Here is a 72,089-nt window from a genome sequence, read left to right on the forward strand (position 1 = left end):
ATTTAGTATACTGATACAATTTTTTTTGCACGGATATTTTTGCCGAGGCCCTAAGCATCTGGCAGGCCTTCTAAGGGTTACTTGTTTATTGTTTCTGTTTTACTTAGGTGGAGTGCCAGTATTTATGATTCATATGTTTGCTTCAGTAAGATTATGCCAAATGTGTTTATCACCTTTTTCTGCTCTGTTGAATCTTAGTTGAAATCTTAGTGGGTTTGTAACTGCGCACTGTGTTAGATAATGTTCCAGTGGTCTATCGGGCATCTCTCTACAGTGCTGACATTTTCTTTCATCTGCTGGAACCTGTAAGCCTGTTTCCCATGCACATGGGTATCCAAACCTGATGCGATGTAAGTGTACTTCTATTGCTCTACTACTTCTTTTCATCAAAATTAGTGGTTCATAGTTGGTTGAATTCATATACAACCCACAGATCCTTATGTTGCAACTGCTGTGTTGTCGTCACTGTATATCTTCTGCATTGCTCTATTTTTTGTGATAGACTCTTTGGTATATAAATGTCCACATTTCTTCTCTTTACAATTTTTGCATCTTCGTCTGCAATGTCATTTCCTGTTATTCCTATATGACTTGACACCTAGTTGATAAGTACCCGACGGCCATGACGTTTGAGTGTTTGCATTAATGTTACGACATTTGTGGTCAGATGGATGTTGTCACGTGTGTGTTCTTGTTGCAAGATTTCAATGACAGTTCTCGAATCTGTAAGTATCTTATCTTGAGGTTATCTTGAGATGATTTCGGGGCTTAGTGTCCCCGTGGCCCGGTCCTCGACCAGGCCTCCACTCCCAGGTAGCAGCCCATGACAGCTGACTAACACCCAGGTCCCTATTTTACTGCTAGGTAACAGGGGCATAGGGTGAAAGAACTTTGCCCATTGTTTCTCGCCGGCGCCTGGGATCGAACCCAGGACCACAGGATCACAAGTCCAGTGTGCTGTCCGCTCGGCAGACCGGCTCCCAGAGTATGATAAAATGTTGTCGGTGTTCAGCAAGAGCATGTTTCAAAGCCTTTTGAATGGCTAGCATCTCTGAAAAGTTGAACACCCGTTTCAGTCTCCAACTACAGAACTGCCGACCTTAACTGCAGCTCCAGTTTCTTGTCCCTGCTGGTCTACTGATCCATATGTGAAGTATGTGAGCAGTTAGTTGCCAAATTTGCTTTTATAATCATCTATTCAATGTTGAGCAACGGATGAAGATTAGTTTGGTTCTTTTTTACTCGTAGAGCCACAATCTTAAATTCTGCTGGCAGCAAATTTAGAGGGGCTTGCATAGCGAAGTCTGAATATATTTCGTCGACACCCCTCACAGTGAATATATTTGTTATATCAAATTTATTGATGGTGTTTATTGCACAATGGGTCCTCCTGTTGATATTGGAGGCTCTTCTGTCCCGAGTTAGTGCTGCAGTGATTATATATTAAGTGAACTGAGTCTTGGTCTAGACAGTATCTTAGTCAGCATGCAGGCAGCAATCTCTTTTACCCTTATATCAAATGATGTTTGTTTGGTTTCTAGTCTTAGGTTCAGTATTTAAGTCCATCTGGAAGCCCCACTTATGACTAATTTTGAGTAACCTCAACCTTTGCCCATTGGCCAGGAGAAAGTGTGAGTAAGGCAGGAGCTGCGTAATCAAATAGGGAACGAACGTCTGTATGTAAAACATTCTTAACACTTTGAGTCCCGCTCCTAAACGGGGCCCTGTGATTGCTCTCATTACATTCAGTCGTGATTTTGCTTTCTCCTTCAGATATTGAGTATGCTGAATTACATTAGAATCTATCCACACTCCAAGATATTGATATTGTGTAACCCACTGAAGGTTAATGTCTTGAATGCGTAGGTTTCTTGTCTAGCGTGTAGCCACCTAGTCTTATTGCCTTATACTTTTGTGCAGATATTTTTAGCCCTTAAATGCTGCATTCAGATGTTACTTTATCTAATGCTCCTTGTACTTTATTTAGAAGTGAATGACCTTTAATGACTATATCATGAGCACAGCTTAACAATTTTACCCCTTTTGCAAATGTCATGGTAACGAGATTTTCCAGAAGGATATTAGAAAGTCTAGGACTGAGGTCTCCTCCTTGTGAAGTCCCATTCTCTGCAAATGGTAATCCGACACTTGTCCTTGCAACTTTACTCTGGCATACCTGTGACTTAGGTAATCTTGAATCCATGCTAGCATGTTTCCTTTACACCTTTTTAAACAGGGGTGTGTAAAACTGCTTGTGGGCTTGCAAGTCCGAATGCTTTTTCTAGATCAAGGAGGATCACTATAGCCGGTTAACTGTTCCTAGTAATGCTGTTATTCAGCTGGCAGTACCTACTCCTCTAGTGAAGCCAAATATGTGTTAATGCAGGTTTCCTGTCTTCCACAGTAGCCTATTTAAGACCATCCATTCTGCAGTTTTATTAATGCATGATGTTAATGAAATGGGTCTGTAACTGCCAGGTTCTTTCGGCTTAGGAATCGGAATGATGTCTGTTTTTTCCAAGATGTCGGCAGTTTGCCTTGCTGCCAAGATGCATTGATAACGTCTAATTTCCTTTGTTCTCCACCAAAACCTATGTGTGCAATTATTGAGTATGTAATGTTATCTGCACCTGATGCAGTGTCCTATTACCTTTTTTGACTCTGAATAGTTCTTGTTTGGTGAAGTGACAGTCCCATTCGACATTTGCAGCTATGCGTCATGAATGGCTGTGAACCTTTGTTTAAATTGTTCTTGCGGCATTCTGACCATTGCAGGAAGCCGATACGAAGTTGCTCTTTCTGCAGATTGGAGAGCAAGTCTCTCAGCCTCCTGCAATAGTAGAATATATGCCTGTGGGCGGGCTCGTCGACCTGATATGGTTTTAATCTGGCCCCCATATCTTGCCAAGGCTACTATGTTCATTTAGAGTTTGACGCCACTCAAATCATCTTGCCTCTCTAGAAACTTGTCTTGCTTCAGATATCAGAGCTCTTAGCAGAGTTCTTCCTTCTGGTGCGGGGTTTCTCTTTTGATGTTTTCTGAATATGTTGACTCTGGGATTTTGTTCTTTAACTTCATTACTATAGAACCAATAGTTCTTTCGTTTTGTGTTTCCTGAGATAAAGATTTGAATAGTTTGCAGCAGCTGCAATTGCTTCCTGGAGATTGGTCTTGTGTGTTCAAATCCTCAGGTGGCGTGTATGTTCCATACCATTTTTCAAGTTCCTCTAGGTATATATTCCAATTCCACCCAGGGTGTGCAGGTGGAGTAGGAGGTCGTTTTATGGTTTTTGTTGTGACAGTAGCATCGTGGTCACTGGTGATCACCGGGTCTACCTCCCAATTCGCATGATGCTTGAGTGTTGTTGAAATTAAAGTAAGAGCAAGGGAACCCCATTAAATGTGAGTGGGGTTCCCCAATGTTAAGAAGTGTAATTTCAGGTACTTCTTGCAGAACAGCAGCTAAATGGGGCCCATCTACATTGGCTGGCCCAGTCGCACCTAACTCTTGATGATGAGCATTAAAATCCCCAGCAATAATTACATTTTCGTGCTTCGCCAAAGCAAGTACTGCCTCTGCTTCCAGTTTACATCTAGGGGGGCTTGTAGGCATTGTATATGAGGAGCTCAATATTAGCCATATTCACTGTTACTGCTAATACCTCTACTCCATCCCCACATGAAACTGGGTGTATTGTCTAGCTGGGTATAGTGTTTCTGACTAGGGTCATTAACCCTCTTTGTCTCTACTGTTCATACGGTATAACATATTGCTGATATCCTGCTAATCTGAGGGATTTCGTGGCTTGGAAAAGAGTTTCTTCCAAAACAATTATATCACCTTTCGTACTGAATGCAGCTTCCTGAAGAGTGTGGTTTTTATTTCAAAGACCTTGTATGTTCCACTGCAGTATTCGTAATGGCCAGACGACGGTTTCGGTTGGTGTTGCCTGTTCTAGTAGAACTCCTCTTCGGAATCGACGTCTATATTCTCCACCTCGCAAGTCGTGTCGCTGCAAATCGGACTGCACTGGTTGCTCTTGGTCATCCCCGGCATTGTTGGAATCTGTGCATCCCTGTTGTCCATCACATATTGCTGCACATCGGACTGCATTGATTGCTCGAGGGCGTTTCTTGTGTTGACGGAATCTGTGCATCTCTGCAATCCAGTATTGTGTTGTTGATGCTGCTGCTGTTGATGATTGTTAATGTTGATGATTGTTGATGATGTTGATTGTTGGTGCCTTCCTCTTGTGTTGTTGGAACCTGTGCATCTCTGCTGTTCAATACTTCGTTGTTGGAGTTGTTGCATTTCAGACTGCATTTGGTGTTGATGTCTGTCTCTTGTGTTGTAAGATTTTGCAGATCTTGAGTGGTCACTGCTGCTTGCAGTTGCTTTTGTGAATCTTGATGGTCTGATTTCTTGACTACCCGACTGTTGTTGGTAGTCTGTATGTCCATGTTGCATTGTTTGTCCTCTTGTGCTCCGTCTTGTCTCAGACTGTATTTCTTGTGTAACTGTGGTCTGCTGCACGATCTTGTCCATTATCACACAAGTGATTTCTTGAGTCTGTTGTTGTGAGGCGTTCTGGGTCATCTGTAGGCAGTTGATAATGGTCTCTGCCATGATCTTCACGATGTTTTCCAGCTGGACCTCCGTAATACTGTCAATTTGTTGTATTAATTCCGAAAGTGATTGATTTTTCCTTTTGTTTTATTTCTGTAGAATTTGTATGTTTTTTCTGATTTGGAGTTGATAGATTCGGGAAATTTTGTTCTGTGAGAGTGGGTGTGTGTTGTGGCTGAGCACGAGTGTTCCAGACGTTGGTGTTGGTGTATGTAGTGCTGGTCTGTGTGTTTATCCTGGCCTGAGCTGTCTGCACCTTTTCTTTCCGTGCAGAGCAGGTTGTGCTCCAGGCATGATGTTTGCCTCCACAATTTGGACATTTGGCTGTTGCGGTCGGGTTTTTCCCAAGTGCTTGGCTCTACAGTCTACAGTCTTTGGTTGGATGCCTCAGGCTGCACACTCCGCATCTCTCCTGTCCGGTGCAGCGTGCTTGATGGTGGCCGTATTTCTAATATCTGAAAAAGCGCAGAGGTTCCGGAACGTATGGTCTCTGTCGGTATATTCCCAATTTCCATGATTTCCAGAATGTTTCTGGCACATGTCCCATGACGGTCACCAGACCCTGACGTGTCACTGCTTTGTTTACTTTTGTGCGGCATCGTTCCGCATTCAGAATTTGCTTGTGTTCTATTATTGGATCCAGTGGAAAGTCGACTGGGTATCCCAACAACACAAATCGTGTGCGTCTTTCTGAAGGATCCAGCTTTTCCAAGTATACAGGTTTTCCTTGCAGGATTGATACTTTTTTCAAAATAATTTGCACTCTGTTGGTTTCGTGGTGTCCTTATTATTTCTCCTTTCAGGTTGACTGTGATGGAAAGTTTGAGTTCTGGTTGTTCCTTTTTACACTGTCGTTACTACGCCATATGCTGAAGGAAAGTGGTCTGTCTGCATTATTTTGAATTTTTGGAAAATGTGCAGAGTCTGACGATGTCTAGTGTGAGACTGGTGGTAACCTCTCCTGTCTCATACTGTTGTCCTGTGGCTGGGTTGTGGAGAGAGGTACATTGTCTGACACATGCTGGAGTGTGATTGTTGCTGTCCTTTCCTGTCTCATACAGTCGTCTTGTGGCTGAGTTGTGGACAGAGAAGCATTGTCTGACACTGGATGGTATGTGTATGATACTGTCCTCTCTAAGTTCATTATGTCTGGTGTTTCGCTGATGACACGTCGTGAAGCCTCGATAGCACTTTAGTTCGGTGCCTGCTGTACCTCGGCCCACTGTCCCTCCTCGTCTGAAAGCTGCCTACATTGCCTGTTTTTCTGTGACTTCCTCATGACGTCTCCACGTAGTGAGGACGTAGTGATTCTCTGCCCTACCTAATACCTGAGACACTTCTAGGCCTCGGTAAATTCATTCTCCTCCAATGGAGGTCATAAAATGATTCCTCCAGGTGGAATCATTAATGGCGATGCCCGCAGGGTATCACCTCGCCCTTCAGAGTAGAACTCTAAATGACTTGGTCAGTGATGCGGTCCTCACAAAAATAAAAACAAAAATTGCTCATGGGCGGCGAGTGCGGTACGACAGGTTGGGTCGCCTGCATAACGGGTTGCATAGAATACCAGTCAGCTAGACAGCAGATAATCAACAACGTTGTTTATCCATCAATTGTAAATGAAATCGGTATTGTTTCCTTCCAAACAAGATATTCTCTGGGTCTTGGAGTATTGATTTATTCTTCCTTACAAAACCGCGATAATTTGAGCTGATGGGTTATCTTGAGATCTTAAGGTTATCTTGAGATGATTTCGGGGCTTTAGTGTCCCCGCGATCCGGTCCTCGACCAGGCCTCCACCCCCAGGAAGTAGCCCGTGACAGCTGACTAACACCCAGGTACCTACTTTACTGCTAGGTAACAGGGGCATAGGGTGAAAGAAACTCTGCTCATTGTTTCTCGCCGGCGCTCGGGATTGAACCCGGGACCACAGGATCACAAGTCCAGCATGCTGTCCGCTCGGCCGACCGGCTCCCAATCTTGGTGCTCACTATCTTACGTTTTTCCAGGAAACAAAACCGTGTTCGGCCAGCTAGCTATCGAGTCCAATTGATACAATGATATCCTCATACAAACAAACAGACGTCCAACGATCCTTGTGGATCAACTGTGTGTTAATCCTCCTTTAATTGACTAGACTTCACTCCTGTTGATCTATGCCCTTACAGGCCAGCTGAAAAACTGTCAATCATCTGGTCCTCAAAATGGATGTACTCACCTAATTGCACTTGCGGGGGTTGAGCTTTTGTTCTTTGGTACCGCCTCTCAACCTTCAATCATCTGGTGAATAGATTATTGAGCCTACTGGGCTTTATCAAATTTACGTTTGAAACTGTTTATAGATTCTGCCTCCACCACATCACTGCCTAATGAATTTAATTTCTAACTACTCTGACACTGAAGAAATTCTTTCTAATGTCTCTGGCTCATCTGGGTACTAAGTTTCCACCTGTGGCTCCTTGTTCGTGTTCCACACGTGCTGAAGAGTTTGTCTATGTTCACCCTGTTAATTTCCCTGTGAGCTCCTTACACCTACCATGCACGAACCTACAGCTACAATGCACGAACCTGCAGCTACAATGCACGAAACTGCAGCTACAATGCACGAACCTACAGCTACCATGCACGAACGTACAGCTATCATGCACGAACCTGCAACTACCATGCACGAACCTGCAGCTACCATGGACGAAATTGCTGCTACTATGCACAAACCTGCAGCTACCATTCACGAACTTGCAACTACCGTGCACGAAACGCAAATTAACTAGAGCGATGACGTTTGCTTCCACAATGTCAAGATGACGCCTGGAGTTTATCTCTCCCAGGTCGTCCACAAATTCTTCATCCGACCGTCAATGTCGGTTTCTTTATTCTGACATGGGTGTGGGGTCAATACACAGGTACCAACTCGGCTCACCTGTCAACAAGTCCTCACCTGGAACAACCAGACCACTTCTCAGGTCTACCACAGTGGACTACCAGGGTACGATCATCCCTTCCTTGGTTTCCGACCGCCCTTCTGGTCCCAAACGTCGAGTTGCCCTCTACTCACACACAACACTGGCCTAAATCTCAGTTCACTGCAGTCTGCTTCACGATAACGCAATAATGCACTCTCTTTTAAGCTGCAGCGGATTGTGCGCTCTCTCCCTGACCCCACAATGACGAGTGACAACACAAACTCTCTGCACACGACGCTAAGCCGTTGTGCACACGACACGCTAGTCCTCACTTGTTCCTCATTGGCTAGCAATGACGTCATCTAATTTCTTTCCACTGGGGGTACCCCAACTACTGCCGTCAACCACACCTGGTCCTCCTAAGCTGCTCAGTAACACCTCAATGCCTTGACAATGCCTGTCGGAAATATCCAACACTTATTTATCAATATTTAGTACCTGAGAAGAATTTTTGTACTAACATAGTAATTTAATAATATTACTAACTTGTATATTAAACATATTAATTCTTTTCCAACTGCGCAATTAATTCGCCGAATATTTGTATTTCCTGGCGTGGTTGCGTCCAATTCTATTCTCACTATAAATCAGTATTCTTTGCTAAGAATTATTGACTGATATTATATAAACCAGTGATCACTTCGATTCGCGTTATTAGCTGAAGATCACATAAATAACAGTATATTCTGTTATCACAGATTACCATGGAGGAACGAAATTCTCCCGCTATTTCTCATCTATATGATCTCTGTTCATATTAATTATTATATGACGAGAATATATAAAACATCACCTCCTTATATTATCAAACCCAGTCTCACTGTCTCATGAAAAAAAGCAATCATTAGGAAAAGAATTATCTGTTTTATCGCGGCGTGTTTTGCGCATGCGTTGACGAGACTGGGAGGAGGAGAGGAGAGCCGGCTTTTACATTTTAGATTCTCTGAGAGGCGGCCATCTTACCGATCAAGGTTGCACGGAGCACGTAATTTATGGACCATTCAGAGGACATTCAAGCATCAGCGAGTGTCTGGGTACCACAGTGACTCCAACTACGATCAAATGATCGTTTCGGCAAGCTCCATTGGTTAAGTAACACAGTTTTATTCTTATCGAGATCTCTATATGATAAACTTGTTAACTTGCTCGTCGTTTTGTTGCAGGCCCTCCTCTAAACAAAAATTAAGTCTCATTTTGGACTACATCCTCCCATTCATTTAGATATAGATGATAATTAGTCACGAGATATGCAGTTTTCTATATATCTATTGTGATTTCAGCCTGTGCCAGATCAACATGAGAGAAGATAAGCCTTTCTTCCCGACGTGACACAGGACAGCATGTCGAAACCTTGTGACGCGTCGGCCTTTGAAGCGTGCTTCTATCTCTTCCATACAGCTAAGCTGTCTTAGTCATTTGTAGTACTAACCAATAGTGCATTATTGATCTTTTAAATATGATTATTTTAATTTAACAATTTTATCAACATTAAATATTTATTATTTTTCAATTTATACTTATAATCTAATGATGTGAATCTGCATCTATTTATTTCATTGTGCAATAATATAATTTCATTTCCATGATATATTCTAATGGGGAACCAGCATCAGATTATTGTGCTAATAAAGTAGCATTTACTTAGCTCTTACTTACCCTCAATTTGTATGAGTGAATTTGACTCTTCACTTAATTATAATATACAGTCTGATTAATGTTTTCATATTACATTATCATTTCTTAAGATCCATGGACACTAGTTTGTGGATTTAATACAATATATTTGTTCTTTTTAGTTTCCCACTTTTTCACAATAAGTGGTGGTCCTTCACAGCTATCGAATATATGATTATTTTTGTATTAATATATTTGAGTCAGATTTTCCCACAATGTCTCTTCGTTTCATCTAATGTTGGTTTACTGTGCAACTCGTATTAAAACTACTATCTTGATCCTCTGTAGGACCAGGTGAGGAATAACTCTCACTTTGGAGCAGAGTCTTAAACATAAGGCTATTTGGGGTTCACAACAGTTTGGCTTATCAGACAAAAAAATGTCAGCAATGCCACGTGGGGTTACGGCATGTCTCCCACAGCAATGCCACGTGGGGTTACGGCATGTCTCCCACAGCAATGCCACGTGGGGTTACGGCATGTCTCCCACAGCAATGCCACGTGGGGTTACGGCATGTCTCCCACAGCAATGCCACGTGGGGTTACGGTACGTCTCCCACAGCAATGCCACGTGGGGTTACGGCATGTCTCCCACAGCAATGCCACGTGGGGTTACGGCATGTCTCCCACAGCAATGCCACGTGGGGTTACGGTACGTCTCCCACAGCAATGCCACGTGGGGTTACGGCATGTCTCCCACAGCAATGCCACGTGGGGTTACGGCATGTCTCCCACAGCAATGCCACGTGGGGTTACGGGATGTCTCCCACAGCAATGCCACGTGGAGTTACGGCATGTCTCCCACAGCAATGCCACGTGGAGTTACGGCATGTCTCCCACAGCAATACACAACAAGACGATCTCGTCCAATAGACGCGCTCATCTACGAGGCTGATGTTCCCGTATGCAGCTAAAGAGCTCCCTGCATATATATTCATGACTCTAAATGGAGTCACCAATTCTATCTAGTTACTTTTTTCCAGAAACATTTCACGCCTCCCATTTCACGGGAGCCGGTCAGCCGAGCGGACAGCACACTGGACTTGTGATCCCGTGGTGCTGGGTTCGATCCCAGGCGCCGGCGAGAAACAATGGGCAAAGTTTCTTTCACCCTATGCCCCTGTTACCTAGCAGTAAAATAGGTACCTGGGTGTTAGTCAGCTGTCACGGGTTGCTACCTGGGGGTGGAGGCCTGGTCGAGGACCGGGCCGCGGGGACACTAAAGCCCCGAAATCATCTCAAGATCTCAAGATAACCTCTTTTATCTTGCCGAGTCTTGTAATTCTGTACAGGTATTCTCCAATCTGTACAATTATTCTCCAGTATTACTGAAAGAGTTTAAAACTTACTCTGCTTGAGGTTATTCTCCTAGAACCCCATATTTGTTATCGCTACTATTTAGTAAGATTATTCTAAAAAACTAAATAAGTAATTCGTCATCCTAACACTAATTATCAGCCTTACCCACAAATTTTCTCAATCACTTACATAAATCAGTCACTTTTTTCAAACACATGCTCAACTTGCGCTCTATCTCTACCATAAGCTTTCATTTTAATTATACTCACTATTTCAGGAGCACAAAACTTTTGCACAAAATACTATCTTACGTTCTTTTCATTTACACATCTCAAAAATACATCACACTCTTTGAATCGTACACAAATCCCTTACTCTCAGTCGTTTGCTCATTTGTTTATGTTACTCAAACGCGATTCTCACAAAAGCACTTATACTCCTACTCAATGCTCGCAAAAGCCTTTTCCTGCTCATTGCTTCTTTTTTTACACACACACACTATCGTGCACATGAATCTTTTCCCATATTTTCACAACCGCAAACATTCCTTCACAGAAAATCTCACAAAAGACACTTTCCGTTGCACTTTGCTAACACTTGTTACCATACACTTGTACATTCATATACAGTTCTCAACTTTACACAGATTCATTACACAAATGCAATGACTTACAAATTTTCTCAATTTCTTACAAAAATTTCATAATCAAACAGAAACTTGTGCAGTCCCTTACACAAATTACAGTCACTCTCACTCACTTGCTCATTTATTTAGTTGTTTAATTTACACTAGTGTACCTCTCACGTAAACACTTACACAAAAATGACTTCTACACAGGTTCCGCAAACACAAACCTGCACAATTCTCAACCTATTACACAAATCACACCACCAAACACATACTTGCACAAACTCTAACACAAATCACTCGCTCGAACACCAACCTCAAAATTCTCAACAACAGCACATACACTCTCTCACATGTCAAATAGAGAGAAAGATTTGGGGGGGTTGATATCACACCGATCCTATCCTCAGAAGCCCACATCATAAGGATATCATCAGAGGCATTTGCTAAATTCTCTAACATAATAACTGCCTTTAGAAACTTGTTTAAGGAATCGTTCAGAACCTTGTATAACACTTATGTCAGACCAATTCTGCAGCATGCATCTGCAGCCTGGACTACATACCAAGTTAAACACAGGAAAAAGTTAGAGAAGATTTAGAGATATGCCACCAAACTAGTCCCAGAACTGAGAGGTATGAGCTTCGGGGAAAGGCTAATGGACATAACCTCACGTCCCTGCAAGACAGAAGCGTGAGACATGATAACCACCTATAAAATTCTCAGGGGAACTGACCGGGTGGATAAAGACGAACATGGGGACACTGGTGGAAACAGAGAACCCAAATGAGCCACAGACACATTAGAAAGAATTTCTTCAGTTTCAGAGTAGTTAACAAATGGAATAAATTAAGCAGTGATGTGGTGGTTGCAGACTTCGCACACAATTTCAAATGCCGATTTCATAGAGCCCGGAAGGCTCAAGAATCTCTACACCAGTTGATTGACAGTTGAGAGGTGGGACCGAAGAGCCAAAGCTCAACCCTCGCAAACACAACTAGGTGAGTACAACTAGGCGAGTAGAGGATTTCACTCTTCTTCCTATGCTGCTCACTCACCTAACATCTATCCTCTATACATCTCTGATTATCGATACACTAAACATAATTTTCACAGCACGACTATTCCTTCCTACTTATCTTTGTCTTAGTAAATTGATAAGTTTTCTCTGTGCGTCATTGAATATCGATTTATCATATCTTACAAAATCACTTTCCAGCTTTTCTGTAGGGTAACGTGGGGTTAAGGCATGTCTCCCACAGCAATGCAACGTGGAGTTAAAGCATCCTTCCCCCCAGCAATGTACCGTGGGGTTAAGGAATGCCCCCCCCCCAGTAATGCAACGTGGGGTTAGGGCATGTCGGAAATTTCCGACCCCCAAACTACTAACTCCTGATACAACTAGTTAAAATCGTTGTATTTAAGAATTAACACAACTAACCTTATTAATTTTCTGTTAGGAAACATGTAAAAATCACTCAGTAAACGTATAGGCTGCTTGCGTCAGCCAGTTGTAATGAGACTACAATCTTCTACCATTGTAATAACCCTTTTTCTTCCTTCTCTCTACTCTTTCCTTCTTCACTCAACACCCCAGTTTAACACTGTTACAGTTCAGTATGACCCCCTCACTGAACTGCCACGAATATAAGCTGAATATTAAATGAGGAGGACACAACAAGAATAGGAATAGATTAGTAATTTATAACTAATAATTAACAACTCATTAGACACTGCCACCACCTTCGCTATCAACCATACATGAATGTGTCTATCACCGATCTCCAAGGAAGGAAAGGAATCAGTAATCATGGAACTCCCGGGCAATAGGAACTTCAGTAATAAATCTTGGGAATTAGTTTGTTTAATTTACTTTGCTTATTTAAGTCCAAGGGCAACTTTAATATGCATTAAATGAGGAGAACAGGAGATTCCAAATATCACACACATATATATACTGAATATAAAACCTGCTCCAGATTAATAACAAAAGGGACAGAGACTAAACAACGAAACCAATTTATCACTTTATTTAATTTAAACATATATATTGAAATCAAATGAACATATAACCTACTCTATTATCCCTAAGAGGCAAAATGGATATCTACCGAGGACATGAATACTCAAGTGCACAATACCTTAAAACCGCACTGAGGCCAAGATATGGGTGACTGTCCTCAGCCCCTTTTGCGGGACCCCACACACTCCCAGAACACACTACTGAAATTTTGTTTCACCAGCTTACCGGTGGAAAGGATTGCTCCTCCCACCATCTAATACAGCCCCCAGGGCGCCACCCATTATTTGGCTACGGCCAACCATTTAAAACTAGGCCTGAGGTCTGGCTCTCCAGGGCCAATAAGGACTTGGCACTTATCTACCGCCAATCACCTACCATGATCTGCAGTGAAAGGATACATGAAATTCTTGAAGGTTGAGTCGGCTCTCTCCAGCTATCGAAGGGGACAAGGTGCCTCTATAGTGGACCACCTGAGCCTAGTGTACCTCCGAGCAATGTTTTCAAAACTGATAAATTATGTTCAACCCTGTCTTTTCCAAGATAAAAGGTAAGGACATTTGACTCGCCTGGTATGGGGGAGGAACCGGCGAGAGGGGAAGAGAAAAAATTGAGAGGTGGATGGAGAGGGAATTGAGAGGTGGATGGAGAGGGAATTGATAAGGAATGGAGTGGGGGAGCATAGGCACCGAGAGGACCAGCTAGCAAGACCACCCTCAGGTCAACCTCTTGGCCCTTGACAAATGGGCAAAAAGTGGGGGGGAAGAGGGGGAGACGAATTACGGGCAAGGGGAGGGGAGAAAAGGGAAGAAAGGGAGAAGGAAGGAGGGGAGAGGAGAGAACCATGATCTGAGCACCAGATCATTACACAGTATCGAAGCTACGCTATTGTTAATCTTTCTACATTATTAATATTTCCGGTCTATTATTCCTTTAAATTAGAAAACCTTATTTTAGACTGGAGTTAACTAAAAATTAAAAAGAATAATTGTAATCTTCTCCCCGAGGTAAGTTACCACAGTTGTGAAAGCCATCTCACTGCCGGCGAAATAGTCACACCACGTGTTTAGCACATGTCAAATGTTCTTTAAGCCCTACAAACTTCTAGTCCAGCATTAGGAATAATAAAAAACTGTTTTCTGGATTTAGAATAAATTAAATAAGGCGTAAAATAACGTCTAACTGTTCTAGTTAATGAACGAGTTAAAATTAGTAGTGTGACTATTATTGTGACACACACTTCGATAGGAGGAGGAAGACGCACTTGTGCTGAAGATCTTAGAGGACCGAGTCTCGATCATGTGGGAAGCAAATTAGTAGCGATGGATATTTAAGTCATCCGTGGTTCTACAACGTTCCAACGCTACTGCAATCTTCAGACAACAAAGCTCACGATATCCGGTCGGTTATATATTCTCAGTTATTTGTATATGGCCATATATTAAGATATTTAAGTGCCATATATTAAGGTATTTAAGTGACCGATTGGTTAAACCGCATGGAAACTAAAATCTCCATGATAAGCATCTGCGGTTAGAAAATAATTGCTACTGATTGAGATTAGCTGTGAGGATATTTGGCTGAGAACCTGGGGTTACCTACTGTGGCAACACGTGATTGGAGTGCCCGGCCCATGAGACACTTGCCTTGCCTGACCCTCTGAATGTTCTGATGATTCATGTTCAAACCTCCTTATCAGCTAAAGCTTACACTAGTTTCAGTAGTTACCTAAACCTTTAATATTTTTCATTATATATAACTAATAATTATAATTTCCATTGAATGACCCCCCCCCCCCCCCAGGATATGTGTTCAGAGTAACACCCAGCAGATGTTAAAAATAAATCATACAGTGAGCTTCTATTAATACAGTCCATTTAATATAATTAGTTAAATTAATAAAATTACCTGCTGGGAAATTCCCTGCACATGTCCCACACAGCAATGCAACGTGGGGTTAGAACATGTCCCCCACAGCTATTTCTGTATTTTGCGAGATAAAATCTTTTTGTTTCTATACATGTTTATTCAGCTTGTACTCTAATCCTTCTACCCATCACAGCCTTTCATCTTTCGCTTAGTAAATCTTAGTTTAGGTAACGTGATTTCCACCTTTCGTTCTCATCACAAATATTTGTGTCACAAGCTATTAGAACAAACTTTATTCTCACCCAGAAAATATTCTTATTTCCAATACTTGCTCATACTATCAACTCTTGTGTGTGTAAATGCTGTTCCAGTATTCTTGCAATGTTCAATATTTCTCACTTGTTAATAAAGAGGTAAACAACGCTTATCAGATTCTCCTCCTTCGAATGGTTAAGTCCCATAAACTAGGCAGATAGCACAAAATACTCTCACTAAATGTCGCTAAGTTTTACAAAAGCTCGCTCATTTCACAGTCTAGAGAATACAAAATACTAATTTCAAACTCTTACATGCACTCATCATAACTCACTTAACCAATCATAGTGTTTATTTGTAATTCCCATGTTTTCTCTGTTCAACTCTAAATATTAGTACACTCCTTTTCGCTTCTTGACCTATCCATCCCACACAACCTATCTTAGACGTCCTTCGTAATTTCACAACTATCCTCTGACAAACTCTGATTGTCGATACACCATCTCATCACTCAAAATCTTTTAACTAAAATTTATACACAAACATATTCTGAATCATACTCTTTCTTAACTTTGTGTGAGATATTTTTGTTTAAATAGTAAGATCTCTGATGACACCATGTTTCTCTATTCATCTTTTTTTCATGAGCTCATCTATCAGTCAGTTATTTTACGTAAGTTCACTGGTTCAACATAAATTACTGTGCAGGTGTAAAAATAATCACATCAGTTTCACAAACTTTCGCATGATATCTGCGCTCACCCATAAATTGCTTAAATATTCATTCCTGTATATTTCAAGCGAGTTTACTAATGAAGTCACTATTTCCACAATATTAATATCTCTTAGAAGGTTGTTCTATTTGCAATATTAGGCTAAATAATAATTTCAGTGTAAGAATTGCCGCAACAGCTTCTTGTAGGTTGGTTTATCCTCATATGTATTTTCCTCTGAAAGTGCAGTTATTTCCAAATGTGTTGTCAGTTTCCAACACCTTGTGGCTTTGCCAACCAAACAAGTCTAAAATTTTACAGAGTACATTCCCCATGACTTGATATAAGTTGAGAAAACCCTACCGAACCTAACCTGTCCTCGTGAGATTGAAACATCCTATGGTTTTGTGTCAAATCATAAATGACGTATTTATTAGCAAAGATCAGTTTAGACATATCTTTCTCCAGTGTAGGCACTTCTATGTAGGTGCTTGTTCACTCAATATTTCTCTTGTCCCTTCATATTTACAAGGAACTTTTCCAAGATCAGGAACTGGAAGGTCAATGTATATCTATAAAATATTCACTCATATTTTATCAGTCAAACATACACACACACACACACACACACACACACACATGCAGACGATGCTAAAATTATGAGAAGGATTAAAACAGAAGAGGACTGTTTGAGGCTTCAAGAAGACCTAGACAAGCTGAAGGAATGGTCGAACAAATGGTTGTTAGAGTTTAACCCAACCAAATGTAATGTAATGAAGATAGGTGTAGGGAGCAGGAGGCCAGATACAAGGTATCATCTGGGAGAGGAAATTCTTCAGGAGTCAGAGAAGGAAAAAGACTTGGGGGTTGATATCACGCCAGACCTGTCTCCTGCAGCACATATCAAGCGGATAACATCAGCGGCATATGCCAGGCTGGCCAACATACGAACGGCATTCAGAAACTTGTGTAAAGAATCATTCAGAACTTTGTATACCACATATGTCAGGCCAATCCTGGAGTATGCAGCCCCAGCATGGAGTCCATATCTAGTCAAGGATAAGACTAAACTGGAAAAGGTTCAAAGGTTTGCCACCAGACTAGTACCCGAGCTGAGAGGTATGAGCTACGAGGAGAGACTACGGGAATTAAACCTCACTTCGCTGGAAGACAGAAGAGTTAGGGGGGACATGATCACCACATTCAAGATTCTGAAGGGGATTGATAGGGTAGATAAAGACAGTCTATTTAACACAAGGGGCACACGTACTAGGGGACACAGGTGGAAACTGAGTGCCCAAATGAGCCACAGAGATATTAGAAAGAACTTTTTTAGTGTCAGAGTGGTTGACAAATGGAATGCATTAGGAAGTGATGTGGTGGAGGCTGACTCCATACACAGTTTCAAGTGTAGATATGACAGAGCCCGATAGGCTCAGGAATCTGTACACCTGTTGATTGACGGTTGAGAGGCGGGACCAAAGAGCCAGAGCTCAACCCCCGCAAACACAACTAGGTGAGTACAACTAGGTGAGTACACACACACACACAAATATATAGAATTCCCTTGGAAATAACTTACGTTCTCTGCTGGTAAAAAAGGGCTGGGACTTTGAGGAGATAGTTATTCAGGGCTGTGAAGGTTTCAGTGACTACAAAGCAAGTACCATAACAACTGGAGGTCAAAAAATTATAGTCATAGTCATATGTAATCCACCACCAAATGACAGAAGACCCAGACAGGAATATGATAGAAACAACATGGTCTCCATTAACATAATAGAGAGAGCAGCTTCTGTTGCCAGCAGGAATGGATCTGGACTACTAATCATGGAAGATTTCAACCACGGGAAAATAGACTGGGAGAACAGGGATCCGCATGGAGGACCAGAAACATGGAGAGCTAAGCTGCTGGACGTGGCAACAAGACACTTTCTAAGTCTGCACATCAAGCAAAAAACAAGAATGAGAGGTGAAGATGAACCAGCCATGCTCGATCTGATATTTACCCTAAATGAGTGGGATAAAAGGGAAGTTAAGATGGAAGGACCCTTGGGAATGAGTGACCACAATGTATTAAACTTTGAGTACCTGGTAGAGCTAGGAATTATCTCCCCCAAAAAAAGAACTAGGAACAAAAGGCTGGCTTACCGAAAGGGGAAATATGAGGAGATGAGACGGTCTCAAGTTTACTGACCTTAGAGTTAAGTCTGTACAAAATATGATGGACTATGTTACCCTAAAGTGTCAGGAGGCAGTAAACAGGTTCATCCCGCCCCAAAGGGAAAAATTCCGAGAGGCAAAAGAAGAATCCATGGTATAATAGGGCATGTATGGAAGCAAAGGAACTGAACAAAATGCCGTGGAAGAACTTCCAGAATAACAGAACACCAGAAAGCAGAGAGAGATACCAGAGAACCAGGAATGAGTATGTTAGGGTGAGAAGAGAAGCAGAGAAAAATTATGAAAATGATATAGCAAACAAAGCCAAGACCGAACCAAAGCTACTCCATTTTGAGGTTATCTTGAGATGATTTCGGGACTTTTTAGTGTCCCCGCAGCCCGGTCCTCGACCAGGCCTCCACCCCCAGGAAGCAGCCCGTGACAGCTGACTAACACCCAGGTACCTATTTTACTGCTAGGTAACAGGGGCATAGGGTGAAAGAAACTCTGCCCATTGTTTCTCGCCGGTGCCTGGGATCGAACCCAGGACCACAGGATCACACGTCCAGCGTGCTGTCCGCTTGGCCGACCGGCTCTCTGCTCGTTCGACCGGCTAGGTACTAACCGGTCGATACTAGGCATCATCTGGGAGATACCTAGGTATCATCTGGGAGATGATACTAGGTATCATCTGGGAGATGAAATTCTTCATGAGTCAGAGAGAGAAAAAGACTTATGGTTGACATCACGCCAGACCTGTCCCCTGCAGCCCATATCAAGAGGATAACATCAGCGGCATATGCCAGGCTGGCCAACATAAGAACGGCATTCAGAAACTTGTGTAAGGAATCATTCAGAACTTTGTATACCACATATGTCAGGCATATCCTGGAGTATGCAGCCCCAGCATGGAGTCCATATCTAGTCAAGGATAAGACCAAACTGGAAAAGGTTCAAAGGTTTGCCACCAGACTAGTACCCGAGCTGAGAGGTATGAGCTGCGAGGAGAGGCTACGGGAATTATACCTCACTTCGCTGGAAGACAGAAGAGTTAGGGGGGACATGATCACCACATTCAAGATTCTCAAGGGAATTGATAGGGTAGATAAAGACAGGCTATTTAACACAAGGGTACACACACTAGGGGACATAGGTGGAAACTGAGTGCCCAAATGAGCCACAGAGATATTAGAAAGAACTTTTTTAGTGTCAGAGTGGTTAACAAATGGAATGCATTAGGAAGTGATGTGGTGGAGGCTGACTCCATACACAGTTTCAAGTGTAGATATGATAGAGTCCAATAGGCTCAGGAACCTGTACACCTGTCGATTGACGGTTGAGAGGCGGGACCAAAGAGCCAGAGCTCAACCCCGGCAAGTACAACTAGGCGAGTACAACTAGGTGAGTACACACACACACACACACATTTGTGGCCAGGACGGGTGACTGTACACCTAGCATGGATGGACCAGGCATTCCTCCCATAGGAATGAGTGACCACAGTGTATTGATATTTGAGTATCTGGTAGAAGTAGGGATAAACTATCCAAGGATTGGATTGGAAGGAGAAAAAAACTAAATTACCGAAGAGGAAAATATGACGAAATGAGGAACTTCCTAATGAGAATACCATGGGAAACAGAACTTAGATAAAAGACTGTACAAGATATGATGGATTATGTCACTCAGAAGTGTCAGGAGGCTGCAGGCAGATTTATCCCAGTTCAAAAAGCGAAAAATGAAAAGCAACAGAAGAATCCGTGGTTCAACCAGTAATGTGCGGCAGAGAAGCAATTGAGTAAAAGAACATGGCGAAACTACTGGAACAACAGAACACAAGAGAGCAGGGAGAGATACCAGAGGGCCAGAAATGAGTAGATCAGAGTGAGGAGGGAAGCAGAGAGACAGTATGAAAATGACATCGCGATTAAAGACAAGACCCAACCAAAACTGCTCCACAGCCACATCAGGAGGAAAACAGCAGTGAAGGAACAAATGATGAAACTGAGAAAAGGGGAGAACAGATACACAGACAACGACAAAGAGGTATGTGAAGAACTCAACAAGAGATTCCAGGAGGTCTTCACAATAGAACAAGGAGAGGTCCCATCACTAAATGAGGAGGCAAACCGAACAACCTTGGAGGAATTTTTTCTCACCAGTGATGAGGTCAAAAGGAATCTGTTGGAGCTGAATGTATCAAAGACTGCTGGGCCTGACAGAATCTCACCGTGGATTCTAAAAGAAGGTGCAGAAGCACTAAGTGTGCCACTTTCTATGGTGTATAACAGGTCACTGAAAACAGGAGACCTTCTGGAAAGCTGGAAGACAGCTAATGTAATCCCAATTTACTAAAAGGATGACAGGCAAGAGGCACTGAACTACAGGCCAGTTTCTCTAACTTGTATACCATGCAAGGTGATGGAGAAGATTGTGAGGAAAAGGCTCGTAGAGCATCTGGAGGGAAACAGCTTTGTAACACATCACCAACATGGGTTCAGAGATCGTAAATCGAGCCTCACAGGCCTAATAGAATTCTATGACCAAGCAACACAAATTAGGCAGGAAAGAGAAGGGTGGGCAGACTGCATTTTCTTGGACTGTCAGAAAGCCTTTGACTCAGTACCTCACAAAAGGCTGTTACAAACGTTGGAGCAGCAGGCAGGAGTAAAAGGTAAGGTGATCCAGTGGATAAGGGAGTATCTAAGCAATAGGAAACAGTGAGTAACGGTGAGGGGGGAGGCATCAGAGTGGTGAGATGTCACCAGAAGGGTTCCACATGACTGTACTCGGACCCATCCTGTTTCTAGTATACGTAAAAGACAATCCAGACGGTATATACTCATTCCTCTCAATGTTTGCTGAAGATGCAAAAATTATGAGAAGAATCAAAACAGATGAAGATAGACAGAGACGACCTGCCCAAACTGGAGGAATGGTCTAGAAAATGGCTGCTAAAGTTCAACTCAGGAAAGTGTAAAGTAATGAAATTAGGCGAAGGGAGCAGAAGGCTGAACTCAAGGTACCATCTGGGAGGTGAAATCCTCCAAGAGTCAAATAGAGAGAAAGATCTGGGAGTCGATATCACACCGAACCTGTCCCCAGAGGCCCACATCAAAAGGATATCATCAGCGACATATGCTAGACTGGCCAATATTAGAACGACCTTTAGAAACTTGTGTAAGGAATCGATCAGGACCCTGTATACCCCTTATGTAAGACCAATCCTGGAGTATGCAGCTCCAGCCTGGAGTCCATACCTAGTTAAACACAAGACAAAGTTAGAGAAGATTCAGAGGCATGCCACCAGACTGGTCCCGGAACTGAAAGGAATGAGCTACAAGGCTAAGGGAGCTGAACCTCACAACACTGGAAAACAGAAAAGTAAAGGGAGACATGATAACCAGCTACAAAATTCTCAGGGGAATTGACAGGGTGGACAAAGACAAACTCCTTAGCACGGATGGAACACGAACAAGGGGACACAGGTGGAAACTTAGTACCCAGATGAGCCACAGAGACGTTAGAAAGAATTTTTTCAGTGTCAGGGTAGTTAACAAATGGAATGCATTAAGTAGTGTTGTGGTAGAGGCTGACTCCATACACAGTTTCAAATATAGATATGATAGAGCCCAATAGGCTCAGGAATCTGAACACCAGTTGATTGACAGTTGAGAGGCGGGACCAAAGAGCCAGAGCTCAACCCCCGCAAACACAACTAGGTGAGTACAACTAGGTGTGTTCACACACACACACACACACATTGATAGGATATATATTGATAGGGTAGATAAAGACAGGCTATTTAACACAAGGGGTACACGCACTAGGGGACACTGGTGGAAATTGAGTGCCCAAATGAGCCATAGAGACGTTAGAAAGAATTGTTTCAGTGTCAGAGTAGTAGACAAATGGAATACATTAGGAAGTGATGTGGTGAAGGCTGACTCCATACACAGCTTCAAGTGTAGATATGATAGAGCCCAGTAGGCTCAGGAACCTGTACATTAGTTGATCGACAGTTGAGAGGCGGGACCAAAGATCCAGAGCTCAACCACCGAAAGCACAATTAGGTGAGTACAATTAGGTGAGTGCACACACACACACACACACACACACACACACACACACACACACACACACACACACACACACACACACACACACACATCTAAAATCAGTGTTTCTTCATATGTTGACAAATGGAATCCATTAGGAAGTGATGTGGTGGAGGCTGACACCATACAATGTTTCAAGTGTAGATATGATAGAGTCCAATAGGCTGAGGAACCTGTAGACCTGTTGATTGACGGTTGAGAGGCGGTACCAAAGAGCCAGAGCTCCACCCCTGCAAGCACAAATAGGTGAGTACAAATAGATAAGTACACACACACACACACACACACAATGTATGTTATTTCCAACCTCGGGTTCAATCATTTAATGCAAGATTGCAAGATTTCCTCAGATGGAGCTGTTATTTCCAATAACAATGTCATGCTAGGTCTTTGTTTCTAAGATCAGTGTTTGTCATCACTTTATTGGCAAAGAGCCTTTCCAAAATTTATTGTATCTACACACAGTTTATCCATTTATGTTTCTTCAGCCTTTTCCATACGTAGTATTAAGGGACAGTTTGCACAATACCTCAGAAGTTATTGTTGCAGTATTTTTTTGTTTGGTAGGTAGGGGAGAGTATTTTATTTATTTACTCACCTAGCTGTGCTTGCGGGGGTTGAGCTTTGGCTCCTTGGTTCCGCCTCTCAATTGTCAATCAACTGGTGTACAGCTTCAGGAGCCTAGTGGGCTCTATCAAATCTACATTTGAAAACTGTGTGTGGAGTTTGCCTCCACCACATCACTGCCTAATTCATTCCATTTGTTAACTACTCTGACATTGAATTTTGTTATAATGTCTCTGTGGCTCATCTGGGTATTAAGTTTCCACCAATGTTCCCTTATTCGTGTTCCACCCGTGCTAAATAGTTTGACTTTGTCCACCCTGCCAATTCCCCTGACAATTTTGTAGGTGATTATCATGCCTCCCCTTACTCTTCTGTCTTCCAGGGACGTGAGGTTTAGCTCCCATAGACTTTCCTCGTAGCTCTAGCCTCTCAGTTCTGGTACTAATCTATGGGCGTACCTCTGAATATTCTCTAACTTTGTCGTGCAGTTAATTGCATATTTCGTCAACGAACCTGAACTGTTATAACTGAATACACATCCTATCCGTTTAAAGTGTTTTTTTAAATGAACCTATCTTCTCATACCTAACCTCAATTCAAATCTGTCCAATGTTTTTATAATCATTTTCCTACTAAGTGCACGATCATTTCATACACACCAAGTCATCTTATCTCTGTAAAGTAATGTTTCAGACAAGTGTTAAATATGCTTAATTTGTTTTCTTCTTGCTTGTTTGTAGCAAAGTATATCCCCTCGATGTACGTCAAATAGTTAATCATTCGTGTATTTCCTGAATGATAGGGAAGGTGTTGATTTAAGAAAATTGGGGAGGGGGAGGGGGGGAGGGAGGGAGGGAGGGAGGGAGGGGAAAGAGAGAGGGGAAAGAGAGAGAGGAAAGAGAGAGAGAGAGAGAGAGAGAGAGAGAGAGAGAGAGAGAGAGAGAGAGAGAGAGAGAGAGAGAGAGAGAGAGAGAGAGAGAGAGGAGGGAGGGAGGGGGGGGGGGGGGGTAATAAATGGAATATAATTTGTGAAATAATGTATACTACCTCACCTGACCTCTCTCTATAGTTAATGCATGTTATATAGTTAATGCATCTCTCTATAGTTAACTAGCTCCTTAATCGTCTGGACCTACCTCACACTTACCTAACCTAACACAGGACATTTTTTCCTAACATTCTATTATCTTATTCGAAACTATTCTCTATTCATCGATGTCTTAAAGCAACATCAGTTCAATGATCAGTCATCAGTTTGTATTTCTTCTCTCTCATAAGAGCATATGTTTGTTTCAATAATGAGTTTAAATACAAAATTGTGTTATGTCACCCCTACCAAACTCAGGGGTAGTCCATTTTAGTTGTGTTTGTCAATGAACTTATGTTCCCGGCGTCCTAACCTCTTTAACCTAACTCATTTATCTGCAGGATGAATCTGTATTCATGCTCTAGGCATGGTATATATGCAAAGGTTAGGTCACGCATTTTAATGAAAGTAATAATTTCCCATGTGTTGCAGCAAAGTTCGTCTCTCATTTTCATGGTAACAACTAGTCCAATGGTTGTCTTTCCTGAGAACATATAGACATGTAAGCATTTAACCATGTTTTTTGCTAAAGTGCACATTAGTCTAACTATCTTTAATCACCACACCTGCTTAAACACTTTGAGCTAAAAGTTTTTTGGTTTACTAAAAGTTCGTCATGTCTCTTACATATGTTTCTCACATTTTTATAAGTTACTAGCTGTATCCGGCCACGCGTTGCTGTGGCTCAGCAATGCATGTGCGTTGCTGAGCCACAGCAACCTTCCCCGGTCTCCCAGTCCTCCCCTCCATTTCCCCCCTTCCCTTTCCCCTCGTCCTCCCAACCATTCCCCACATCCCCGTCTCCTCATCCTCCCCACCATTCCCCCTTACCCCATTCCTTTGTCGTCCCCATTATCCCCCACTTTTCCGTCCCCTCGTCCTCCTAACCATTTCCCACACCATCGTCCCCTCGTCCTTCCCACTATCTCCCACTTCCCTGTCAGCTCATCTTCCCTACCTTTTCCCCGCCAACCCCCCTGCCCAGTCTCGTCGTCGTCCCCACCATCCCCCAATCCCTTCCCTCGTCCTCCCCCACCATTCCCCACCCTCTCGTAATGTAACTATTCCTATGTAGTAGGTATATAAAAACATGCGTGTATTTGAATGGAATGGTGTGTCAAAATTTCAAAGCAATTGGTGAAGAACTTTCGGAGATTACAGCATGTGTTGCTCTTATGTCCAACAGATGGCGCTGTTAAAAAAAAAAACATGTTTTTTCCTGTCACAGGTGAGGCATGTTTATATTAGGTATTTAAAAACTCGCGCCTATATGAATGTAACGTTGTGTCAAAATTTCAAAGCAATCGGTAAGGAGGTTTCGATGATTTCCCTCACATGAAAAACACAGTTTTCAAAAAATCCTGTGGTGGGTGGTGGGTGTGGTGGAAAGGGGGTATGGTGGTGGTGGGGTGTTGTGGAAGGGGGAATTGAGGTGGAGGATTATGGTGGAATGGGGAAATGCGGAGATGGGTGTGGTGGAAGGGGGGGGGGGTATGGCGGTGGAGGGTGTTTTGGAAGGTGGTATGGAGGTGAAGGGTGTGGTGGAAGGGGGAATGGTGTTGGAGGGTGTAGTGGAAGGGGGGTATGGTGGTGGTGGGTGTGGTGGAAGGGGGTATGGTGGTGGTAGGTGTTGGTGGAAGGGGGGGAATGGTATTGGTGGGTGTGGTGGAAAGGGGTATAGCGGTGTCGGGTGTTGTGGAAGGGAGTATGGTGGTGGAGGGTGTGGTAGAATGGGGTATAGTTGTGGAAGGTGTGGTGGACGGGGGTATGGCGGTTGCGGGTGTGGTGGTTGGGGTAATAGAGGTGGCGGGTGTGATGGAAGGGGTATGGAGAATGGAAGAAGTGTTGGGGTGTGGAGCGACGGCTGGTGGAAGGCGTAGCTGGAAAAGGGTTAGGCTTGTGGAGTTATGAGTGGGAGTGTTGGCAAGTGGAGCAACCGCCAGTGACATCAGTTACCTTATCTTGAGATTATTTCGGGACTTAGCGTCCCCGGGCCCGGTCCTCGACCAGGCCTCCTTTTTGTTTCACATCTCCCCCCAGGAAGCAGCCCGTAGCAGCTGTCTTTTCGTAGGTACCTTATTACTGTTAGGTAACATGGGCATCAGGGTGAAAGAAACTCTGCTCATTTGTTTCCACCTGCACCGGGGATCGAACCCGGAACCACAGGACTAGGAATCTGAAGCGCCGTGCACTCAGCTGTCAGGCCACTGTTGTCAGGCCGCGGGTGGAGTTGGAGGATGAGGTTGAGGAGCCAGGAGGGAGGGAGAGGAGGTGGAAGCTGGTGTATGGTGTAGGTGGAAGAGGTCTGTGCAATCCGTAAGGGGCAAAGGGTGGTGGAGTTGTGGGTGGCAGAGTTAGCATGTGGAGATGAGGAGGAAGGGCATGTAAGGATCTTATCTCGAAATTGACTAATATGGCACTAATTGACTGCTATCTCTCACTCTCTCTCTCTCTCCCTAAATAGGACAATTAGTATATATCAGACTAAGGTGAATTCATAGAGGGAAGCAGAAGGTTGACAGTGATGAGTGCAGCAGACCATTGGTACTAAGTTTACTTGTCGTTTGTTTTGGAAAATCTACTTCGCCAAATGATATTTTTAATTGCATGAATGAAAATGTATTTCCCCAATAAACGTTCGATCATACATGCAACTGACCTCGCAAAGTATGTCTTCGGAGTGGAAAACCATAAGGGCATATTTATGGATATTTACCAGTGTATGAAACGCATTGGAACTGTATGTAACAGTTTGGAATTCTCCCTTGAAATTCTTTTTAATTTTGCTCAAAAACCCTTCTTACTCCCAAACATGTTGCAATACAAATTTACGTTTCCAAAACTATATACTGTATACCAATGGGTCGAAATGTTCAATTGTACTATTCCAAAACTGGATGAAACATTTTGGAATCCTCATTTGGAATTGCACGGACCATTTGATTGATCCGTGCAGGTCACGTGACGGAGTCGACAGTGGGAAAGGGGGGGGGGGGGGTTGCAGAGCCTCAGGGCGCGACGTCACAAGGCAGCGGGCGACGGGCAGCCGCGTGCGCTGAGGGAGCAGGGAGAAACACCAGTCATGATAAAGCGAGGAAGTATACTTGGGAGTTCTCCAGATTGAAGGACCAGGAAGCCGCAGAAGGTGGATTATTCGGCTGCATTTGTTGCCACATATGTCAAGGAGGACTTGTGGACTCCAGGAGAGCACAAAAAGGCACAGTTCAGCTAGTGAAGAGGGCGCCAGGAGCTATAGGCCAAGTCTACGACCGAGTGGGCATGCGCTGGGAGGAATTGTGTAGAGTTTCCTGCGAGCCATGCTAGGTACGACGGAGTGGAGCTAAAGTGAAGGGGTCTAATCCACAACGCGGCAAAGGAACACTATGAACGAGACTTCTGGGAAGTATCAACGAGATCACGTGTGTGAGGGAAGGGAGTGTGAGTAGAGCCAGCCAACAGTACCAGGAGGAGGACCTGCCATGAAGGGTACGAGCACGGAAATGACGGGTTAAGCTACAAGACGTCGTGAAGTACCTGTACAAGGAAGGCCTGGTCAACAAGGGACTAATCAGCGAGAAGAGGACCTACACTACCATCTCGAGGATCTTACGACTTTTGTAGCAGAGAGAGATAAGGTAGATAAACATTCCCTCCCCATTTCCCTTGAATTAGGTGAACTTGATTCTGCTTTACTATCATTAATATATGGAATGTTAGGATATCGTCAGGGGATATATATATATATATATATATATATATATATATATATATATATATATATATATATATACATATATACATATATATATATATATATATATATATATATATATATATATATATATACATACATACATACATACATACATACATACATACATACATACATACATACTAGCTGTACCCGGCCACGCAATGCTGTGGCTCACGAAGGAGCCACAGTAACCTTCCCAGGTCTCCCAGTCTTCCTCTTCCCTGTCCCCTCGTCATTCCAACCATTCCCCATTCACCCATCCCCTCGTCCTCCCCATCATTCTCTCTTACCCCGTTTCTTTGTCCTCCCCACCATCCCCCACTTTTGTCCTCTCGTCCTCTTAACCATTCCACACACAATATCGTCCCCTCGTCCTCCCCACCATCTCCCACTCCTACATCAGCTCGTCCTCCCTACCATTCCCCCCTCCCCCGTCCCTTAGTCCTCCCCACAATTACCTCCCTCTCCTCTCTCGTCGTCCTCCCCACCATCCCCCACTCCAGTCCCTCGTCTACCCCCACCATTCCCCACTCCTTCGTAATATGACTACTTGTATGTAGTAGGTATATAAAAACATGTGTGTATTTGAATGCACCGTTGTGTCAAAATTTCAAAGCAATCGGTAAGGAGGTTTCAAAGATATCCCTTACATGAAAAACAGTTTTTCAAAAAATTTCGTTTATTCCCCCCCATCACAGACATGACATGTATATAGTATGTATATAAAAACTCGCTCGGATGTGAATGGAATGATGTGTGAAAATGTCAAAGCAATCGTTGAAGAACTTTCGGAGATTAGCGATAATGAAAAAACGAACATTTCCATTTTTTATTTATATTGATAGCGTGAATTGCTCTTATGTGCAACAGATGGTAAACAACACAGCTGGTCTGGTAAAAATGGTATGGTAAACAACACAGCTGAATTCCAATACAATGTCACACAAAATAATTAAATCAATATGAAATAAGTCGAAATCCTTGCTAATTAAATTTGCCAGTTCAATCAGAAACATTGAAATGGAATCATAGCATAATTAGTATAACGTGGGTTGCTCTTACTTGCAACAGATTGCGCTGTTTCTTAAAAAAATAATATTTTTACCTGTCACAGGCGTGGAATCTATACTTATACTTACGAAATGAACGGTATGGTAAACAACACAGCATAATTCCAACACAATATCACACAAAATAATTAAATCAAATTGAAAAAAATCATAATCTATGAAAATTCCATTTATCAATGCAATCGGAAACATTGAAATGGAATTGTAACATATTTTGTGTGTGTGTTGCTATAACATGCAACAGATGGCGCAGTTTGAAAAAAAGCATGTTTTTACCTGTCACAGGTGCTGCATCTATATAGTAGGTATATAAAAACACGTGCACGTATTCGAATACAATGATGATTCAAAATTTCAAAGCAATCGGTGAAGAACTTTTGGAGATTACAGCGTGTCCTTACGTCCTACAGATGGCATAATTTTTCATAAAAAGCATGTTTTTCCTGTCACATGTGAGGCATGTATATAGTAGATATAATAAAACACGCACCTATTTGATTGCAATGATGTATCAAAATTTCAAAGCAATCGGTATAAAGGTTTCAAAGATTTCCCTCACATGAAAAAAACTCATGAAAAACACAGTTTTTCAAAAAAACATGTTTTTTCCCATCACAGACATGACATCAATGTAGTATGTATATAAAAACCAGCGTGGCTGCGAAGGAACGTTGTGTGAAATTTTCAAAGCAATCGGTGAAGAATTTTAAGAGATTAGCAATTTTGAACAAACAAACATTTCCATTTTTATTTATGTAGATATATTTATATGTAATGCCATAAATATATATGTATATCATTCATATATAGTTATCAGTGATTATGGTGGAAGGATAGCATTCATCCAGCGTGTGACAAAGTGGATAGAACAGGTACGTGCCGACGAGAGGAAAGAACCAAATACATGAGACAGTCTCACGACCATTTAAATGGACCACATGATGTATATGCCAGATGCGGCTTGCTAGGTCGTTGCCATCGCTTGTCAGTGCAGTGGATATTGTCACCTGTGGACCAGTGTACACTTTATTCAATAAACCCATTGTGGGAGATGGTTCACCAGCTCACTTACAATAGTGCTCTTATGCCTGTGGGAGCCAGTACACTTGTTAAGTGGGCGGACTTAAGTTTGGTAACCAGTAACCGAAACATCTAGTGTTTGGGCTCATGTCAGAGCCCCAGTCATCATCAGTCCAGAAATGTTACCCTGGTCGGGGTAGCACGTCTGTGGACAGTGCTAGAGCCGATAGCATCATCTCATTGTATGGCTTGAGCGAGACTCAACTTTGCGCGGGAACAGCTAGGCCGCAGGCGTGGGTGAACTTTTTTTTTTTTTTTTTTTTTCTTTTTAGCAGGGATAATCCTGCGCGGGCCCTAAGCCTCTGGCTGGCCCACTAACTGATGCTCGTTTCTGTATTACCTGGGCGGAGGATGAGTATGGATGACTCGTATGGTCGCTTCAGTAAGATTGTGCCATATGTGTTTAACAACTTCCTCTGCTCTGTTGAATCGAAGGTGAAATCTTAACGGGTTTGTAACTGTGCACTGTGTTAGATAATGTTCCAGTGGTCTGTCGGGCATTTCTCCACAGTGTTGACATTTCCTCTCATCTTCCGGAACCTGTAAGCCTATTTCCCATGCACATGGGTATCCAAGCCTGATGCGATGTAAGTGCACTTCTGTTCTACTGCCCCCGTTCATCAAACTAAGTGGTTCGTAGTTGGTTGAATTCTTGTACCAACCCGCAGATCCTGATGTTGCAACTGCTGTGTTGTGGTCACTGTACATCTTTCGCATTGCTCTGTTTCGAATCACTTTCTTCATCTGGGAGAGACTCTGTGGTATGTAAATGTCTACATTCCTCCTCTTAGTAGCAAGTTTTGCAGCTTCGTCTGCAATGTCATTACCTAATAGTCCCACATGACTTGGCACCCAGTTGATAAGCACCCGTCGGCCTTGTCGTTGGAGTGTGTGCATGAATGATAAGACATTGGTGATCAGATGGATGTTATCACATATGTGTTCCTGTTGCAAGGTTTCAATGGCGGTTCTCGAATCTGTATGGATGATAACATGTTGGCGGTGTTCAGCAAGAGCATGTTCCAAAGCCTTTTGAATGGCTAGCATCTCAGTCTGTAAAGTCGAACACCCATTTGAGAGCCTCCAACTATATACAGAGTTTCCTGCTTTAACTGCAGCTCCGGTTTCCTGTCCCTGCTGGTCTACTGACCCATCCGTGAAGTAAGTGAAGCTGTCGGATGCCATGTTTGCTTCTATATGCATCTGTGCAATGTGACGTAGCAGATGAGGATGTGTCTGGTTCTTCTTTCCGTCAAGAGCCATAATCTGAAAGTCTGCTGGCAGAGATTCCCAAGGGGCTTGTATAACAAAGTCTGCATGTATGTCGTCGACACCCCTCTCAGTGACTGTGTTTGCCATATCGAACGTATCGATGGCGTTTATCGCACAATGGGTCCACCTGTTGCCATTGGAGGCTCTTCTGTCCAGAGTTAGTGCTCCAGTGATCATATCTTTAAGTGAACTGATTCTAGGTCTAGTCAATATCTTGGTCAGCATGCACGCATCAATCCCCTTTACCCTTATTTCAATCGACGTTAGCTTTGTCTCTAGTCTTAGGTTCAGGATTTTAGTCCATCTGGGAGCACCTGTTATGACTCGCAATGCATCATTTTGAAGAACCTCAACGTTTGCCCACTGACCAGGAGAAAGAGTGAGTAAGGCAGGTGCTGCATAATCAACCAGGGAACGAACGGCGTGTATGTAAAACATTCTCAACACTCTGTGTCCCGCTCCTAGACGGGGCCCTGTGATTGCTCTCATTATATTTATTCGTGACTTTGCTTTCTCCTTTAGATATTGAATTTGCTTATTGAATGTCATTTTAAAATCAATCCACACTCCGAGATATCGATATTGTGTAACCCACTGAAGGTTAATGTCCTGAATGCGTAGGTGCCTGTCTGGAGCCTTGCCACCTAGTCTCATCGCCTTAGACTTCTGTGCAGATATTTTTAGCCCTAAAACACTGCATTCAGATGTCACTTGATCGAAAGCACCTTGAGCTTTATTTAGAAGTGAAGGACCCGTAACGACTAATGCTAGATCATCAGCATAGCTTAGCAATGTAACCCCTTCTGTAAAGGACATGGTAACAAGGCTTTCCATAAGGATGTTAAAAAGACTAGGACTGAGGACTCCTCCTTGTGGAGTCCCATTCTCGTGCAAGTGGTAGTCCGACACTTGTCCTTGCAACTTTACTCTGGCATACCTGTGACTTAGGTAATCTTGAATCCATGCTAGCATTTTCCCCCTCACACCTTTTTTAACAAAGGTGTGTAGTATTGCTGGCGGGCTTGCAAGTTCAAATGCTTTTTCCAGATCAAGGAAGACCACTATAGCTGGACCCGAGTTAACTGTTCCTAGTAATGTTGCTATGCAGCTGGCAGTACCTACACCTCTAGTGAAGCCAAATATGTGTTTATGAAGGTCTCCAGTCTTCCACAGTAGCCTATTTAAGACCATCCGTTCTGCAGTTTTACTAACGCATGATGTTAAGGAAATGGGTCTGTAATTGCCAGGTTCATTCGGCTTAGGAATCGGTATGATGTCTGCTTTCTTCCAAGAGGGCGGTAGTTTACCTTGCTGCCAAGACGCATTGATGACGTCCAACATCCCTCGGTCTCCAGCAGGACCTGCATGTGCGATCATTGAGTATGTAATGTTATCAGCACCTGGTGCAGTGTCCTTACCACCTTTTTTGGCTCTGCTTAGTTCCTGTTCGGTGAAGGGACAGTCACATTCGTCATTTATAGCTAAGCCCTCATGAATGACTGTCATCCTCTCTTGTTTTAAGTGTTCTTGCTGCCTTCGGACCATTGCAGGAAGCTGATATGAAGCTGTTCTTTCTGCAAATTGGAGAGCAAGTCTCTCAGCCTCCTGCAATAGTTGAATACATGCCTGTGGCCGGGCTGGTCGACCTGATATAGTTTTAATCTGACCCCATATCTTGCCAAGACTACTATGTTCATTTAGAGTTTGACACCACTCAAACCATCTTGCCTCCTTTACTTCTTGAGAAACTCGCCTTGCTTCAGATATCACCGCTCTTAGCAGAGTTCTTCCTTCTGGTGTGGGGTTTCTCTTTAGATGTTTTCTGAAGATATTTACTCTGTGGTTCTGTTCTTTAACGTCATTACTATAGAACCAATAGTTCTTTCGTTTCGTGTTACCTGTGATAATGATTGGAATAGCTTTGTTCGCAGCAGCTGCAACGGCTTCCTGCAGATTGGTCTCGTGTATGTTCAAATCCTCAGGTGGCGTGTACGTTGCATACCATTTTTCAAGTTCTTCCTGGTATACATTCCAATTGGCCTTTCCTAAATTCCACCGAGGCCGCGCAGGAGGTGTAGGAGGTCGTGCCAGGTTGAGTGTCGTGACAGTAGCATAGTGGTCACTGGTGATCACCGGGTCTACTTCCCACTTCGCCTGTTGCTGGAGTGCTGTTGAGATGAATGTAAGATCAAGGGAACCTCCTAGAATGTGAGTAGGTTCCCCAGTGTTGAGAAGTGTAATTTCAGGTACTTCTCGCAGAGCTGCAGCTAAATGGCGCCCATCTGCATTGGCTGGTCCAGTTGCACCTAACTCAGGATGATGAACATTAAAATCTCCAGCAATAATTAAATTTTCCTGCGTGGCCAAGGCAAGCACTGCCTCTGCTTCCAGTTTACGTCTAGGGGGCTTGTAGACGTTGTATATGAGGAGCTCAAAATTAGCCATATTCACTGTAACTGCTAATACCTCTACTCCATCCCCACATGAAACTGAGTCTTGCTGGGTATGGTGTTTCTGACTAGGGTCATTAATCCTCTTAGTCTCCCCTGCTCATACGGTAGAACATAGTGCTGATATCCAGCTAATCTGAAGGATTTCGTGGCCGGGAAAAGAGTTTCTTCCAAAACGATTATATCTGCTTTTGTGCTGATTTCAGCCTCCTGAAGAGTGTGTTTTTTATTTCCAAGACCTTGTATGTTCCACTGCAGAATTCGTAATGGCCAGACGACGGGTTCGGTTGGTGTTGCTTGTTCTACTAGAACTCCTCCTCGGAACCGACCTCTATATTCTCCGCCTCGCAAGTCGTGTCGCTGCAAATCGGACTGCATTGACAGTTCGTGGTCATTCCGGACGTTGTTGGAATCTGTGCATAACTGTGGTCCATCGCTATGTTGTTGGAAGTGCAGCAGGTCGGACTGCATTGATTGTCCGTGGTCAACCCCGGCATTGTCGGAATCTGTGCAGAACTGTGGTCCATCACTTTGTTGTTGGTATTGCTGCAAGTCGGACTGCATTGATTGCTCGCGGCCGTTTCTTGTGTTGGCGGAACCTGCGCATCTCTGCTGTTCAATACGTCTTTGTTGGCGTTGCTGCAGATCAGACTGCATTGGCTGTTGTTGTCTGTCTCCTGTGTTGGAAGATTCTGTTGACCGTGGGTGGTCACAGCGTTTTGCAGTTGCGTTTGTGAATGTCGATGTTCCGGTGTCTTGACTAGCCGACTGTTGTCGGTAGTCAGTATGTCCAAGTTGCGTTGTTTGTCCTCTTGTGCTCCATCCTGTCGGAGACTGTCTATTTCTCGTGTAACTGTGGTCTGCTGCACGATCTTGTCCATTATCACACAAGTGATGTCTTGAGTCTGTTGCTGTGAGGCGTTCTGCGTCATCTGTAGGCAATTGATAATGGTCTCTGCCATGATCTTCACGATGGTTTTCAGCTGGACCTCGGTAAAACTGTATAGGTGGGGAGTAGATTCCGAAAGTAAGTGTTTTCTGCTCTTTTGCATTTGCTGGACTTCTGCAACACTTTCGTGTAATGTCTGATTCGGAAGTGACAGATTCGGGAAATTTTGCTCTGTGAGAGCGGGTGGCTGTTGTGGCTGTGCACGAGTGTTCCAGACGTTGGTGTTGGGGTATGTATCGCTGGGCAGTGTGTTGATCCTGGCCTGAGCTGTCTGCACTTTTTGTTTCCGTGCAGAGCAGGTTGTGCTCCAGGCATGATGTTTGCCTCCACAATTTGGACATTTGGCTGTTGTGGTCTGGTTTGCCTTGTGCTTGGCAATACAGTCTTTGGTGGGATGTCTCAGGCTGCACAATCCGCACCTCTCCTGTCCTGTGCAGCGTGACTGATGGTGGCCGTATTTCTGACACCTGAAGCAGCGTAGGGGTTCCGGGACGTATGGCCTCTGTCGGTATGTCCCCCAATTTCCAAGACCGAAAGTTTCCGGCACATGTCCCATGACGGTCACCAGAACCTGACGCGTCGCTGCCTTGTCTACTTTTGTGTGGCAACGTTCCGCACTCAGGACTTGCTTGTGTTCTAGCACTGGATCCAGGGGAAAGTCGATTGGGTATCCCAAAAGCACGACTCGTGTGCGTCGTTCTGAAGGGTCCAGCTTTACCAAGCACACAGGTTTCCCCTGCAGGACTCTTACCTTCTCTAAGTAATGTGCAGTCTGTTGGTCTTGAGGTGTCAGTATTATTTCTCCCTTCAGGTTGACTGTAATGGAAAGTTTGAGCTCTGGTTGTTCTTTTTCCATCGCCGTTACTACTCCATATGCTGTAGGAAAGTGGTCGGTCTGCATGATCTTGAATTTCGGAAGAAGTGCAGAGGCTGGTGAAGTCTGGTGTGAGACTGGTGGTGTCCTCCCCTGTCCCATACTGCTGTCCTGCGGCTGGGCTGTGGAGAGAGGAACAATGGCTGACACTGGCTGGCGTGAAACCGGTGGTGTCCTCTCCTGACTCATACTGCCGTCCCGCGGCAGCGTTGCGGACAGAGAAGCACTGACTGACACTGGCTGGTGTATGACTGACGCTGTCCTCTCTAGGTCCATTACGTCCGCTGACTTGCTGGTAGAAGCAAGTGGTAAAGCCTCGATAGCAGTTTTCTTTGGGGCCTGCTGCACATCGGTCCACCGTCCTTCCTCGTCCGAAAGCTGCTTCCATTCCCTCTTGCGCTGAGCCTTCCCCATGGCTCTCTTCACGTAGTGAGAACCGACTCCGTGGGTGAACTGTGGGCCTCCCGTGCTGGCTACTTGAGTCGTCGTCATGGAAACAGCCGCCATCTTAGTAAACATCTTGAGCCGCCATGTTGGTTGGCCATCTTGGAGTTGCCCTAGGGGCTGTGCTACACCGTCGCTGATTGGTTGAGAAGGGTAGGCCGCTGTATGCCTTCCTCTCATTGGTTATTTCGAGGAGAACGCGGGAATCAAGGGTGTAAGCGTCATTCTGAACCCAGCTGCCACTTTGTCAAGACGCTCTCTGTACTCAATTCGGCCAAATTGAGTATAGGGCGTCGTGGGGGCTTGATTACTCAACTGCTTCACCTCCTGCTTCACCAACGACAGCGGTCGTCACAGAATCCGGCCGAAGTCGTCGCTTGGAGGGGAGAAAGACATTGTGTACAGTGGGTAGAGGAGATCTTGTGATCTGGGATTATGGGGTAATGTGCATACGAGCAGTAACAGACTCGTAGATCCCATACCAGTGATGATTAGACTTGCTAGTGCTCTGTAGCAGTCGATGGGAACGGGGAAATTCGTGTCAGTGTTTTAAGGCAAATTTCCCCTGTTTGTGTAAGACGCTATCGTTGTGCGCGTCACCTGGGTACGAACGCTTCACTTCACCGGTGGGTCGAGGGTGCGAACCGAGCCGTGTTGTGAGGGGAGGGTTCGAGTGCGCGCCAATTGTACGTAAAATACCACGTGAGGTACTACCGCCGCCTACGCCACCTACGGACAGTTAGTCGCACTCAACAACACCAGTCTGGACAGGTACTCTCTCTCAATATCCACCACTCTGGACAGTTACGCTCACCCAACACTTACAAGTCTGGACAGGTACTCTCTCTCAACACCTCCAGTCTGGACAAACACTCTCAACACTCACTTGTCTTGACAGATACTCTCTCTCAACACTCACTAGTCTTGACAGATACTCTCTCTCAACACTCACTTGTCTTGACAGATACTCTCTCTCAACACTCACTTGTCTTGACAGATACTCTCTCTCAACACTCACTAGTCTTGACAGATACTCTCTCTCAACACTCACTTGTCTTGACAGATACTCTCTCTCAACACTCACTTGTCTTGACAGATACTCTCTCTCAACACTCACTTGTCTTGACAGATACTCTCTCTCAACACTCACTTGTCTTGACAGATACTCTCTCTCAACACTCACTTGTCTTGACAGATACTCTCTCTCAACACTCACTTGTCTTGACAGATACTCTCTCTCAACACTCACTTGTCTTGACAGATACTCTCTCTCAACACTCACTTGTCTTGACAGATACTCTCTCTCAACACTCACTTGTCTTGACAGATACTCTCTCTCAACACTCACTTGTCTTGACAGATACTCTCTCTCAACACTCACTTGTCTTGACAGATACTCTCTCTCAACACTCACTTGTCTTGACAGATACTCTCTCTCAACACTCACTTGTCTTGACAGATACTCTCTCTCAACACTCACTTGTCTTGACAGATACTCTCTCTCAACACTCACTTGTCTTGACAGATACTCTCTCTCAACACACTCACTTGTCTTGACAGATACTCTCTCTCAACACACTCACTTGTCTTGACAGATACTCTCTCTCAACACTCACTTGTCTTGACAGATACTCTCTCTCAACACTCACTTGTCTTGACAGATACTCTCTCTCAACACTCACTTGTCTTGACAGATACTCTCTCTCAACACTCACTTGCCTTGACAGATACTCTCTCTCAACACTCACTTGTCTTGACAGATACTCTCTCTCAACACTCACTTGTCTTGACAGATACTCTCTCTCAACACTCACTTGTCTTGACAGATACTCTCTCTCAACACACTCACTTGTCTTGACAGATACTCTCTCTCAACACACTCACTTGTCTTGACAGATACTCTCTCTCAACACTCACTTGTCTTGACAGATACTCTCTCTCAACACTCACTTGTCTTGACAGATACTCTCTCTCAACACACTCACTTGTCTTGACAGATACTCTCTCTCAACACTCACTTGTCTTGACAGATACTCTCTCTCAACACTCACTTGTCTTGACAGATACTCTCTCTCAACACTCACTTGTCTTGACAGATACTCTCTCTCAACACTCACTTGTCTTGACAGATACTCTCTCTCAACACTCACTTGTCTTGACAGATACTCTCTCTCAACACTCACTTGTCTTGACAGATACTCTCTCTCAACACTCACTTGTCTTGACAGATACTCTCTCTCAACACTCACTTGTCTTGACAGCTACTGTCTCTCAACACCAACCAATCTGGACAGTTACTTTCTCTCAACACCCACCACTCTAGACAGGTATTCTCTCTCAACACCCACCTGTCTGGACAGGTATTCTCTCCCAACACTCACCAATCTGGACAGGTACTCTCTCTCAGCACCCACCAGTCTGGACAGATACTCTCCCTCAACACCCACCAGTTTAGACAGGTACTCTCTCTCATTACCCTCCAGTCTGGACAGATTCTCTCTACACCCATCAGTCTGGACAGGTACTCAGGCTCAACACTTCCAGTCAGGACAGATACTCTCTCTCAACACCCACCAGTCTGGACAGTTACTCTTTCTAAACACCCAACAGTTTGGACAGGTACTCTCCCTCAACACCCACCAGTCTGGCCAGGTACTTTCTCTTAAAACCCACCAGTCTGGACTGATATTCTCTCTCAACACCACCAGTCTAGACAGCTACTCACTCTCAACACTAACCAGTCTGGACAGGTACTCCCTCTCATCACACACCAGTCTGGACAGGTTCTCTCATCACACACCAGTCTGGACAGGTTCTCTCATCACACACCAGTCTGGACAGGTTCTCTCATCACACACCAGTCTGGACAGGTTCTCCCATCACACACCAGTCTGGACAAGTTCTCCCATCACACACCAGTCTGGACAGGTTCTCCCATCACACACCAGTCTGGACAAGTTCTCCCATCACACACCAGTCTGGACAGGTTCTCTCATCACACACCAGTCTGGACAGGTTCTCCCATCACACACCAGTCTGGACAGGTTCTCTCATCACACACCAGTCTGGACAAGTTCTCCCATCACACACCAGTCTGGACAGGTTCTCTCATCACACACCAGTCTGGACAGGTTCTCTCATCACACACCAGTCTGGACAGGTTCTCTCATCACACACCAGTCTGGACAGGTTCTCCCATCACACACCAGTCTGGACAGGTTCTCTCATCACACACCAGTCTGGACAGGTTCTCTCATCACACACCAGTCTGGACAGGTTCTCTCATCACACACCAGTCTGGACAGGTTCTCCCATCACACACCAGTCTGGACAGGTTCTCTCATCACACACCAGTCTGGACAGGTTTTCTCATCACACACCAGTCTGGACAGGTTCTCTCATCACACACCAGTCTGGACAGGTTCTCTCATCACACACCAGTCTGGACAGGTTCTCTCATCACACACCAGTCTGGACAGGTTCTCTCATCACACACCAGTCTGGACAGGTTCTCTCATCACACACCAGTCTGAACAGGTTCTCTCATCACACACCAGTCTGGACAGGTTCTCTCATCACACACCAGTCTGGACAGGTTCTCTCATCACACACCAGTCTGGACAGGTTCTCTCATCACACACCAGTCTGGACAGGTTCTCTCATCACACACCAGTCTGCACAGGTTCTCTCATCACACACCAGTCTGGACAGGTTCTCTCATCACACACCAGTCTGCACAGGTTCTCTCATCACACACCAGTCTGCACAGGTTCTCTCATCACACACCAGTCTAGACAGGCACTCTCTCTCAACACCCCCAGTCTCGACAGGTACTCTCTCTCTTAACACCTACCAGTCTAGACAGGTACACTTTCTCAACACCATCAGTCTGGACAGATACTCTCTCTCAACACGAACCACTCTGGTGGTTGGAGCCGGTCGGCAGAGCAGACAGCACGCTGGGTTTGTGATCCTGTGGTCCTGGGTTCGATCCCAGGCGCCGGCGAGAAACAGTGGGCAGGGTTTCTTTCACCCTATACCCCTGTTACCTAGCAGTAAAATAGGTACCTGGGTGTCAGTGAGCTGTCACGGGCTGGTTTCTGGGGGTGGAGGCCTGGTCGAGGACCGGGCCGCGGGGACACTAAAAAAGGCCCGAAATCATCTCAAGATAACCTCAAGATAACCAATCTGGACAGTTCCACTCTCTCAACACCCACCACTCTGGACCTTACCTTACCTTGAGGTTATTTCGGGGCTTAGCGTCCCCGCGGCCCGGTCCTTGACCAGGCCTCCTTTTTGTTACACATCCCAAGGAAGCAGCCCGTAGCAGCTGTCTAACTCCCAGGTACCTATTTACTGCTGGGTGAACAGGGGGGCATCAGGGTGAAAGAAACATTTTGCCAATTTGTCTCCGCCTCCACCGGGGATCGAACCCGTAACCTCAGGGTTAAGAATTCGAAGCGCTGTCCAACCAGCTGTCAGGCGCCCATAGGTAGAGGTAGTGAAAGGAACTCTCTCTCAACACCTTACGTCTGGACAGGTACACTTTCTCAACACCACCAGTTTGGACAGGTACTCTCTCTCAACACCACCAGTCTGGACATGAACTATCTATGAACACCCTCCAGTCTGGACAGGAACCCTCAACACCCACCAGTTTGGGGACTTACTCATTCTGAACACCTCCAATCTTGACAGGTTCTCTCTCAACCACCACCAGTCTAGATAGATTCTCTCTCTCAACACCTACCAGTCTGAACAGGTACTCTAAACACTCTACTGTCTGCATAGGTACTCTCTCTCTACACGAACAAGTCTGGACAGAAACTCCCTCTCAACACCACCAGTCTGGACAGGTACTCTCTCTCTCAACACCTCACGTTTGGACAAGTTCTCTCATCATACACCAGTCTGGACAGGTACTCTCTCTCAACACCACCAGTTTGGACAGGTACTCTTTCTCAACACCCACAAGTCTGGACAGTTACTCTCTCTCAACACCCACAAGTCTGAACAGTTACTCTCAATACCCTACTCTCAGAATAGGTACTTTCTCTCAACACCCACCAGTCTGGACAGGTAAATTCTCTCAACACCCACCAGTCTGGACAGGTACTTTCTCTCAACACCACTAGTCTGGACAGGTACTCGCAACACCCTACTGTCTGCATAGGTACTCTCTCTTAACACCCACCAGTCTGGACAGGTACACTTTCTCAACACCCACAAGTCTGGACAGTTACTCTCTCTCAACACCCACAAGTCTGAACAGTTACTCTCAACACCCTACTCTCAGAATAGGTACTTTCTCTCAACACCCACCAGACTGGACAGTTACTCTCTCTCAACACCCACCATTCTGGACAGGTACCTTCTTTCAACACCCTCCAGTCTGGACAGGTTCTCTCTTCCAACACCCATTTGTCAGGACAGGTACCCTCGCACAACACACACCAATCTGGACAGTTTCTCTCTCTCTAAACACAACCAGTCAGTACAGTAACTATCTCTCAACAACCACCACTCTGGACAGCTACTCTCTCTCAACACTCTCCAGTCTGGAAAGGTACTCTCTCTCAAAACCCTCCACTCTTGATAGGTACCCTCTCACAACACACACCAGTCTGGACAGTTACTCTCTCTCAACACCCACCATTCTGGACAGGTACTTTCTCTCAACACCCACCTCTCAGAACAGTTACTCCCGCTTAACACCAGCATTCTGGATAGGTTCTTTCCTCTCAACACCTACCAGTCTGGACAGGTACTCTCTCTCTCCAACACCCACCAGTCTGGACTGGAACTTTCTCTCAACACCCACCTGTATGGACAGTTACTCTCTCTCTCCAACACCCACCTGTCTGGAGTGATTCTCTCTCTCAAAACCTCTAGTCTGGACAGGTACTCTCTCTCAACACCCCTAGTCTGGAAAGGCACTGTGTCTCAACACCCTCCAGTCTAGACAGGTACTCTCTCTCAACTCCCACCAGTCAGAACAGTTACTCGCTCTCAACACCACCAGTCTGGTCAGGTACTCTCTCTCAACACACTCCAGTCTGAACAGGTACTCTTTCTCTCTCTCTCAATACCCACCTGGATAGGACCGCTCTCTCAACACCCACCAGTCTGGTTAGGACCCCTCTCTCAACACCCACCAGTTTGGACAGGTACCCTCTCTCAACTCCCACCAGTCTGGACAAGTACTTTCAACACCCTTCAGTCTAGACAGGTACTCGCTCTCAACACCACCAGTCTGGACAAATACTCTCTTTCAACACCTCCCAATCGGGACAGGTAAGCTCTCTCAGCCCCAACCAGTCTGGACAGTTACTCTTTTTCAACAACCCCGAGTCTGGACTAGTACTCTCTCTCAACACCAACCATTCTGGAGAGTTACTCTCTCTCAACATTTACCCTTATCTGAGCATCCCCAGTCTTGGCACATATCCTGCCACAACACTCACCAAGCTGGACACATCCTGCCTCAACGCTCACTTAACTTGGACACATCCTGCCTTAACAATCACCAAGCTGGACATATCCTGCCACAACACTCACCAAGCTGGACACATCCTGCCTCAACGCTCACTTAACTTGGACACATCCTGCCTTAACACTCACCAAGCTGGATACATCCTGCTTTAACACTCACCAAGCTGGACACATCCTGCCTCAACGCTCACTTAACTTGGACACATCCTGCCTTAACACTCACCAAGCTGGACACATCCTGCCTTAACACTCACCAAGCTGGACACATCCTGCCTCAACACTCACCAAGCTGGACACATCCTGCCTTAACACTCACCAAGCTGAACATAACTGGCCTCAACTCTCGCAATATTGACATTCTCCTTTCTCAATAGCTCAGTGTCTCAAGACACATCTTACCTTAACACACATCGGTCATAATACGTGATCTATCCCACGTGTCTGGACACATTGAATGCTTAACATCAACCAGTCCTGACATAACCTGCTTCAACACCCACCAGCCAGGACATTACCTGCTTCAACACCCCCAGCCTGGACATAACCTGCTTCAACACCCACCAGCCAGGACATAACCTGCTTCAACACCCGCCAGCCTGGACATAACCTGCTTCAACACCCCCAGCCTGGACATAACCTGCTTCAACACCCACCAGCCAGGACATAACCTGCTTCAACACCCCCAGCCTGGACATAACCTGCTTCAACACCCCCCAGCCTGGACATAACCTGCTTCAACACCCACCAGCCAGGACATAACCTGCTTCAACACCCCCCAGCCTGGACATAACCTGCTTCAACACCCCCAGCCTGGACATAACCTGCTTCAACACCCCCCAGCCTGGACATAACCTGCTTCAACACCCCCAGCCTGGACATAACCTGCTTCAACACCCACCAGCCAGGACATAACCTGCTTCAACACCCCCCAGCCTGGACATAACCTGCTTCAACACCCGCCAGCCTGGACATAACCTGCTTCAACACCCCCCAGCCAGGACATAACCTGCTTCAACACCCGCCAGTCTGGACATAACCTGCTTCAACACCCGCCAGCCTGGACATAACCTGCTTCAACACCCGCCAGCCTGGACATAACCTGCTTCAACACCCGCCAGCCTGGACATAACCTGCTTCAACACCCGCCAGCCTGGACATAACCTGCTTCAACACTCCCCAGCCTGGACATAACCTGCTTCAACACCCGCCAGCCTGGACATAACCTGCTTCAACACCCGCCAGCCTGGACATAACCTGCTTCAACACCCGCCAGCCTGGACATAACCTGCTTCAACACCCGCCAGCCTGGACATAACCTGCTTCAACATCCACTAGATTTTTGACCAACCATTCCTTAAAACCCTATAGATGTATAACCACCCTTCCTCAACTCCCTCAAGTCTGGATATATACCTACCTTAACTGTCAACAATCTAGGCACGGACCCTGCCCCAACACCCTCATGTCGTGAAAATCACCTTGCCTTAAACCCCAGAGTTTGGACATACCCTTCAGGAAAGCGACATTATCAGGGGAAGGCCCCAAGCCATTGCGACTATATAGCACTTGGAAGGGGTCAGGATAAGGGAATGAGACGAGAGAAATGAATGGTGCCTAACCAGTTAGACGGTCGGGGATTGAACGCCGACCTACATGAAGCGAGACCTTCGCTCTACCGTCCAGCCCAAGTGAACACCTGTCAGTTGAGGTGTTCCCTGCTTCAACACCCATCAATCTTAACACATAACCTACCTCAACACCCACATGTCAGGAAACATACCCAGCCTCAACTCCTATTCTGAACACTTAATCTGCCGCAACACTCACGTGTCTGTGGGTGTCCGCTGGAAATCTTGCTTGAGGCAGCTGATCGCATTAGAAACCTGGTACTCATGGGAAGTCCCTTGATAGTTTTCATCCCAGTTCCCTTGCAAGTTGTGTCTGCTAATTCTGAACGTATGATAAACATGTCTCGTGTGATCCCCTGGAACACCATTGCTACCTCTCTCCTGCTCCATTTGGCCTTTACATGTGTTGCAGCATGACAGACACCTTAGTCAACTTTGAGAACTTCAATCGTACGCTTTTGTTCGGAATTGCTCTGTCGTTACAGATTTTTCTGATCTGGCCAAGCTCAGGGGCTAACTGCAGCCCCTGCAGATATAATGTTTTAGCCCATCTGCATTATTTTAGCGTTCGTGGAAACTTTCCACTTTTTCTTCAGAGCCCCTCTCGTTGTTCCTTTCAAGTGAGAGTTGGTGCTACTTTTTCGAACAATATGAAGGTTATCCCCAGATAGTGTTTAGAGCGCATCTCTTCTTCTGCTGCCTTGAATGGTCGCCCTTCCTCAATTTCCTCAGGAATTTTCTCAACCCGTTATGTTGACGATCTCTCTGCTGTCGCTCCCCCCTGTGCTACCAATCATGGCTTTAAGTTCTATACTATTAAGAATTGTCATAACTTTTTCTTAGAGGTATGGCGTTTCTCGTGACGTTGTCACTATGTTATCCCCTTCTGATTAGGGATACTACCCTAATTTAGGGATTCGTACTGGGAGCGGAGAAACGCACACTTCTCTGTTCACAGTCCTCTCTTGTATTGTCTAAATTCGATTATGGCTGCCCCGCATGTTCCTCAGCCTCACCCTCAACCCTTCATCATCTCGATGCTCTGCACTATACTGTGTTGCACCTCAGCTCTGGTTCCTTGCATTCTTTTCTTCCCCAGAACTTATATGTTGCAACCAGCATTCTGACTTTCTAAGATCTCCGTGATCATTACTGCCTCGCGCGGTCCTTACAATATCCCCACTCTGAAAGAATGATCTCTTAGGCTCAGGCTAATCTCTGCTCATGTTGTAAGATATTTCTTGCAATTTCCTTGCATGGTGCAACTTCTTTAGATCGCGTCATTTATGGGTCATGGTTTGGGTCTATAGATTCCACTTGCAGAGCAGTCCAACACAGATGCCGGTGTTGACCTAGCTTATCACAGTGATCCGAAAATTATTGAAAAGATGATTGTAATTGATTGGGCTCAGGCAAGTCATTCGGGCTGAGAAGTCTGTAGGAAGAGGCCGGTGCCTTAATGAGCACACAAATCGGCAGCTCCAAACCACTGGTGATTGTAGGTGTGATTGATAACATTTGATAACATTACTGCAAATAACCGCCAAGTCACAGAAGCTGGAGTAGCTGGCTGTAACTGTGGTGTCTTGGACAGTGTGGAGAACATGGCAGAGCCACGTGCAGAAACCAGTGTCAATCCGTCCTCGACTCAAGTCCATTGTATTCAGCGGTCAACCCCACAGACGCATTCATATATTTTAACATGCTGTTCATTCAAAATGGGAATTTCCTCAAGTATAAATTAATATTATAATATATTAGCATATTGTGTATAAATAGGCATAGGTTAGGTTAGGTGTTTAGGTTCTGTTGATGATTTTTTGTATTTGTAGTACGTGGGTGAAGCATTTACAGCGTTGTGGTTCGAACAAAATTCGTCAGTGAAGCACTTGTTCCGGATATGTTCGAACGTCAGCAGTTATGAGTTGTGTGTAAACCGATTTTCATTCATAAACAGGGGGTTTGGCGGGTGCATGGAATCACTTTTGGATCTTTGTTTGGAGGACGGGCTGGTTACGGTTTATACAACCTGAACTCAGACTAAGACCATTCCATCCAGCGGTCGACCAGGCCGTCCTCTAAACGAAGACTCAAAGTCCACTCCATGCACCCTCCAAATCACCTGTTTATGAATAGTAAACGGTTTACTCACGTCTCGCAACTGTTGACGTCCGAACACTTCCGGAACAAGTGCTTCGCTGACGACTTTTGTTCGAACCACAACGCTGTAAATGATTCACTCACGTACTACAAATACAAATAAATGCCAACAGAATCTAAACTCCTAACCTAACCTAACCAATGCCATAATATGTAAAATCACAGTAAGCATCCGTCAATCCCGTGGGGTTATGGAGTTGTATCCTGGGTGTTTAGTTGGATACAACATCTGCTGTGGCTGTTAATTCCAACCCGATAATGGCAGTCCCAACCGCAGCGAGCGCAAATAAACGCCGAAGCCGGTGTGTCTGACAGTGGTCGAGACCTTTTCTGAAGTCTCTTATCCTCCGCCTGCCTCTTCAGTTCACACTCGAATTGTGGGAGTACCTTGTACACTTTGATCTCCAGGCAGACCTGTCTGCAGCTGCTGCCTCCCAAGTGTTGATGTAGATGTTCATTTGCTTGCGTTCGCTGGTAATATAAAATAATATTTGTTTATATTTGAGAAAAGTTCTGCTTTGAATGAGCAGAATGTTAAAATTTATGAATTCGTCTTTGGAGTTTACCACTGGATAGAATGAACATAGTCTTAGGATGGGTTGCGTGTGTAAACTGCTTTTCATTCATAGACAGGGGGTTTGGCGGCTGGATTGACGAACTTGGATCTTTGTATGCGAGGACGGGCTGTTTACAGCGTTGTGCTTCGAACAAAAGTCGTCAGCGATGCATTTATTCCGGAAGTGTTCGGATGTCGTCAGTTAAAAGTCGTGTGTAAACCGTTTTTCATTCCTAAACAGAGGGTTTGGCGGGTGCATGGAATGGACTTTGGCCTTTGTTTATTTGGCTGCGTTTGCGACTCTTATGACTCAGTGAGAGTGATTCGTCATCAAACAAAAGATTGCTTAGCCCGTGCTCATAAACAAAGGCCAAATTCCATTCCAATTTACAGCATAAGTACAGTAACTCCTAAATGAGAGAGTTAGGCTCTCCACTTATGCCCCATTCCAGGTTTCCAAGGCCTGGCGTACAGCTGTGTGGGTGGTGTTGGAAGCCAACAACACCACACCCCATAGTAACAAAAACACCAATGTTGTCACTGTATATATACAATAACAAAGTGATAAACACTACTAAAAGACGGCACTTGGACAGGTGGTACAATCCTGAACGAAGAAGAGAAACCACAACACCTCCAATAAAATGTTATTTCAAATCAACCATGCATAGTGATTTTGAAAATGAAGAAAGAATAATGAAAGAAATAATCCATAAAGGAGTAGACAGCATAACTCCCAACAAAAACATAGACTTAATCATATATTATAAAACAAAGAAGACCACCAACCTTCTCATTCACAACAGGCAGAAGCTGACGGAGAACCTTTTACAGCAGTTAAATGAGGTACATATGTACACTTGCCCCCACGAAGGATGTAGCCTTCAATCTTAGTACATAGGAATGACGTCGACCAAGCTCACGAGGCCTTTAACCTGTCGTCTTCATTAGGGTGCCCCCCAAAAAAATCACATGAGACAAGCCCATGACATCACCCAAACAAGAGAAATGTTGAATAAAAACTCTTGTATAATAGACAAAACCCAAGATGTAAGAAGATTACAAATTCTTGAAGAAATCCACATAAAAGTCGAACAATCCTCCATAAATACCCAAATAACGGAACTATTCACTCTGCCCACTATCACCGGGCCTGGTTTTACTGATGTTTTCAGCAGTGATACGTTTTTGTTGTCATAGAGAGCTAGTGAGAATTTGGTGGTGGTGGTCCTTACAATGTTGTCTAGGGAGTATGAGGAGTAAGGGAAACAGCCTAGTACACAAGTCACAAATTTATACGTACAAGTCACAGGATTACATTTAACAAGGCGTTTTCCTTACAACATATGATCACTATGTATTATAAACTCAAGTGGCTCTGACCACTCCACGGCTCACTGTCCCATTCCTGGTGTCATGCACCCAACCACAAACCGCTATCATCCAACGACACATATATTTTTGCCCCTAGGAAACCTGGACTCTTATAAAATCTCTCAAACTTCTGTAATATTACTCTACCCAATCTTGCAACCCTGGTTATAGACAAGGATAGGCTTATCTGACTGAACGGCCGGAGAAAACCCCTCAAATAGCAGGAACGGTCGGCAGCGATACACCTCCCCCTTCAGTCAAGATGGTGTCCACCTCTCTTGCCTCATCGCCCCTTAATACTCTACTCTTTACATATGCAATCAAACACATTAATGATTTTATTTACTATATTCCCCCATGCATACTTTTTTATAGAGTCCATTTTTCCCTTACATAGTAAAGCTATTCAAGTTCACATTATTTCTGATGATCTCCAGCTGAGAAGGCACTACTTTACTGGGCGGAGTAATAATGGTGACTCGCGGCCTCTCTGATCTTAGCTGGGGATTTATACTAATATACACTCTTCCCTGTGTCCACCAACATTTTACAACCGAAACCAACCTCCACAGGAGGTAAGGTTCGTAACACCCACCATGAGAGTAAGAACAAGACCGGATCACGAAGATGCCAACGTAGACGTCACTGATCAAAGCGCCTCGCCCACTATAACTGATTAATTTTCGTATATGCTTTTTTTCCCTTTTTTCACTTTATTCTTCCCCGTGGTATCTTAATGGTGTAAAACTAAAATGCCTAGTACAGTCCCGTAACTTGATAATGAATCATGAAGGTTTGACACGTTGTGTCAAATTTATAATAAGCGTTATACATTCGACATTTAATTATTTCCATCACAATTATTCCCCTATTTATTCATCATATGTTATTACTTCACCTTACCTCCCATGCAACTTCACCTCTTTCATGTGTATTTAAGATCTTTCTCAGCATACACATTGCAGTCGAGAATGTTGTATGTGGCCGACTTATCTATCTTTCTGACTATTATGTTATTAACACACAGACATCACACTAAGCTAGTATATATCAACCAGTAAGACACTCGTCTGGCGTTCCGCGAGCGCTTTGTCATGGGTTCGTATCCTGGCCGGGGAGGATTTACTGGGCGCAAATCCTTAACTGTAGCCTCTGTTTAACTCAACAGTAAAATGTGTACTTGGTTGTAAAAACGATTCGTCGCGGCGGGGATCGTATTTCAGGGACCTGCCCGAAACGCTACGCGTACTAGAGGCTGTACATGAATGTAACAACTCTTGTATATATCTAAAAAAAATGAGAAAGTCCATCAAGGCTGAGGTGGGCGCGAACCTGCGACCTCGACATTACCATGTCATAACTGTATCATTATGTTATTGTTAATATTTTCTGACTATTATGTTATTGTTAATGTTTTCTGACTATTATGTTATTGTGTATATTTTGAGAACGTTAGAACTATTGTACAAGACACATCACAATTTAAAGTTATTACAAGAAACCCAACTGAGAATCTTAAGAAAACGTTTGAATGCCCTCATTGATGCAGCGAATGCTGAGATTGGAGGACTAAAATTTGAAAGAGTAACAGGTGATTTTAGACCAGGTTACTTCTATGGTAATGCGAAGACCATTAAGCCTGGCTATCCACCTAGGCCTAAAATTTTGTAGATCCCTATATTTTCTTATAAACTCGAAAAGAGATTGAACGCAATAATATCGCCGAACATCCCGACCACATTCCCTTTAAATCTAGCGATGAATTAATTGACGTTCCGAAAACGAGAGAACTCTGTGGGATCATGGCATCCCTTGATGTTGAAAGTCTATTCACTAAAGTTCCAGTGGAAAGAACCTTAAACATAATATTGCTCTATGTGTATCAACAGGAGCACTTCCCTCTATTCAAAGTACCTCGAACAATCTTGCGGGGATATGCTGAAGGCCTGCACTACTGAAGCTCTTTTTCCTGTGCCCAGTGGGTAAACTCTACCTGCAGGTTGATTGTGTGACTATGTGGTCCCCATTGGGGGGTCCTGTTCGCAATGGCATTCATGTCTCATGTTGAGTCGTCCATCATGCAGAGAGATGGGTTGAACCCTAGTAGCTACATTAGATTCGTCGACGACATATTCGTATATGTTGACAATGATAACACATTGGAGATGCTCCGTGGCAAGCTACCAGAATTCTTAGGTTTGAGTTTCACTGTCCAGAAAAGTGAAGGAGAAGGATTCCATTCCTCGATTTTAACAGATGTGTACCGTAAACCAACTGATGCAGGAAAATATATGAACGGTAAAAGTGAATGCACTGACAGGTATAAGAGAAGCGTCATCAATGCATATGTTAGTCGTGCAATACGGACATGCTCTTCTTGACAGCTCTTGAACCACGAACTTGAACGAATCTGCGAAATTGTTGTGAACAACGATTACAGCAATACAGAATTCGACGAAATCGTGAGAAGCTAAGCCGCCATCTGACTGAGGATAATTAGGTCCCCAGGGAAGGATAATCGGCCCGGAGGGAAGACATTATAGTGTTTTATAAAATACTTTAACTCAGGCATATAAGAAGAATGGAAAGGCGATACAAGATATAAATTGACTGGAATTATAAGCCTCGCAGTGAAAACACAAGGATTCGTCCATTCATTATCAGCTCTCCTGCATCTTCCCTCATTATGAGAAATAACATTACTGCCTCCTCTGACAAACTGAGGTGTACTAATGTAGTGTATCATTACAAATGCAGCTCTGGATACTGAGAGCTCCCGAATATATGCTACATTAACCATTCCACGAATACACTGAGTAGACGTCTTACACTTCATTTGTAAGAGAGCGATATTAAGGAACATCACTCTCAACGCCACAACACCATCCCAAATCGCAAAGACATAGTGAACAATACGCCAATAATAACACACACACTGACGATCGTAGGAGGCTTTGTACACTTGAGGCTGTGATCATTCGGGAGCTGACACCAGTAATCAACTTCCAGATTAATTCGACTTCGAGCAAACAGCTGTTTGATGGCCCTCCATTGATCCAAAGCGAAGATGGCAGACCTGCAGACAACTAGAAGCTGCAGTCAGGCAACAATCACCTCACCCTATCTTTCGGCTCTCCCTTCGATTAAGGAGGTGACAAGAATCGTAGAGTGAGGTGTACCCACTTTATGATTGGTGATATAAGGTGGTGTAAAGATGAAAATAATTCGTGGAACTGTTTACTTAATGACATCAATGAGGGAAATGACGATTACATCGCAACACAACAGTGAATAAGTCTTGTCAACTATTGTATAACTGTATATATGTGTTACTTATTGGTCATAAATTAGTGTGAGGACACTTACCTCGTGGTACCAGGTGATGGAGGTGGCTGGAGGGTTGGCATCTACGGAGCAAGTAAAGTACACATCATCTCCTTCCTTTAGTAGCTCCGGCTGGAGCGAGCGGCCCAGTGACGCCCGGACCGTTGGAGGATCTGTTGTGATACGAAGGAGGGCTGTAATGGGAACCATTTATTGACTTGCTACAGAGACCATCCGGTCCTAAAAACAGAGGATTTATTGACATGTTACTGAGACCGCCTGGTCGTATAAACTCTATAGGACCGTCTCTTTTTTTAGATTGCAGTAAGTTTATTGCGTTATAAATACACACAAAGGGATGAGGTAGCTAAAACTATTCCCACCTAGTTCAGTACAACGTGTTCGTATATATGGCATACCTATATCTTTGGCGTGCCTACCTTGAGGTTACCTTGAGGTGCTTCCGGGGCTTAGCGTCCCCGCGGCCCGGTCGTCGACACGGCCTCCTGGTTGCTGGACTGATCAACCAGGCTGTTAGATGCGGCTGCTCGCAGCCTGACGTATGAGTCACAGCCTGGTTGATCAGATATCCTTTGGAGGTGCTTATCCAGTTCTCTCTTGAACACTGTGAGGGGTCGGCCAGTTATGCCCCTTATGTGTAGTGGAAGCGTGTTGAACAGTCTCGGGCCTCTGATGTTGATAGAGTTCTCTCTCAGAGTACCTGTTGCACCTTTGCTTTTCAACGGGGGTATTCTGCACATCCTGCCATGTCTTCTGGTCTCATGTGATGTTATTTCTGTGTGCAGGTTTGGGACCAGCCCCTCAATTATTTTCCACGTGTAAATTATTATGTATCTCTCCCGCCTGCGCTCAAGGGAGTACAGATTTAGGCTCTTTAGTCGGTCCCGGTAATTTAGATGTTTTACTGAGTGGATTCTAGCAGTAAAGGATCTCTGCACGCTCTCCAGGTCAGCAATTTCTCCAGCTTTGAAAGGGGCTGTCATTGTGCAGCAGTACTCCACTCTAGAGAGCACAAGCGTTTTGAAGAGTATCATCATCGGTATAGCATCTCTAGTGTGAAAAATTCTTGTTATCCAACCTGTCATTTTTTTGCAGTTGTGACGGCTACTTTATTGTGTTCTTTATAGGTAAGGTCTTCCGACATGAGTAAACCCAGATCCTTTACATTGCCTTTTCGTTCTATATTATGATTTGTCTGAGTTTTGTACGTGGTTTCCGTTTTTATATTTTCAATTTTTCCGTAGCGCATGAGCTGGAACTTATCCCGTTAAACACCATATTATTATTTGCCATATTAATAATATCATTTGCCTAGGTGATAAGTACGCAAAGGTGCATAGTGCTCCTGGCTATCTGGGTCCGAATCCTTCTGGGGTGTGAAGTTTTTAGAGCTTATATATATATATATATATATATATGTCGTACCTAGTAGCCAGAAATCACTTCTCAGCCTATTATTCAAGGCCTGATTTGCCTAATAAGCCAAGTTTTCCTGAATTAATATATTTACTATAATTTTTTTCTTATGAAATGATAAAGCTAACCTTTTCACTATGTATGAGGTAAATTTTTTTTTATTGGAGTTAAAATTAACGTAGATATATGACCGAACCTAACCAACCCTACCTAACCTAACCTAACCTATATATATAGGTAAGGTTAGGTTAGGTAGCCAAAAAAAGCTAGGTTAGGTTAGGTACGTTAGGTAGACGAAAAAACATTATTTCATGAAAACTTGGCTTATTACGCAAATCGGGCCTTGCATAGTAGGCTGAGAAGTGGGTTCTGGCTACTAGGTACGACATATATATATATATATATATATATATATATATATATATATATATATATATATATATATATATACATATATACATATATATATATATATATATATATATATATATATATATATAACTGAAAACTCACACCCCAGAAGTGACTCGAACCCATACTCCCACAACTGGTATGTACAGGGACGCCTTAATCCGCTTGACCATCACGACCGGACATAAGGAAGTGATAGCCGAAGCTATATGAACCACTTCCCCGCCGGCACTCGGATGGTAATCTTGGGCATAGCATTTTATCAAATCACCTCATTCTTTGGGGCACACGTGAGGAACACAAATGCAAACAAGTTTTCAGCTAAATTTTTAAAGAAATTTGAGTTTTCAGTTGTATATAGTCCTGGGGACCATTCAGGCTTGTTTGCATATATATATATATATATATATATATATATATATATATATATATTAATTAGTATATTTTGGTAGCAGTCTTTTCTGTACACATATATTATTAAATATGACCGAAAAAGTAAGATTAATAATTCTAACACGAATTTTTTCAAAAACAACCCCTGAAGAGACAACTAACACAACACCTATACCCCCTATTAGACTATTTTACAGGAACTTCTTTTCCACAGCTCATAAAACAGAGGAAAGGGTCCTGAAAGATATTGTTAATAGAAACGTTATCCCTACAGACAAAAATCAGAGGATACAACTGACGATTTACTATAAAACCAGAAAAACGGCCAGCCTACTCATGAGAAACTCTCCAGACACAAAGCAGAACGCTTTAAAAGAGACCAACGTCGTCTATGCCTTCAAATGCCCACTTGGGGACTGTAAGCTCCAAAAAACCACAGTATATAGGCAAGACAACAACATCTCTTTCTAGGCGTTTAACGATGCATAAGCAACAGGGCTCTATTAAGGAACATATAATCTCTTCCCACAACCAAACCATCGCCAGAGAAATCCTAGTAAACAACACAGAAATCATCGATAGATACAGCGATAGCAGGCGGCTTGACGTTTGCGAGGCTCTACATATCAAGAAGTCAACACCAGCAATCAACAGCCAATTAATGCACAACTATATTCTACCCACCTCAAGACTCCGCTCCAATATAGAAGAATCAAGAAATATGGACCAATAGGCTTTCTACAATCACTTACATTTCAATACCCATTGTTTCGTGTTTTGTCTTGTGTTGATGAAATTAATACCCTATTAATGCCACCTCTTGTTCTGTCTTGTGTTGATGAAATTAATACCCTATTAATGCCACCTCACCCCATCCACCTCACTCAAATGTAGATATAAACAAAATCAAAGATGTGTAAGTTCTATTCAGTTGTGTATTTGTAAACTAAAGTCTTTGAAAATGTAATAAGTTTTACGAAACGCGCTCGTGTCGCGTCAGACTAGAAATAAAAATGAATTTTGGAGGATTGATTTTTGAATTACCTCCAACAGTGAAAAGAAATGAACGAAAGGTTGAGAAAATTCGTGTTAGAATTATTAATCTTACTTTTTCTGTCATATTTAATAATATATATATATATATATATATATATATATATATATATATATATATATTGTTGGGGTTTCTCCTCTCTATTATTCTCTACCCTTACTCTGGGGTGAGCAATAGTTATGCTCAAGGTAACTCACCGTAGCCCTGCGGGTCTTCCCTCGATCCTCACGGCGCCACTGCACGCCAGGAGAGTCTCCCAGTCAATCTTAACGGCCTCTTATTAAGAAAGAGTGAGAACACGACTCGATCACATCGACCGTCGTGTGCCCTCCCCAACAATAGGGCTCTACGGTTATTCACAAGATCGCCAACTGGTGTTTAAGGTGGCCAGTAACACCATCAGTGGACTGGTGTATTCAGTGGTAGCCTTGGCAAGGTCACACTCAAAGATCAGGAATCAGGCAGGTACTTATTGTTATCACTCTATGTTTACCAGTATAATATAGCCACAAGATCAATGGAGGGAATGATAAAAACACTAAGATAGTTTTGTATTTTACTTAAAATGTATGAAAGATGTCACAAAGCCAAGCAACAACAAATAAATCAGCAAATCCTGATGCGGCCGGAAGTTCCCACGAATAGTCTGCGATCATTAGGTGGCAACACCTCCCCCTCCTCATCAAGTGTCAAGAACAGCTGATCGCAATGGACTCTCCGCGCGAAATTTGCTTGTTTGCTAGATTCACGCGCGCGGTTTCTTTAAATTCTCCAATATTACTAGAAACTCGCACACTCTATATTGGCACAAATAAACCGAATTACTTAGTTACACTGTACTCAGGCTCAAACAGTCTTTTCTACAATCAATTCTACAATGATTCACTGTAATGGTCTTACACTGTTATTTATCCAACAATATATTATGAAATATTAACACGGGAGTTTTCAGTACTTTCTCTCGTGGGCGATAACGCAATGATTCACTGTACTCACAAATGATTATTCACTGAATGGACATAGACATATATATGGTATATAAATCAATCATCAATACATGGAAAATAAATAGTTTCTGGGCACATAGCCTAACCTCCGAATACTGGCATAATATTATATATAATTTACCACTATATGTTCATATCAAAATCTATAGAAAGATATACACAACACAGTAAATTTATCACTGGTTCCTGGTGCCTGTATACACCAATAATCAACATGAATATTACAAGTACTCTTGATGGTACTGTCTAGCACACTGGTGCTTTACCGTGACATAGGTGAGACTTGCTCACGACATATAAAATCTTCGGGCTAGATAATATAGCCGAATAATATAGCTAACTAAAGGGGAATGGGGAGGGAACTAGAACCACCTACTTCACCCTATCCTCCGATGAGAGTCGAGATGTAGCTCCTGGTCCTCGTGTCGGGAACGCCCCCACACTACACGTCGTTGTGTCCTACCAGAGCCTCTCGTCGTCCCACCGTTTAGCGCGTCGTCTCCGTGCCTCCTCACTGCAGGTCCGTCCTCCTCCTTGACTTCTTGAAGGTTGGAGTCGGTCTCCTGGCCGTCGTCTTCTCCCAGCAACGGCTGTCGCCTACGTCTCAGCTGCAGTCGTTCGGTTTCCCCAAATAGTCCTCTCTTCCTCAGCTACCCAGTGGCTCTGTCAGCCACTACGCTGTCACGAACTGGTGAATTGCCACAGACGTCACGTAACGTCACTGCACGGCTTCACTGCTACTGGCACAGTACCTGACTGGAGCACTTGTTGCTCAAATAACCGTCAATTCCCTCTTCTGGTTCAACACATGAACTAGGGAAGACTTCTCAGAGTACTGGCGGACTTCCGGTGACGCGTAAATCCACGGTAGTGGGAAACAGCTGTCCGACAGACAGGACCACTCGTCGCACGTCCGACCTCTATGACGTGTCGTATCTGACTGATGGCGCCAGCCCGGCGCGCTGGCCGGACCCCCTTCCTTCGTGACGTCACTTTTACTATGGGAGGTTTTCATTGGCTCCCGGAGCCACACTGCTGCCGGTGACCAATCCGGTGCCACTGACGTCACACGGTTTTGGCGGGAGATCAGAGAGGTAAGCGCCATCTTGGCTCCCTAAAGGGCCTAAACCACAGGCCAAAATATTACTATTTCACAAATTTCTCGGCTCTCCGAGAACACTTCACTCTCTCCCATATATCAAATTGTAGCCTGCAACGTAGAGAACGCTTGGGAAAAGCAGACATGACTCTTACTGCAGGCGTGGGAGAATTATAAGGGGGGGAACTCCGTCACATACCCCTCCCCTTAAAATAAGAGTCATGTCTGGTTAGTGAATGCGGGATAGGGCATCCGCTACTACGTTGTCCTTCCCCTTGATGTGCTTGACCTTGATCCTTGTCAGACTCTCAGTGCGGGTGAGACTGGTGCCGTCCGCCCTGGACCACTTACTTTCCTCCTCCGGGAGTTCTCGGTCCCTCAGTACACTCAGACCCGTCTTCCGCTGGGTTTCTCGGGACATCGTTCCGTCCTGCTTGTCGGCTCTTCCTTCCACAGTGAAGAAAGGTCTTAGGCGGTCTGCGGGACACACCTGTTTCTTTCGGGGTCCATCCGGCTTCCCAATCTCGTATGACACTGGACCCAACCGTCGCAGCACTCGGTATGGCCTCTTGAACCGCGACCTGGTCACTCTACCTTTACCTGGCAGCACAACCAATACTTTGGATCCGGCCTGAAAATCCCTCTGCGCAGCTCTCCTCTCGTACCACTCCGACATCTTACGTTGCGCCTTCTTCAGGAGTTTCCTAGCCAGTTTCTTCGCTCTAGTGAGACGTTCTTTGAACTTCTGGACACATTTATTCACCGTTCCACGGTCGCTCCTAGTGTCCATCGTTCCCTCATCATAAATAGCATGGCATATATAATATAGATAAATGGAAAGTAAGCCTTCTCAGGACCCACACGTCCTCCTTCGGCCTTACTAACCAATTCGGGGCACTCCTCCTGCTGTGACTCTCTGAGACGAGTGCGGTTTACCCCTGGAGAACCGGTGAGTGTCACCTGCAACTCACCATTCGGGCTACTTCCGCCCTCCACTCGTTCTCTGGGTCCTACGCAGAGGTGATCTGTTCCCAGGCTGTCAGTCGACTCCTCAGCCCCATCAGATCCACAACCTCCTGGTTCTTCGCGTTGTCTCGGTGTCACAGTACAAACTGGGATCGCCACCAGTGCGATTCCCTTCTCGTCCCCACAGGCGTTCAACTCTCCGCCTGTCTCCTCGTGTTGTTCTGGGCACTCTTCGCCTTTCACGAGATGCGGGAGGACGTATCCTCCACACGCGTCATTCCCCAAGATGACCTGTGCCTCCATCTCGGGCATTGATGTACAGACTCCCACCTCTAGGGTCTGGCAGCCATATTCGGAATCTAAAGTTACCTGGTGTAGGGGCATCCTCACTGGGCCTCCCACAGTGGCCACCCGTGCCACCCCCACACTGGTACTTTCGTAACCCTCGGGGAACAGGGTTTCACTTACCAGGGTAAAGTCAGCCCCGGTGTCTCTTAGCATCTTCACGGGGATGGGGTCTGCGACCCCCATCCTTACGGTTCCTTGACACATGAATGGGTGAACTTTCTTCTCCCCATTCAGCACGGGTTCATCCCGCACTCCCTCGGCCCTCTGGTCCTCGAACATCACTAAAGCAACGTGTCCCCGCTGCTTCGGGCGTCTGCACTCCCGCGCGACGTGTCCGGGTATTCCGCAGCTGTAGCAGCGGCCCCTCGGCGGAGACCATCCGCCACCGCTCGCCTTAGCACTGCCTCCAGAGACCGTCACACCCTGTGTCTTTCCCGCCTCACTTGTCGTTTCTTTCCCTGCAGTAACAGTTCCCGAGCTCTCAGCTTGGTTCTCCCCTATCGGCTCTACAACACCCTTTGATCCTCGGGTGTTCCAACTTGAGAGGTGGGATTTGGGAGAACTAGTTCCTGTCCTCCATCTATCCGTCCTTCTATAACTCCTATCGTTTCCGACGTATGCGGGTGGTCGGTTCTGTCCCTCTCGGCGTGGGCGTAGGGCTTCTTCTAACATGTCGGCTCGGTCGGCTGCGGCCCTTAGGTTCTTTATGTCCGCCTCCTTTATCCTCATCCTGATCTCAGGAGAGAGCACGGACATAAACTTTTCCATGGCCATTAGTTCCTTGACCTCTTCGACCGACCTTGCTTCTTCAGAGTCCAGCCACTTAAGGAGCTTTCTTTCTATGTCCCTCGCCGTCTCCGCATACGACTTTCCTGGCAACCGGGTACATTCTCTAAACCTCTTCCGGTAACACTCTGGCGTGAGTTTAAAGGAACGGAGCACAGCTCGTTTTACTGCATCGTAGTTAGTGCATTCTTGGAAGTCGAGCATAGTGAAGGCTTGGCGAGCTTCCCCTGTGAGCCTCCCTTGGACCAACTCCGCCCACTCCGCCCTCGGCCACCTCTTCATAGCAGCAACTCTCTCAAAGTGATCGAAGAAACTTTCGGCTTCACTAGGCACAAAGACCGGCAGGTCTCGTTCCCTCACTCGTCGGTCTTCCTGTGGCGGGGCAGGGGCACCTAGTCCCAGTTCAGCTCGCTTCAGCTCCACCTCCTGGTTGGCTTCTATTTCCATTTGTCTCAGCCTAACTTCTTGCTCTCGTTCTTCCCTGCGTAGCTGTGCTTCTCGTTCTTGCTCTTCCCGGCGCAGCTGTGCTTCTCGTTCTTGCTCTTCCCGGCGCAGCTGTGCTTCTCGCTCCTCACGCTTCGTCTGTGCTTCTCGCTCCTGTTCTTCCCGGCGCAGCTGTGCTTCTCGCTCTTGCTCTTCCCGGCGCAGCTGTGCTTCTCGCTCTTGCTCTTCCCGGCGCAGCTGTGCTTCTCGCTCTTGCTCTTCCCGGCGCAGCTGTGCTTCTCGCTCCTCACGCTTCATCTGTGCTTCTCGCTCTTGCTCTTCTTTGCGCTGTTGTGCCTCTTCTCTCCTCAGCTGCGCTTCTGCTTCTCGCTCTTCTTTGCGCTGCTGTGCTTCTTCTCTCCTCAGCTGCGCTTCTCGCTCTTCTCTGCGCTGCTGTGCTTCTAGCTGCAGCTTCATTATTTCCAGCTTTATGCTGTGCCTGCTGCCGCTGGATCCCCTGCTGCTTCCACCAATACTCAGGTGTTCACCCTCACTGGCAGGTGTTTCGGGCCGTTCCTCCCCCAAAGCTTCGTCTCGAGCCTTTAGCTGAGCCATTATCTCTAGTCTTCTTTCACCAACTCGGGCAGATTTCAGCTTTATTCCAAAATGATCCGCTATAGCCTGTAACTGTGCCTTGGTGCACTCTTCCAGCACCTGTTCGTCTCTAGAGTCAATAAACCTCGCTACTTTATCATCCTCCATCTTGTGCTACGAGTGTTAACCTGCACCTGATCTCTAACACCACTGCCAAGTACCACCACTGCAACCTTTACTCCGATCGAAATCCTGGCAAGGTCGCCAATGTTGGGGGTTTCACCTCTCTATTATTCTCTACCCTTACTCTGGGGTGAGCAATAGTTATGCTCAAGGTAACTCACCGTAGCCCTGCGGGTCTTCCCTCGATCCTCACGGCGCCACTGCACGCCAGGAGAGTCTCCCAGTCAATCTTAACGGCCTCTTATTAAGAAAGAGTGAGAACACGACTCGATCACATCGACCGTCGTGTGCCCTCCCCAACAATAGGGCTCTACGGTTATTCACAAGATCGCCAACTGGTGTTTAAGGTGGCCAGTAACACCATCAGTGGACTGGTGTATTCAGTGGTAGCCTTGGCAAGGTCACACTCAAAGATCAGGAATCAGGCAGGTACTTATTGTTATCACTCTATGTTTACCAGTATAATATAGCCACAAGATCAATGGAGGGAATGATAAAAACACTAAGATAGTTTTGTATTTTACTTAAAATGTATGAAAGATGTCACAAAGCCAAGCAACAACAAATAAATCAGCAAATCCTGATGCGGCCGGAAGTTCCCACGAATAGTCTGCGATCATTAGGTGGCAACACCTCCCCCTCCTCATCAAGTGTCAAGAACAGCTGATCGCAATGGACTCTCCGCGCGAAATTTGCTTGTTTGCTAGATTCACGCGCGCGGTTTCTTTAAATTCTCCAATATTACTAGAAACTCGCACACTCTATATTGGCACAAATAAACCGAATTACTTAGTTACACTGTACTCAGGCTCAAACAGTCTTTTCTACAATCAATTCTACAATGATTCACTGTAATGGTCTTACACTGTTATTTATCCAACAATATATTATGAAATATTAACACGGGAGTTTTCAGTACTTTCTCTCGTGGGCGATAACGCAATGATTCACTGTACTCACAAATGATTATTCACTGAATGGACATAGACATATATATGGTATATAAATCAATCATCAATACATGGAAAATAAATAGTTTCTGGGCACATAGCCTAACCTCCGAATACTGGCATAATATTATATATAATTTACCACTATATGTTCATATCAAAATCTATAGAAAGATATACACAACACAGTAAATTTATCACTGGTTCCTGGTGCCTGTATACACCAATAATCAACATGAATATTACAAGTACTCTTGATGGTACTGTCTAGCACACTGGTGCTTTACCGTGACATAGGTGAGACTTGCTCACGACATATAAAATCTTCGGGCTAGATAATATAGCCGAATAATATAGCTAACTAAAGGGGAATGGGGAGGGAACTAGAACCACCTACTTCACCCTATCCTCCGATGAGAGTCGAGATGTAGCTCCTGGTCCTCGTGTCGGGAACGCCCCCACACTACACGTCGTTGTGTCCTACCAGAGCCTCTCGTCGTCCCACCGTTTAGCGCGTCGTCTCCGTGCCTCCTCACTGCAGGTCCGTCCTCCTCCTTGACTTCTTGAAGGTTGGAGTCGGTCTCCTGGCCGTCGTCTTCTCCCAGCAACGGCTGTCGCCTACGTCTCAGCTGCAGTCGTTCGGTTTCCCCAAATAGTCCTCTCTTCCTCAGCTACCCAGTGGCTCTGTCAGCCACTACGCTGTCACGAACTGGTGAATTGCCACAGACGTCACGTAACGTCACTGCACGGCTTCACTGCTACTGGCACAGTACCTGACTGGAGCACTTGTTGCTCAAATAACCGTCAATTCCCTCTTCTGGTTCAACACATGAACTAGGGAAGACTTCTCAGAGTACTGGCGGACTTCCGGTGACGCGTAAATCCACGGTAGTGGGAAACAGCTGTCCGACAGACAGGACCACTCGTCGCACGTCCGACCTCTATGACGTGTCGTATCTGACTGATGGCGCCAGCCCGGCGCGCTGGCCGGACCCCCTTCCTTCGTGACGTCACTTTTACTATGGGAGGTTTTCATTGGCTCCCGGAGCCACACTGCTGCCGGTGACCAATCCGGTGCCACTGACGTCACACGGTTTTGGCGGGAGATCAGAGAGGTAAGCGCCATCTTGGCTCCCTAAAGGGCCTAAACCACAGGCCAAAATATTACTATTTCACAAATTTCTCGGCTCTCCGAGAACACTTCACTCTCTCCCATATATCAAATTGTAGCCTGCAACGTAGAGAACGCTTGGGAAAAGCAGACATGACTCTTACTGCAGGCGTGGGAGAATTATAAGGGGGGGAACTCCGTCACAATATATATATATATATGTCGTACCTAGTAGCCAGAACTCACTTCTCAGCCTACCATGCAAGGCCCGATTTGCCTAATAAGACAAGTTTTCATGAATTAATTGTTTTTCGACTACCTAACCTACCTAACCTAACCTAACCTAACTTTTTCGGCTACCTAACCTAACCTAACCTATAAAGATAGGTTAGGTTAGGTAGGGTTGGTTAGGTTCGGTCATATATCTACGTTAATTTTAACTCCAATAAAAAAACATTGACCTCATACATAATGAAATGGGTAGCTTTATCATTTCATAAGAAAAAACTTAGAGAAAATATATTAATTCAGGAAAACTTGGCTTATTAGGCAAATCGGGCCTTGCATAGTAGGCTGAGAAGTGCGTTCTGGCTACTAGGTACGACATATATATATATATATATATATATATATATATATATATATATATATATATATATATATATATATATATATATATATATATATATATATATATATATATATATATATATATTATTAAATATGACAGAAAAAGTAAGATTAATAATTCTAACACGAATTTTCTCGATCTTTCTTATGTTTCTTTTCACTGTTGATGGTAATTGAAAAATCAATTCTCCAAAATTCGTTTTTATTTCTAGTCTGACGCAACACTTGAGCGGGTTTCGTGAAACTTATTACATTTTCAAAGACTTTAGTTTACATTCACACACAACTATAACTGAATAGAGCTTAAACATCTTCGATTTTTTATACCTGCATTTGGGTGAGGTGATATGTTACAACAGTTTTGGATGAGGTGAAAACAAACTTTCAACACAAGCCAGAACACGAAACAATGGGTATTGAAGGTAAGAATGGAAGTAATTGCAGAGAGGCTATTGGCCCATATTTCTTGATGCTTCTATATTGGAGCGGAGTCTTGAAGTGGCTAGAATATAGTTGTGCATTAATTGGCTGTTGATTGCTGGTGTTGACTTCTTGATGTGTAGTGCCTCGCAGATGTAAAGCCGCCTGCTATCGCTGTATCTATCGATGATTTCTGTGTTGTTTGCAAAGTTTTCTCTGGTGATGGTTTGGTTGTGGGAAGAGATTATATGTTCCTTAATGGAGCCCTGTTGCTTATGTATCGTTAAACGCCTGGAAAGAGATGTTGTTGTCCTGCCTATATACTGAGTTTTTTGAGGCTTACAGTCCCCAGGAGGGCATTTGAAGGCATAGACGACGTTGATCTCTTTTAAACCGTTCTGCTTTGTGTCTGGAGAGTTTCTCATGAGTAGACTGGCCGTTTTGTTGGTTTTATAGTAAATCGTCAGTTGTATCTTCTGATTTTTGTCTGTGGGGATAACGTTTCTATTAACAATATCTTTCAGGACCCTTTCCTCCATTTTATGAGCAGTGGAAAAGAAGTTCCTGTAAAATAGTCTAATAGGGGGTATTGGTGTTGTGTTAGTTGTCTCTTCAGAGGTTGCATGGCGTTTCACTTTCCTTCTTATGATGTCTTTAACGAAACCATTGGAGAAGCCGTTGTTGACTAGGACCTGCCTTACCCTACAGAGTTCTTCGTCGACTTGCTTCCATCCTGAGCTGTGGCTGAGAGCACGGTCGACATAAGCGTTAACAACACTCCTCTTGTACCTGTCTGGGTAATCACTGTTGGCATTTAGGCACATTCCTATGTTTGTTTCCTTAGTGTAGACTGCAGTGTGGAAAACTCCGCTCCTTTCCATGACTGTTACATCTAGAAAGGACAGCTTCCCATCCTTCTCCATCTCGTAAGTGAAACGCAACACAGAATTCTGCTCAAATGCCTCCTTCAGCTCTTGCAGATGTCTGAAATCAGGTACCTGTGTAAAAATGTCGTCAACATACCTGCAGTATATGGCCGGTTTCAAGTTCATGTCGACTAAGACTTTTTGCTCGATGGTACACCATGTAGAAGTTAGCAAACAGGACACCTAGGGGAGAACCCATGGCGACCCCATCTACATGCTCATCCATGTGCCCATCCGGGCTCAAGAAGGGTGCCTCTTTAGTACAAGCTTGGAGTAGTTTCCTTAGAATGTTTTCTGGTATGTCAAGAGGAGTACAGGCCAGATCACGATACACTCTGTCCGCTATCATCCCGATTGTTTCATCCAGAGGTAGGTTGGTAAACAGTGATTCTAAGTCCAACGAGGCTCTTATCCCTGTGGCCCATGTTCCCCGCAGTAAGTCAACAAATTCCTTTGGAGACTTCAGGCTGAAGGCGCAAGGGACATAAGGAGTCAGCAAGCTGTTGAGTCGTTTCGCTAGTCTGTACGTGGGTGTGGGTATCTGGCTGATGATTGGCCGAAGTGGGTTTCCAGGCTTATGTGTCTTGACATTTCCATACGCGTATCCAGGTTTATATTCCCCAATAATCTTTGGCAGGTGGAGTCCGGATTTCTTGGCATTCACAGTTTCGATCAATTTGTTGATCGAAACCGAATTGAAAGCCAAGGTCAACAAATTGATCGAAACTGTGAACGCCAAGAAATCCTGAAATTCAATATTTTTCTAATTGTTTTCTTATGAAATGATAAAGCTATCCATTTCAATATATATGGCTTATTTTTTTAAAATTTGAGTTACAACAAACGGAGATATATGACCGAACCCAACCAACCCTACCTAACCTAACCTAACTTAAGTTAACCTAACCTAAACTAACATAACTAAATCAATAATTTATGTTCTTAATATAATATAATAAAAATATTTAAAATAAACCAACTGGAAACATTTTATTGAAAATAAAGAAAATCACTTGGCCTATTAGGCAAATCGGGCCTTGCATAGTAGGCCGAAAAGTGCGTTCTGGATACTAGGTACGATATATGTATATATATATATATATATATATATATATATATATATATATATATATATATATATATATATATATATATATATATATATATATATATATATATATATGTCGTACCTAATAGTCAGAACGCACTTCTCAGCCTACTATGCAAGGCCCGATTTGCCTAATAAGCCAAGTTTTCATGAATTAATTGTTTTTCGTCTACCTAACCTACCTAACCTAACCTAACTTTTTCGCCTACCTAACCTAACCTAACCTATAAATATAGGTTAGGTTAGGTTAGGTAGGGTTGGTTAGGTTCGGTCATATATCTACGCTAATTTTAACTCCAATAAAAAAAAATTGACCTCATACATAATGAAATGGGTAGTTTTATCATTTCATAAGAAAAAAATTAGAGAAAATATATTAATTCAGGGAAACTTGGCTTATTAGGCAAATCGGGCCTTGCATAGTAGGCTGAGAAGTGAGTTCTGGCTACTAGGTACGACATATATATATATATATATATATATATATATGTCGTACCTAGTAGCCAGAACGCACTTCTCGGCCTACTATGCAAGGCCCGATTTGCCTAATAGGCCGAGTGATTTTCTATATTTTCAATAAATCGTTTCCATTTAGTTTATTTGAATTATTATTATTATATTATATTAAGACCATAAATTAGTGACTTAGTTGTGATAGTTTAGATTGGGTTAAGTTAGGTTAGGTTAGGTAAGGTTGGTTAGGTTCGGTCATATATCTACGTTAGTTTTAACTCAAATTTAAACAAATTAACTTATTCACAATGCAATGGACAGATTTATCTTTTCATAAGAAAAAATTCAGAAAATTATATAAATTCAGGAAAACTTGGCTTATTAGGCAAATTGGGCCTTGCATAGTAGGCCAAGTATCACGTTCTGGCTATTAGGTACAACATATATATATATATACATATATATATATATATATATATATATATATATATATATATATATATATATATATATATATATATATATATATATATAATATATATATATATATATATATATATATATATGTCGTACCTAGTAGCCAGAACGCACTTCTCAGCCTACTATGCAAGGCCCGATTTGCCTAATAAGCCAAGTTTTCATGAATTAATTGTTTTTCGACTACTTAACCTACCTAACCTAACCTAACCTAACTTTTTCGGCTACCTAACCTAACCTAACCTATAAAGATAGGTTAGGTTAGGTTAGGTAGGGTTGGTTAGGTTCGGTCAATTCTACGTCAATTTTAACTCCAATAAAAAAAATTGACCTCATACATAATGATATGGGTAGCTTTATCATTTCATAAGCAAAAAATTAGAGAAAATATATTAATTCATGAAAACTTTGCTTATTAGGCAAATCGGGTTTTGCATAGTAGGCTGAGAAGTGCGTTCTGGCTATTAGGTACGACATATATATATATATATATATATATATATATATATATATATATATATATATATATATATATATATATATATATATATATATATATATATATATATAATATATATATATATTATTAAATATGACCGAAAAAGTAAGATTAATAATTCTAACACGAATTTTCTCGATCTTTCGTACGTTTCTTTTCACTGTTGGTGGTAATTGAAAAATCAATTCTCCAAAATTCATTTTTATTTCTAGTCTGATGCGACACTTGAGCGCGTTTCGTAAAACTTATTACATTTTCAAAGACTTTAGCTTACACATACACAACTGAATAGAACTTACACTTCTTCGATTTGTTTATATCTACATTTGAGTGAGGTGGATGGGGTGAGGTGGTATTAATAGGGTATTAAATTCCTAAGCACAAGACAGAACACGAAACAATGAGTATTGAATGGAAGTGATTTGTAGAAAGCCTATTGGTCCATATTTCTTGATGCTTCTATATTGGAGCGGAGTCTTGAGGTGGGTAGAATATAGTTGTGCATTAATTGGCTGTTGATTGCTGGTGTTGACTTCTTGATATGTAGAGCCTCGCAGACGTCAAGCCTCCTGCTATCGCTGTATCTATCGATGATTTCTGTGTTGTTTACTAGGATTTCTCTGGCGATGGTTTGGTTGTGGGAAGAGATTATATGTTCCTTAATGGAGCCCTGTTGCTTATGCATCGTTCAATGCCTAGAAAGAGATGTTGTTGTCTTGCCTATATACTGAGTTTTTTGGAGCTTACAGTCCCCAAGAGGGCATTTGAAGGCATATACGACAATAGGTCTTTTTTAAAGTGTTAATCTCACTGAGGAATTAACCTCACTGAGGACCAAGTCACTCTCTTAAATCTGGGTATAATCTGTCACGTTATGTCCAGACCGAGTGAGATGGCCCGGAAAGTGGAGTTGGAAATTCTGTTGGACGACATATTCGACCTCGAAACACGAAAGAAGGTCACTACCAAAGATACCTTACAAGCAGAACTTATTGCGGAAGGAGGAAAGAATCGAGGCAACTACAGAAGCACCATACTGTCCCCCGAGCTCAAAGCGGCAGTGAAGAGCCTTCGTGAGAACAAGGAGATAGTTGTCAGGAGAGGTGACTAGTCGCCAATATACGTCATTCTTAAAAAAGACGAATATCTGGCGAAAATGAACCTCATACTCTCTGACCAAACTAAATTCCAAATGGTAACGAAGGACACTACAGCCGAATTGAAGGCAAAGGTCAACAAACTGATCGAAACTGTGAATGCCAAGAAATCCGGACTCCACCTGCCAAAGATTATTGGGGAATATAAACCTGGATATGCGTATGGAAATGTCAAGACACACAAGCCTGGAAACCCACTTCAGCCAATCATTAGCCAAATACCCACACCCACGTACAGACTCGCGAAGCGACTCAACGGCCTGCTGACTCCTTATGTCCCTTGCGCCTTCAGCCTGAAGTCTCCAAAGGATTTTGTTGACTTACTGTGGGGCACACGGGCCACAGGGATCAGAGCCTCGTTGGACATAGAATCACTGTTTACCAACGTACCTGTGGACGAGACAATCGGGATGATAGCCGACAGAGTGTATCGTGATCCGGCCTGCACTCCTCTTGCCATACCAGAAAACATTCTAAGGAAACTACTCCAAGCTTGTACTAAAGAGGCACCCTTCTTGAGCCTGGATGGGCACATGTATAAGCAAGTAGATGGGGTCGCCATGGGTTCCCCTCTAGGTGTCCTGTTTGCAAACTTCTACATAGGTTCCATCGAGCAAAAAGTCTTAGTCGAAATGAACTTGAAACCGGTCATATACTGCAGATATGTTGATGACATTTTTACACAGGTACCTGATGTCAGACATCTGCAGGAGCTGAAGCAGGCATTTGAGCAGAGTTCCGTGCTGCGTTTCACTTACGAGATGGAAAAGGATGGGAAGCTTCCCTTTCTAGATGTAACAGTCATGAAAAAGAGCGGAGGTTTCCACACTGCAGTCTACACTAAGGAAACGAACATAGGAATGTGCCTAAATGCCAACAGCGACTGCCCAGACAGGTACAAGAGGAGTGTTGTTAACGCTTATGTCGACCGTGCTCTCAGCCACAGCTCAGAATGGAAGCAAGTCGACGAAGAACTCTGTAGGGTAAGGCAGGTCCTAGTCAACAACGGCTTCTCCAATGGTTTCGTCGAAGACATCATAAGAAGGAAAGTGAAACGCGATGCAACCTCTGAAGAGACAACCAACACAACACCTATACCCCCTATTAGACTATTTTACAGGAACTTCTTTTCCACAGCTCATAAAACGGAGGAAAGGGTCCTGAAAGATATTGTTAATAGAAACGTTATCCCTACAGACAAAAATCAGAGGATACGACTGACGATTTACTATAAAACCAGAAAAACGGCCAGCCTACTCATGAGAAACTCTCCAGACACAAAGCAGAACGCTTTAAAAGAGACCAACGTCGTCTATGCCTTCAAATGCCCTCTTGGGGACTGTAAGCTCAAAAAAAAACAGTATATAGGCAAGACAACAACATCTCTTTCTAGGCGTTTAACGATGCATAAGCAACAGGGCTCCATTAAGGAACATATAATCTCTTCCCACAACCAAACCATCGCCAGAGAAATCCTAGTAAACAACACAGAAATTATCGATAGATACAGCGATAGCAGGCGGTTTGACGTCTGCGAGGCTCTACACATCAAGAAGTCAACACCAGCAATCAACAGCCAATTAATGCACAACTATATTCTACCCACCTCAAGACTCCGCTCCAATATAGAAGCATCAAGAAATATGGACCAATAGGCTTTCTACAAATCACTTCCATTCAATACCCATTGTTTCGTGTTCTGTCTTGTGTTTAGGAATTTAATACCCTATTAATACCACCTGACCCCATCCACCTCACTCAAATGTAGATATAAACAAATCGAAGATGTGTAAGTTCTATTCAGTTGTGTATGTGTAAGCTAAAGTCTTTGAAAATGTAATAAGTTTTACGAAACGCGCTCAAGTGTCGCGTCAGACTAGAAATAAAAATGAATTTTGGAGAATTGATTTTTGAATTACCACCAACAGTGAAAAGAAACGTACGAAAGATAAAGAAAATTTATGTTAGAATTATTAATCTTACTTTTTCGGTCATATTTAATAATATATGTCTACAGGAAAGACTGCTACCGAAATATATATATATATATATATATATATATATATATATATATATATATATATATATATATATATATATATATATATATATATATATATATATATATATATATATATATACATATATACATATATACATATATACATATATACATATATACATATATACATATATACATATATATATATATATATATATATATATATATATATATATATATATATATATATATATATATATATATATGTATATATGTATATATGTATATATGTATATATGTATATATGTATATATATATATATATATATATATATATATATATATATATATATATATATATATATATATATATATATATATATATTGGTGTATACTGGCAGCAGGTTTTCTTTCAAACATGTTTCATTGAATATGACCGCATATTCTGTATTTATTATTTTCTGGTTTAGGGCTTCTATCCCTCTAACTATTTTCTTAGCATCAGGGCTTATTTGAAATAGGAGTTCTCCAAAACTCATTTTCGTACTTTTAAGGTGAAGAAAAGAAGTCATTTACTATAGAGTGTATTACACTTATTTGTATAATTTGCACGACGTTTCGAACCTCCATGGTTCATTCTCAAGTGAACAGATCTTACAATACTAGTTGATTTTATACACGCATTAGGTCAGGTGATAATATAATGAAGGTGAAAACATGGGGGGATACATAAGGGATAAACATAGGGGCTGCAGAAGGCTTATTGGCCCATACGAGGCATCTCCTCTCTAAACACAAAGATTAATCCAGTGTAATTGGCCTGTTATGTTGGACATTGTCTTCTGTGTTGGCATCGATATGTTCTTGTCTTGTCCTTACTCTCATGGTGGGTAGAGTAAATAGTTCCGTGATTTGGGTGTTCATGGTAGGTCGCTCTATTCTTATGTGAATTGCCTCAAGAATTTGTAATCTTCTTGAATCTTGGGTTTTGTCTATTATGCAAGTATTCTTGTTCAACATTTCTCTTGTTAGAGTAATGTCATTGGCTTGTCTCATGTGATTCCTAGGGGCACCAGATTGAAGATGGCATGTCAAACGCCTCGTCAGCTTGGTCGACGTCATACCTATGTACTTACATTGAAGGTTACATCCTTCGTGGGGGCAAGTGTACATGTATACAACGCTTGACTGCTGTAGAGGGTTCTCCGTCGGCTTCGGGCTGTTTTTGATAAGGAGTTCGGAAGTCTTCTTGGTTTTGTAGAATATTATCAGGTTTATGTTTTGGTTAGGAGTAGTGCTTTTTACTCCTTTACGGATTATTTCTTTCATTATTCTTTCCTCTTTTATATGTTCACTGTGCATGGTTGATTTGTAATATAATTTTATTGGGGGTGTTGTGGTTTCTGTTCTGGGTTCTGAATTATACCAACGGTCCAAGTGTCTTCTTATAGCAGCGTTTATTTCCGCGTTGCTATATCCGTTGTTCACCAATACCTGAGTTACTCTTTCAAACTCTCTACTCACGTTGCTCCATTCAGAGCAGTGGGTAAGCGCTCAATATATATATATATATATATATATATATTTATATATGAATATATATATATATATATATATATATATATATATATATATATATATATATATATATATATATATATATATATATATATATATATATATATATATATATATATTCGTGTTTATTTTCGTGATATACACACACACATATATATATATATATATATATATATATATATATATATATATATATATATATATATATATATATATATATATATATATATATATTCATATATATATATATATATATATTCATATATATATGAAGATGAATTTAATATACGAAAGTACTTAAGGAAATTTCCTGTTTCCTTTTCCTCCGTGGTCTGACATTGTCACATTCTCAATCACGTGTTTATTTTCGTGATATACACACACACACATATATATATATATATATATATATATATATATATATATATATATATATATATATATATATATATATATATATATATATATACATACATATATATATTGTTATGGTCACTATGGCCCAGTAACTAGGATCTTGTTGGATGAACCTTGTTTATAATATTTGACCCCACGTCGGTAGTACGCTTTCAAGAATTAGGTATATAGTTCAATGGAATATAGGGGAATAAAACACTATTCCCTTCAAAATGTATTTACACTTTTAACAATAAAAAACTAGACTCTTA

Source organism: Procambarus clarkii, chromosome 2, assembly GCF_040958095.1.
Source record: "Procambarus clarkii isolate CNS0578487 chromosome 2, FALCON_Pclarkii_2.0, whole genome shotgun sequence".
In the NCBI taxonomy this organism is placed as follows: domain Eukaryota; kingdom Metazoa; phylum Arthropoda; class Malacostraca; order Decapoda; family Cambaridae; genus Procambarus; species Procambarus clarkii.